Raw genomic sequence first — 72,089 nt, forward strand, 5'->3', positions numbered from 1 at the left:
TGATTGTGGCTTGGTGGTCTATCTTATTTAATTTTTAATTTAATTTAATTTTATTCTCCATATTTGTGTTCCGCACACTACCGAAATCTCTAGGCAGTTTACAGATAAAAGAACATGAGTCCTTGCTGATACACCAGCACTGTCCCACCCTGTAGGACATGATAACTACTAGGTAAAGACATTCTGAATCCCTGGTTCTTCGAATGAATGCATGCATGAATGAATGCATACTTTATTGCAGTCTTTGACCCAACAATACAGAAATGACACAGAACATAGTACAAGTATTTAAAATTTTCACATATACCACCTCCTCCAAAGACTCTAGGCAGTGAACAACAATACCAATAACAATTAATTAAAATAAATAAATAATAATAGGCAAACACCTGGCAAAACAGGTGGGTCTTAAGAAGGACCTTAAAAGCAGGGAGGGGTCTGAACAAATCAGGGTGTGGAGAGTGTTCCAAAGAAGAGGGGTGGCCACAGAGAAGGCCCTCCTACGGGCCCAGGCACCACGCACTACACCAGGGCCTGGGGCACTAAGGAGGGCTGGCTGAGAAGACCTCACAGGTCGGGATACAACTGGCCAAGAGAGGCGATCCTGGAGATATACAGGTGCTAAGCCTATAAGGGTTTTGTAGGTGAGAACCAGCACTTTGAATTGGACCCGAAAGCGATCAGGCAACCAGTGCAGCGACCATAAAAGAGGTGTAACACTATCAAATCTATGGCCACCCATGAGGAGGCGGGCTGCTGCATTCTGGACTAATTGAAGCTTCTGAATCGTTTTCAAAGGCAATCCTAGGTAGAGTGCATTACAGTAATCCAAATGAGAGGTAACAAAGGCATGAGTTACTGTTGCCAGGACCTGCCGGTCGAGAAAAGGCCAGTTGAAGCTGTTCAAATAATACAAATACATAATGTCAGATTCTTCATAGTACTATTATGTATAACCTACACCATCTCTGAGCTAACTTTACATGCAGCCACACAGAATTTGGCCACACACAGTGCTATGGGTGCAAAGCAATCAGCTAAAATAAAAGAGGTATGTTCATCATCTGTTCTATAGGGCATATTTAACAGGAGAGGGGAAATAAGAGAAATACAAATAGCTTTATAACATGAACAATATAAAAGAACATGCGTCACAGACTCAATGGCTTGCCCACAGGGACATATCCGGCTGTTAAAGGGATTTTATAAAATATCTGCCCTCCAACACTGCAGATGGAAGTGCATTAAATCACACAAGGGAAAGGGGCCTTCTCTGGGTTCTCCTAGTATGTAGGGGTGCTGTCAGAATAGGGTCACCTGGGATCTGATCATAGTCTTTCCACCTTGTCTCATCCCCTGAACTCTCCACCTCATCCCCTAACTGAGAAGGTCTTGGATCTGGGGTCATAACTTCCCAACACAGCTTAGAAGGTTGGGCCAGGGGGAAAGCTACATGACATGAGAAAACTATCTATGTATGATTCATTCCAACAACTCAGCTCTATGTACCCAGCATTGTTGAAATCAACTAGTGTTGCACTACTACTACTACAGTCATCCCTCACCAACTATGAGGGTTCCATTCCTGGATACTCTCGCGGATGGCGAATTCGCAGTAGGTGAGCCATTGGTTTCAATGGCAAACAGGGGGTTAGGGGAATTGCGGCTATAAAACGACCAAAAAGAAGATTTAAAAAAAGAAAGATTCACCCCCTAATCCCCCCAAATGACTCCCTGATCCCTGGAAATGTCCCCCTGACCCGTGGAAATGATCCCTGGCCCCCAGAAATGACCCACTGATCCCCCAAATTTATCCCCAAAACCCCAAAACATATTTTTTTAAATAGCCAAACCATGGATACTCAGGTCACGGTTGGCGAGGGCAGTCACAATTTCCCAGTCGTGGGTACTCAAATCCGCAATTGGGGAAACGGCTATAGGTGAAGGACAACTGTACTACGAATATTTATATACCGCTCTTCAACTAAAGCACAAGGCCAGTAGGAGGAGTTGCTCACACTGAAAACTTGTGTGGAACTGCAGGAAGTTGCAGTTTCACACAACTGCTAGTGGAAGACCTTCTCCACTTTAATGGGACACATTAAAGTTTGCCCATTGTGCTTTGTTTTGCAATGTGTGACGCAAACTGCCGTGAAAGCTGTTGTGAGAAGTGTCAACATCTTCTGCTAGTGCAAGAACTAGTCTGGAATAGAAGCTCCTCTCTTTGTGCAATATCATTGTGCTACGTCTGTTTGCTGGTGCAACACTCATCTGGATATAGGCCATATATAATACTGGGGTTGTTCACACAACTAAACGTAGTGGTGGGAGGAAGCTGGAGGGAAGGCAGGATCCTACTTTCCTGTTCCCAGACGACCTGAGCCTTTTCATGGCTCTGCTACTCATGCACTCATGCAAATGGTGTGAGTTATCTCCATAGCTGAGATCGGAAGTGTGGGGGAGCGGGAACCCATGCTGGGTCCTTCAGTTTCTCACAATGTACCATGTGAGCAGCAGAGAGGCAGCCCTTAGTACAGCAACAGTGCTCTTCTCCCTGGCCTTGCAAGCATCAGAACTTTATGGTAAACATGACCGCCGCCTTCAGGGAGCAGTTTCAAAGCAGCAGCAGCACAGACAACCAGAAGATAAGGTAGGACGGGCTCTGTGTTGCTCCTACTTCACTTTTAGGCTGGGTAATGGATCTGGGCTACCCAGGTTCGGAGCTGCTGGGTGGGGAGGACTCCCAATGCCCCAGATGCCCCGAAATTCTTGGGTTAACCCTCTCCTACCTAGGAATCTCTGGTTGTGAAAACAATCTTACTGTCTATTATCTATAGCTGTAAATGTTTCTTAGAACTCAGAAAATCTAGGCAATCTTTTACTGATATACGTAACTAGGCAGGAGAAATACAAAATTCTGTGAAATATTAGAGCTATATGAAAAGAAACACAGCGATGTGAATCCCAGCAACTGTTTCCCAGAACAATGTGAAATGTCAGTGTAATACTTGGAGGTGCTCTCTGAGAAGCTGCCTGCAGAGAAGTGGCTGCTGAGAGCCCCCCTGCTGCTTGCTGCCTGCTGAAGGGGAGCCTGCTGAGCAGCTGCCTGATGGAGGTTGCCTCGACAAAATCTCTGACGGAAAGTTGCTAGTAACCCAGGAACAAACTCAGGGGCACCTCACTTGGTGTGCCTAAAGTGAATCGGGCTGAGGGGGCATTACTCTTCAGTGAAGCTTGGCTGAGACTATCTCTAGAATCAATTCAGAATGTGGATATCTGCAAAGCACTTTGATATAGTGCCTCAGCATCTCACCAAGAACTGTGACAATATGCCGATGAAGAGCTAGGGTGATGCAGAGAGTTGCTCATTAAGTTCTCAGTGGTGGCTATCAACTTCTAGGTGGCAAAGCAAACTGGTGGTACCATGGGGCACCATTAAGAGGTGGCAAAATCTGACTTTTACCCCATTTTGTAGCCTAGCCAAGGGGCAGGTTTAGTCATTCTCTGTGATGTCCCTGACACACCCCTCTTACTTTTTTCTTTATAAGTGAATGGCTGCCATCCATTGAGATGGCGGGGGGGGGGGATAAAGGGCTGTGTTGGAATGTCACAATGGGGGAAAATCTGTTCAGCTTCTTTGTCAGTGGGTGACCCAGTCTCCATGGACATGGATCTCATGAGAGTGGGATGCAATGTGCCACTATGCACAGAGAACACAGAGACACACTGCATCCCCACAGATTCCTGCAATGTAAATTCTCTCCCACCACAAGCACATCATCCACAATTATGATCACTTCACTGTTTTAACAAAATGCATATTGCTCAAATATTTATGCATATTAATAGTACCCTGGGAATAAATTATCATCAAGAGTCCCAATTCTTGTTTTAAATTATCCTTCCTATAACAAGACTTTAATTACAGGGAATGGAAACAAACTGAAGACAACATCTCTCACAGTGTCTTGAAGGCATGCCCACTTTCTACACAATAAATGGCATCTGTGCATTGGTCCAAGTAAGATTGGAGTGGGCCCTGGGATGAGAAATGAAGATGGACTTCTGCACCCCTGAGCCCCCACCTCCTTCTCCTCCCCTCCATGTCTTTGCTGTGGAAGAATTGTAAGGATATGGTGAAAGACAAAACATATTTGGCACACCTTTTCTTTCGCTCCTATCTACATTCCACGCGCACTTCTACGCATACAGTTGTGTGCGTGTATTCCACTGGCTCAAATATTTTTAAAACATATACACCTACTCCATATATCCATTCAGCATCAACACTAGCACTAGCCTGCCAGTCAGGAGGAGAGGACGAAGGAGGGATGCTGTCTGACACTCTTCCCCCCTCCCCCCCGGAGAGAATTTGTCTCTCTTGAAGCAGAGTCACCTGGTCAGGAGCCAGCAGTATTCTAGTGAGCTGGGAGGTGGGGGAGAGCAAGGAGTGGGTGGGTCCTCTCTCTCAGGGGTCCAGGGCATTTGTCCCAACTTTTTCAATTATAGCAACACTCCTGGTTCCACTCAATCACCAGGAGCAGAGGATCATCTGGCATGGTATGCAGTGCCATTTTGGGAGACGCAGTCAGTGGCAGCGGGAATCAGCAACTCTCTTTTGTTCATCTCGAAGTGCTTTCTGCTCACAAACATGGATGTTTGAATCTAAAACATCAACTACAGAATCAAAGTTAGTGTTTAATGGGTGACTAAGTAAAAACTTTCCAGCTGTGAAATGCTTACCTATAGTTATACTGTATATCCCGACCACATTTTCCTTCTGTAGCAGAAGGGGTTGATCTGTCCAGGACACACAGGAAGCTGCCTTATACTGAGTCAGACCACTGGTCTATCTGGATCACTATTATCTCTACACTGATTGAAAAAGGTTTCTCCATGGTTTGGGGCAGGAGTCTTTCTCAGCCCTGTCTGGAGATGCCAAGGATTGAGCCTGACCCCCTTCTTCATGCAAAGCAGAAGCCATATCACTAAACTATGGCCCCAGTAAAGCTGGAAAATGCCTTCAGGAAGGGGCCGTCTTGCTTGAAAATCACCCCAAACCTTCCTTATTCTTCATCTGTGCCAACATGATCACCCAATCAGTGGGCACGTCACTGGTGAAGATAATATTGTTGTGGATAACAATGATGGAGAGTATCCTCAAGAGACTCATTCACTCTTTATATGCCACAATGCTTTAAAAAAAAAAATCAAGGGAAAAAAGTCAGAATTTCCTAGGTGCAGCTCTGCTGCTCTATCGGCAACTCTAATTAGCTCTGGCAAGCTGGGGCCAAGACGTATCTAGCTGTGACCCAAATGTGCAAACGCCAAAACAACCTGTACTGTACCATACTAGGTAGCCTTCATGATCTTTAGCAGATACTCTCCAATGATGCAGTGTTCTACTCCCATCAATGGGAGCTCTCCTACTGTGCAGCTTTGTTAAATTCAACTTCGCTGACCTGTACATGCATTATTTTTGTTCTTCTGCTTATACACATTTTCCTAAACAAAAGAATATCCTAAAGGAGGCAGTGTTAGCACATGCACAGTTAGTTCTGATTCCCTTCCTCCATTTCTTAATATAGTAGTGCCACTCAGTGCACCTTTAAAAAAATACTGTACCTTTATGGCTACCAAATGGTGTGGCAACCATTTCTCAAATGGCTCATTGGCTGCAAATGGCCACTAGGTGACAGATGTGCTGTTAAAAAATAATAATAAACACCCTTAATTCATAATCTGATCAAATTTGACAGAAAGCTCAGTTTCTAAGTTCTGAATTGTATGTTCACTACCAAGAGTAGAAAGAGGGTATAGGAAGATATAAAGCATTAACAAGCAAATGCTCTAAAGATAGAATGGCAAATATGAAGTTCCTCATCCTGTGTGTTAGGGTGTGCAGAACTGGTTCAAACTCAAACAGGACCGGTCCTGGTTCGGATCAAACCAGTTCAGCCCAGTTTGACTGGTTTGGCTATGCTTGTAAAGGGGAATCTGGCACTGGGTCCTAGGCAGTGGTGGTGGCTCCACGGGGGCCCCTCTAGGCCCCGCCAGGGCTCCCCACTGTAACATGGGGTGGTGGGCAGCCAGTTCTGCATTTGCATAATGATGCAAATTTGTGTGGTGATGGAAGTGACTTCCATGCATGCGTGGAGGTCATGCAAATAGCCTCCTACATGTGTGGAGGCTGGAACTGGGCCGTCCACAGGCCCATGGTGCAGGGGGGAGCACGAGTGGGGCTTAGAGGGGCAGCCACCACCAAGCAGCCACCACTGCCAGAATGCCGCTGGTAAGGTGTCCTCTTGCCCATCCCCTGCCCGCCCTTCAAACCCATTTAGAGTTAGGGATCCCCACTCTTTTATATCCTTACTAGATTCCCCTTTACAAGGGTAGACACTCAAACCGGGCCAAACTTGTTCGACTCAGTTGGACAGCACAAACCGAACTGCCAGCCGGTTCTAACGATTCAAACCTCAATTTGGTTTGAATTTGAACCGAACAGCCACAGAAATTTCCGTGCACACCCCTACTGTGTGTGCCTTGTAATGCTTATGCAGATAATGTTTGCAGGGAACAGTTAGTGGGGATTGGAAGGGTTAAGTACCTGCTCTCTTACCTGCCAGTGCTCCCTTACAGATGTTTTTTCCTGTTGTGATTATGTAATTTAGAGATACATCCTTATACAGAACATTTAGACTCTTTATAAGAATGGGAATTTATAGAAGATCCTTGCCAGCTAAAGAGGGCAGAAGTGGGCAGCAGGCCAAAGGATTTCCCACAGAAATTGGCCAATGCTGTCTTTAATTGTAAAAAATAAAATAAAAATCCAAACCCATTACTATTACTTCTTCTTTGGTGTGTCCTTTATGGGCTTAAACCCCTAAATTATCACTTTCCTCCCCTCCAGATCTGCATTACCTAGGCAAAGGCAGATCTGAGCACACACATCTGCAAAGATAACAGATAGTCCCACCCCAAATAAGTCAAGATCTAGTAACCCAAACTGGCCTTCTTTGGGACTTTTTAAATGGGTTCATTTTGATAGCTGCTGGCTTCCTTTATTATTTTTATTAACAGCTAGTGTGTTGTAGTGCTCAGAGTTTCAGACTAGGACTGGGAAGACCCGGGTTCAAATCCCCATTCAGCCATGAAACTCGCTGGGCGACTTTAGGCCTCTCATATTCTCTCGGCCTAACTTACCTCACAGGATTGGTGTGAAGATAAAAGGGGAGATGGAAGAATCATGCACATCATTCTGAGAAAGGAAAAAGATGCAATTAATAATAACTAACTATTGCTTATGTTGATATTGTTACACAAGGGACATAAGACACTGCCTTATATTGAGCCAGACCCCAGTAAGGGGCGAAGCCACCATTGGGTGAACAGGTTCAAAGAACCCATGCCCTGCCCAATCAGGGCCACGAGCATGGACCCAAACACACACACCCCATGCCTGACATCAGGGGTGTTATTTCGATCCCAAACGGGGCCACGGGGCCCTGTTTGGAGCTGAAGTTGGCCTGTGCTGTGTTGGCAACACGGCCGGAGTGACTCTCCCTGCCTTAAAGGCAGGGAGAGCAGCTCCTGGTCCCACTGCCAACGCAGCAGGGCCAATCGATCTCCCTCCCAAACGGGGCTACGCCCTGCCTTTAAGGCAGGGAGAGTCGTTCCAGTCCGCGCTGCTCAAAGCGGTGTGGGCCAATCTCCTTTCCGGCCCCGTTTGGAAGGGAGACCATGCCCCCGTGTCTGACGTCAGACACGGAGCCATAGCTAGTCCGGCTCATCTGATGTCAGACGTGGGGGGTGGGTCCAGGGGGCCACGGCAGCAGCCGCACACGGGCTGCCACCAGCCTGGTTCTGCTCCTGACCCCAGTGTATTATCTGCACTGACTGGCAGCGGCTCTCCAAGGTTCCAAGCAGGAGTCTCTCCCAGTCTCTCTAACTGGAGATGCCCGGGAGTGAACATGACACTGGCTTGCTCTTTCACTGAGCTTTAGGCCCTCTCTCCTAAGAAGAATATCTTACAGTGCTCACATGTAGTCACCCATCCAAATGCAAACCATGGCAAGCCCTGCTTAGCAAAGAGGATAATTCATGCTCGCTACCACAAGACCAGCTCCCCTCCCCTGTTTTTACAGGGTCTTTTAAACTGGTATTGTTTTGATTCCCTTGTAAGCCACTTCGGAGGTTTTTATTCCAAAAGGCACCCTGTAAATGCTTTAAGAATTTTTTTGACCTAAATCTTTTGCTCTGACCTAAATCTTCTAAACATAACACCTTACTTTGTAGTCAAAGGAGAGTAATTAAAGCCACTATCCACAAACAAATTTGCAAGAGCTCATGTGTGCCTTTTGCTAGAGATCCTCACTTTTCTATTTCATCACTTTTGCTTGTAACCCAATATGGAACCTGCTGACCACAGAACTCACCCATAAGAGCTTTGCACGGTATTACTGGATTTATGGCTGATGGAATGTTAATTTGCAGGATTTATTTAATATCAGAGTGCTCTAGCCCATCAGACAAATGTTTATGCTTGTGACTAACTCTTTAATGAGAGCCTTTCTTATCACCCATCTGCATTAGCAGATGAACAGCAGTTCTTTGGTCCACGGCCATTTCTAGGAATCATGGCAGAATGAAAAAGCCAGTGCTTTATGAAAATAGCCTGTGACTATCTCAAGAGGAATCTGTCTATCTGTGGCAAGACAAAGCACACCATCCCATTCTTCAAAAGAATTCTTTTCTATTCCTTTTACTCCTAAAGGATTTTCTGCCATTTTAATAATCCAATAATAAATTTTTACTTTGCATATTTATTTTGGCTGGAACTGAGAATCATCAGTAGATATGTTTCTATCCACAGTAAGGCTCCCATCATGTACCAAGAGGTAGTTCCTTGTTAAAACAGTATGCTTTAGAGCTGATCTAGGAGTTCAGTTTGATATGGAGATCAGCATACTAGGGAAATGTCCCTTTTTCTTGCCCCATCTTTTCCTAACAGGGATATTGTCAATTAGAATTCCCCAAATGCTCTGGGATAATTCTTTGTCCCACCATCTATTGACTTGGTTTTATCTATCTATCTATCATATTTCTATAACACCTGACATGTACACCATTAGACAGTGTACACAGGTTAAAATACAACAAATATAAAAGCAGGATAAAATGATCAAAACAATTATGATGTAAAACCAAAGAAAATTAATTAAAAGCCTGACAAAACAGGTGCATCTTAAAGGTCTTTTTAAAAGCAGCCAGAGAGGCAGAAACTGATTTTAACAGGGAGTGCATTTCCAGAGCCCTGGGGCAGCCACAGAGAAGGCCCGGTCCTGAGTAGCCATCATATGAGCTGGTGGTAGCTGTAGCCAGACCTCCCCAGATTATCTTAATAGGCGGGGGGGGGGGGGGTCATGACAAAGGAGGTGCTCTCTTAAATATCCTGGACCAAAGCTGTTAAGGGCTTTATAGGTAATAACTAGCACTTTGTATTTCACTCAGAAACATATTGGCAGCCAGTGCCATTCTTTAAAATTGGTCTCTTATATCTTTTATATATAAAATCGGTCTCTTATAGGGGACATATTTTCAGGTTATCCTAGAGATCAGTCCGGCTGCTGCATTCTGCACCCATTATAGTTTCTGGATGAGGTACAAAGGCATAGAGTGCATTACAGTAGTCAAGCCTGGAGAATACCAGCATATGCACTACTCTTTTAAGGTCATTTCCCTCCAGAAATGGGTGTAGCTGACATATCAGACAAAGCTGATAAAAAGCACCCCTGGCCGTTGCCTCAGCCTGAGAAACCAGAGAGTTTTCGATCCAGGAGCACTCCCAAGCTATGTAACTGTTCTTTCTGGGGGAGCATAACCCCATCCAGAACAAGCAGATCTAAACCATCTCTCGAGATGTGACGCCACCAGAGTCAGTACCTCTGGCTTATTTGGATTCAATTTCAGTTTGTTATCCCTCATCCCTCATGGTTTGAGGGCCAGGAACTCACTCTGTGAAGGACCTGACCAGTGTTCCCTCTAACAGGGATTCCCAGAAGTTGTTTACTACATGTCCCAGCATCCCCAGGTGCAATGGCTTTTGGTAGGGGATTATGGGAATTGTAGTCCACAACATCTGAGAATCCCTGTTAGAGGGAACACTGGACCTGACTCTCACATGATAAAGGTCTAACAAAAGATGCATCTGAGGGAGGGGTGACACAAATCTCTGTATTGATTACAATGCCTAGACCAGACTTGCACACTACAACATAAGTCCCAGGGGCTGGATCCAGCCTGCAGGGACTTTTTTGCTGGCTGGCTGGTAGGAATATTCTGCAGCAACAGCACAACCCATGAAGAACCATTGGTCTCTTCTGGCAAAGAGTCATAGCAGCTCAATGCAGTTGGCCGATTTAGACCAGATGTCCCCAGCCCCACTGACACCATCCATCTTTTCCTCACACTTCCCCTTACTCCAAGCCTCTGCCCCCCTCACTTTCATTAATATTTTTAATAATTAATTTTAATGTAATAATGGACTGAAAATTGACCTTGCTTCTGGCCCAGTGGGGCATTTGAGTTGTGCATCTCTGGTCTAGATTAATTCATAGTTTTTATGGGTTGATTTGTTACTAGTTCCCATAAGGAAATATCTGTGTGAGTAGAATAGGCAGTAATGCCATCATGTCATTTTTCATAAGAAACAATGGATGAGTAGGTTTTCATTTTGAGAGAATGTCTATAGAGTTGTTCGAGAATCACTCACTACCTGAATCTCTGTTGGGTGAGAATCTAAAAAACTGAGAATCTAAAAATCCACAAAGAACTATGAATCATGTCAAAATTGAAACATGCACAAATTTCTGGTCTTGGGGAAAAATAAGCCTAATTAAAAATAAGTTAAGTGAGGAGTAATCTAGGGGGGGAAACTAGGGGTGTGCATTTTGGAATTTTCTTGTTTCGATTTGTATCCGAATCGAAACATCCCCGTTTTGTTTTGTACCCAAATTTTCTGAATCCGAATTAGCCCTGTTTTGTTTTGTAGCCAAATTTTCCGAATCTGAATTCGAATTGATTTGGATTTTTAAAAAGGGTCCCAGGGCAAAAAGAGTGGGTGGTGGTGGTAGTGTCCAATGGGTGGAAGCTACCACCCAAATTTCAAAGGAATTAGGCAAAGGGCTGACTTTTTTTGTGATTTTTTTTTTTAAGTTTACACATCTTTAAGAATTTTCCCATATGGAATAATGGGGATTCCAGCAAATGTATCGCTTCAAATCAAGGGGAAAGGGATGACCCAGAGCAGAGTGTGGTGGGTGGTAGTGCCCAATGGGGGCAAGGAAACTTCCAGAATTATTTCAAAGGAATTGGGTAAAGGGCTGATCTTTTGTGATTTGTTGAAGTTTACGTGTCTAAGATTTCTCCCATGGGGAATAATGGAGGTTTCATCAGCCTCATAATTCCACTTGGGGGGCACTGGGGTTGCCCAGAGCGAGGGGTTGTGTAGTGCACATAGGGTGCCAACCACCACCACCCCCACAAGCCTGTGGGGTACTGGGTTTTGTTGTTTCTGAGGTGTTCATTGTAGATTCTCTGGTAGCATATGAGATTTTCAGTGAAAAACAAGAATCCACTCTCATATGCTACTAGAGAATCTACACTCAGAACACCACAGAAACAGCAGAACCCAGCACTCCATAGGTTAGCAACCCTTCCCCTGGCCAATGTGGGGTCAGTAAAGAGTGGGAAGCAAAAGAGCCAATGGGGAACAAGGAGGGAATTGTCAGCAGGTCAGCCCATGATTTAGGTCACTGATGAGAAGGCTGGAAGGGTGGGAAATTCAAAGAGATGTCAAACACAAAATGGAGACTGACTCAGAGATCACCACAAAATGGAGGTCCGAAACAACAAAACGTTTTGTAGCCGAAACAGGGATGTTTTGTATACAAAACTTTTGGATCTGGAAATTGGGTGTTTTGTTTTGTCTACAAAACACCCCAAACAGGCTATTTTGGGTACAAAATGTTTGTATCCGAAACGTTTCGCACATCCCTAGAAAAAACAAGGGAAGAAAAATGGCAAAACATTAGAGAGGGATGAGAGGAGGATGAGGAGCTCAAGGTAGTTTTATCGGGTGGCCATCAAAAGTGAATTTTGATCATATTGTACTAGAAATATGCATGTACATAATGCGGAATAACAAAGAATAAAGACAAGCCAAAATAGTATCCACAAAGCAAAAAATGATTCAAGAAGAATATCATTATTCAAAGAAATGGTGCAAAACATTCTCTAATAGCAAAGGTGCACAACTTCGACCCTCCAGCTGTTGGACTACAATCCCCATCATCATTGAATAATAGTCACTGTGGCTGCGGATGATGGGATTTGTAGTCCAGCAACAGCTGGAAGTTCAAAGTAGTACAGTATAAAGATTATTTGTGGACTATGGGATAAACTTCTGAGAACACTGCTTAGTGTGCTGCTTAAGACAGAGTTTAAAACTCGCTCTTGGAGTACAATATGTATTCCTCTTAGATGTTGACTATTAAGTCTGACGATCAGGGTGTTCACCACCACAAAGACTGAATCCATAAGGAGATACTATTAAAAAAAAGATTGATTTTGAGGCTTATTCAAATGAGGGTCTAATTGCACACATTTGATTTGAATGAGGTACTGTTTGAGCAGGTGTTGTGTGTTCCTCCCCATACGGTTCTGCTGTTGCACCTGTAACATGTCCTATGATTTCAACCTTGGGCCCTTCAGGCTCATCCCTGTGAGAAGAAACACCTAAGCAGGTGCTCTGCGTCTCATAGGTTTACCTGAGCCAAAATAAATTAACAGTTTCCCATCTTAACATAGAAATGCTAAGAATTCTTAATAGTATTCAGAATGCTATTCTGGATTCTTAAGAATTCTTGATAGTATTCTTAACAGTGTTTTTAGGTCATTCAATGCATTTAATAGAGGAGACCCCCAAAAAAACCCAACTCCACAAAAACCTTAAAAAATCCACAAAAACATGGACACAAATTAATTGTAGTGAATAACTGAGGCTGCTTTTCACAAACTAGTTAGAACAGAGTGCCTGGATTTCAATTAGGTTAAGACTGAAAATAATGGAAGTAGACCAGTTTTAGTTCAAGTGATACGTACATGGATTGGGCTGACCTCCCTGCCTATATTGGGTGACACAAATGATAGACGACAGGGTTGAAGTTAGGGTTGTGCGTTTTGTTTTGTTTTCTGTTTTGTTTTTGGCCCAAATCCGAAATATCCCCGTTTTGTTCTTTGTTCGAAACCAGCCAATCCGAAACACCCCAATTTTGTTCTTTGTTCGAAATTGCAAAATCCAAATCCGAACTGTTTTGGATTTTAAAAAATGGCCCCGGGAAAAAACTAGTGGGTGGGGGTGGTAGTGCCCAATGGGTGGAAACTACCACCCAAATTTTAGAGGAATTGGGCAAAGGGCTGGGTTTTGGTGAATTTTTGAAGTATAGGATTTTTCCCTTAGGGAAGAATTGAGGTTTTAGCAAAAGTATAGCTTCATGTTGGGGGAAAAGGGGTGGCCCAGAGCAGAGTAGGGTGGGTCGTAGTGCCCAGTGGGGGCAAGGAAGCTGCCGGAATTATTTCAAAGGAATTGGGCAGAAGGCCGATTTTTAAAGATGTAATGGAGTTTGCATGTCTGTAAAGTTCTTCCCCATAGGGAATGATGGACCTCCATAATTCCTGCCCCATAACTGCACTTGGGGGGCACCAGGGTGGCCCAGAGCTAACCCATGGGGTACTGGGTTCTGTTGTTTCTGAGATGTTTTGAGTGTAGATTCAGATTCTCTGGTAGCATATGAGAGTGGATTCATGGTTTGTCATTGAAAATCTCATATGCTACCAGAGTATCTACACTCAGAACACCTCAGAAACAACAGAACCCAGCACCCCACGGGTTAGCAACCCATGGGGGCAGTTGGCACCCTATGTGCACTACACCACCACTTACTCCCGGCCACCCCAGTGCCCCCCAAGTGAAGTTATGGTTCTGCTGAAACCTCCATTATTCCCTGGGGGGGACCTTAAAGAAGCGTAAACTTCCAACAATTCCTAAGAAATCAGCCCTTTGTCCTATTCCTTTGGAATCTGGGTTGTGGCAGGCACTCCTTGGGGCACTGCCACCCAACCCACTGTTTTGCCCCTCAGGCCCCCTTTCTGCGCTGAATTTGCCCCAAAGACATGTCAACTTCAGAAATTCTTTAAAAATCAGCCCTTTTCCCAATTCCTTTGGAATCTGGGTGGCAGCAGGCATCCATTGGGGCACTACAACCTGAACCACTCTTCTGTCCCTAAAGCCCCCTTTCTGCCCCCAATCCACCCCAAATAACATCAACATCACACATCAACAACAGCAGAGCTTTGGAAAAAATCAGGCAGATTTCCAAAGGTCATGCACATCCACATCCCCCCTGCCCGAAATGCAATTGATCTACACACAACAGTGTGAAACAACCACAATGAAATGCACACTGCCCCACTGGCCAGTGAGGATAAAATTTACCCTTAAATTTGCTTAAAAGGAATAAAGAGGCAATTGCCAGCAGATCAGCCCATGCTTTCCTGGCCAATCTGCGGGCTGGAAGGGCTGGAAATTCAAACAGATGTCAAAACTCAAAATAGAGACTGAAGGAGAAAGACTTTCTGCGATTGCAAAATGGAGTTCCAAAACAGCCAAAACAACAAAACATTTTGTATCCGAAATAGGGTCGTTTTGTTTTGGCTACAAAATTTTCTGTTTTGAGCATTGGGTGTTTTGTTTTGGCTACAAAACAGCCAAAATGGCCTGTTTTGTTCACAAAACGTTTTGTATCCAAAACAAAACACACATCCCTAGTTGAAGTAAGGGGCAGGGCATAAAGAAAGTGGAAGCTTGCCTCAAAGATGGCATTTTTGTTAGTGGTTCTGGTATCATTAGTTTCCTAAGCATCGTGGAAAAGAAGGGGAGCTTCAGGGGTGGGGATGATGCTCGCCCTATTCTCTAGTTTAAAAAACAGCATCAGCCAGGGGAAACTATCCAAGAGATACAGAGGAGACAGGATATGCTACAGCTTCTTTACCATACCATATGAAGCAGCTTCATGCTGAGTAAAATCATTAGCCCAACATTGACTATTCTGACTGGCAGCAGCTCTCAACATCATCTAGCATGTCCCAGATACAATAAAAGATAGGATCCAGGTTTCCCTATAGTCAGTCCTAACAATCTTTGTATTGTTCCAGAATCAAATTTCTAACCTGATGTCAGAATGGCTTCTCCTTCTTTTCAGGTTCTCCTAACTAATTCTCTAATGTCTAATAGTCGTAGAACTTTCTTTCTACAAGATGTTTCTTATTCTGTTATTTTCTGTGCTAGGTTACACCAGGAGATCCCAACCTTGAGTCCCCAGATGTTATTCCCACCATTGCCACTTCTCCTTGGGGATTATGGGAACTGTAGTCCAACAAAATCTAGGAACCCAAGGTCAGGAACCCTTGGGTTACACACAATTATACACTATGGCAAGCAAATTAGAAATTCATACTAAACTGTATTAACTGCTCTCCTACCATTTAATTGATCTAACGGTATAAAGTATTTCATGCCTGGAAGTTTTTTTTAACAGAAAGCAAAATATGAACTTGAATGTCTTTGTTCTGTTGGCATAATACATAGATATAATACTTTTGATTTCAAATATACCTGATTTTTCCTTGATACAGATATTAATACAGATTAATATCTTAAACTTCTATTACTGAATGTGAGCCCCATGACAGGCAGCACAGCCAAAAATCACATTTCCCTACTAGTGATTTAATACTTAATGTTTGAAATCAAATTGCTGGAAATGCTGTGTCAAAAAATGGCCAACAGTACTTCAAGAAAAATGACAGCACATGAAGTGGAGTAACAAAAAATTACAACTTATTTACAAAGGTTGAATTTTCTAAAGTATCTAAAGGGATTTGAAAATGCTATTGAATGCTTTGCCTGAAGCCCAATGAAGTCAATGGAGATACTCCTTTTAACTACAATAGGCTGTCAATCAGCCCTAAGTGCTTTTGGAAATTAAACCTCAAAGCAGACATTCTCTAACTTTGTCTATGAGCCTCCCTAAACCAAGAAAAGAGCTGCAAAAGGAATGGATTAACAACTGCTACTGCTGAACAAAATCTGGCCATTTGTCAGGTGATTTCGCAGTTGCTCATTCTCTTTCTTGCCTCCCTCCTCCTCACTGTATTTCTTGAAATAGCTTGATGAGATCAGAGAGGGTGGGGAGTAACGAAAAAGCTGGCTACAAATTACCAAGGGTTAACTTTACAGCAGTGAGCATACATACATTCAGGGAACTGGACATCTATAGAGTTTGTCCCCATGGTGAAGAATACTTTGATGGGAGCTGTTCTTCAGACTGGAAATAATCAGGGCAAGCATGGCCATAGCAAAATATCTTCACCACAAGGATGGCCACTACAGATGAAGACTCTTCATCTAGAGAACTTCCTGGATGAGGTGGAGAATGCATTACCGCAGTTAAATGTAGTTTCTTCTTTCACATACTAGAGCTGCCCCCTCCACCCAAAAAAGGCTGACCATTCTGATTTCTGGTTTCCATTTGAACACCACAATGCAGAATACAAGCATGGCAGCCCCACATATGATGGACTTCAAGAGTAAACTGGATATGGGACTGGATAGAGGTAGGGGAAAGGTCTCATAACCCTACTTTCTGGTATTGATTCAGACAATATATTGGGTAGCATCCTCCAGACTAGTTAACCATGACTAAGCACCACTGAAATAAATGATGAGTTAATTGTGACTAATTAAGGCCCATACGCTTCAATGGGAGTTAGTCTGGATGTTACCAATTAAAAATAAGTTTAGTTAAAGACAAGAGTAAAGGCACTTACAAATTGAATCATTCACTAAAAGGATTAAAATTGCAAGTTAAGAAAATTACCTTAAATTCATCACCATGTAAACAATAAAGACATTATGCAGTCTCATATATTTATTTTATTTTATTTTATTTTATTTATCAAATTTCTATACCGCTCCAAACTTTCCTCTTAGGCTTAAAGCACCTACCCCTTTGGTTGGTCTTTAAAGCCTAATCCTCCTCCTTTGCAACATGGGGCTCTCAGAAAAGGTCTGTTTGCTTAGAGTCTACACAAAGGCACAGTTCCAGATTCCCTTCTTGTGAAGAGCAAATGTTCAGACATAGAGGTGATAAAAGAAGTTATTAATAAGGCTTGGTTGGCTTTACTGACAGGACTTTGAAGAATAGGAAACTGAAGCAAAGATCAGCCATTTTTTCTTACAGACATAATAGCTGTATTTGCACGTAACACGGAACTGGAATTGAATGGGTTAGAGTTTTCCCTACCGTTATGTCTGAATGCGTGCACCTCCAGACCTATTTGCCCAGTGACTTGAGGTTGTGCTCAGCAGACTCTAATTTGAACCCTCAGTTTGTAGTGAGTTTTGCTAGTGGTGTGCACAAACCGGTCCGGAGGCCATATTAGAGGCCTCCGAACTGGTTCAGAACCTGGCCGGTCTGGCAGTCTGGCACTGGGGGGTGTGTGTGTCTAGCTTTAAGGGCGGGGTGGTAGTACTTACCCCTCCCGCCACTCTTCCCCCTCCGGTGCTGCAGTTAAAAGTGAAGTTTTGGGGGGCAGCAGTGTTCCTCCCTGACGCCCCTGCCCCCATCATTGCCTGGAAGTGGAGTAAAGTACCAGCACGCATGTGCTCATTGTGGCGCGCATGCGCCCGTTGCTGCCGTGCGCGCACGCTGCACACGTCACACACAGCGTGCGTGTGACGTGTGCAGTGTGCGCACCACAACAAGCGCATGCATGGTTAACATACTCTTGAGCAAGAAACACACACATTTTCTGACGAACAGCACCTGAACAGCTCCTTAATTAGAAGAAAGATTCATTCTAGGGAAATAGTCCTGTTTCATGTTATCTTTCACCAAATACTGAGCAGTGAATGATCTAGGGAAAGTTTTGATTTCTTCACAACAATGGCTTCTGCAAGAACAGCTAGAATAATTTATCTTTGGCAAACAGTATCCTCAGCTGAAGTAATCCTTGATTACACAGACAATGGACGTTATGTGCTTGACAGAAACTTCAGATCAGCATTCTGTAAGTATTCTAGAAAGCAAACTAGAGACCTCAGGCTTTACGTCAGCCTCTGGACAGCCAGGTCAGGAGATCAACGTTATAGATAAGTTCAGATACATACTCCTACAGAGGCAGCACTGAAGCTTAGGATGCCGCACAAAGGCAGTGGCCACGCAGTTCAGCTGCACATTTGTCTACATGATTTCACTTAATGGCATACATTAGTAGTGACAGCTGTATATGAATGAATATGATTGATAGATGCAGGATGCAGGGAGGGATACAAGATTGGGGATAGGCCCTATATGTTTTGAGCAATTGTTTGTGTGATCATGAGGTCGCAAGAATCAGCAAGAGAAAAGAGGAGGTACGTGAAAACCATATTGATGGTAATTGTGCATAGGACTGTTGCAAGAGGTTGCCTTTGTTTAAAATGAATGAATTAAAATGCTCATAATTTAGAACCGCAGCAGAGCAAGTCTAAAAAACCCTAAAAGTTACCCACCACACAAATGCAGCCCACCAGCTTCTTCGCCTTTTGGCTAAGATCAAGTGTAGATTGTAGTCCACCAGCCATATACTACTGTCAAATGCCTGACCTTCCTGTTTTCTCATTCCCAGGCATCCCTGGTTTGTTGCCATACAAGTCATTAGGCTGCTATAAATGGTTTGGTGGGTCACAGTTGTTCAGGCCTCTTCCAGTATAAGACCTCATGAGTCCTCTTGTAAGTAGCATTACAAAAATATCTCAAATCCCAAAACCTAAATACATAATCTGTGAATGATCTTATGTAGTCACAGCTGGCAGCAGAGGGTGATATACCTATCGTTAATGCCTTTTGGCAAATGTTAAAGTGTGCATTTATCAAAACACTATTGTCTCAATTGGCATTCACACAACATAGCCTAAAACCCTTCAATCTCTCACTAAACTAGAGATTTTACTAATTACCACATTCATTTGAATTTTTATTACATTCAAATAATGAAAGCCATTATTAGGGTCAATCTAAATCCACAGTGTTTACAATTTTAGGATTTTCTGCTACAATTTGGCTCTGATCTTCAGTCTGGGCTTTTACCTTACAAAGGGGAACTTTTATTTTAGCAGGAAATTCGTGGAAATACTGTTTCTCTCCACTAACTTGTTGCTTGACCATTTACAGTTTAGTCACATTTTTAAATCCTTCCATCAAATATTATGTGATGTATTAAAACAATTAGCAAGCATTTCATTCCGGGAACTATGTAACATCTATAGTGTATACCCTATATGACTACATGAAGTAAAAGATGCTACACAGATCATTTCACAAAACTCATCCAGGAAAGGAGCTTAGCGGCTGGCATCCAGACTAATGCTGTCCTGATTCATCAAAGTTTTCTGTTTCAGACAGGGGAGGAATGATTTTCAATCTTCCCTTCCCTCTGTAAATCACCTCTGCCCCACAACGTCATGTCCCTGAGGGCTCTGGGACCTTCAAGGACATAATTTTGGGAGGGACAAAGGCTGCAGAGTGAAGGAAATGTCATTTTAAAATGCCCCTCCCCCATTGTGCAGAAGAAAACATTAGCACATCAGCACAATGTTAATCAGTATGTCAGCCAACAAATATAAATTTATTTAAAATATTAGTATATTGCCTTTCAGTTTTATATCTCCCAAGGCCATTCACATAATCATAAAAACAATAACAATAAATAAGGGTACAAAAATGATACATTACAGAATTTCCTGAAATTTGCACATGGTGCTATCTCTTAGAGCCAATAGCACAATAATAACTTTAAGTGCATTTTCATGCTGCCTACTTAAACTTATTGGTAATCAACTCTGTCATTTGGTAAATGGCTTTGATATTTCACATTTCTACAACAACAAAAACCACATTACTTGACTTCAATGTCATTTGAAAGCTCTCTCTCTCAAAAAAGGGGTGGCTTTAAGTAACTAAAACTTCACTTCTTACACCTCTCTGCAAAAGTAATATGGAACTAGTAGCTAATAGCCACAACAACATAGTCACCATTCCTGGACCGTTCACCCAAAAAACACCAGAAAGATAAAGGTATAACATATATTTTTTTAACATCTTAGATATTTTCTAGATATCCAGCAGGAAGGAGCTGCCATTTTTTTCTTAATTTGAAAAAGGAGGAAAAATTACAAACACTGACAGTAATTTGTTTATTGTCCAAGAGAATATTTGCCCTACATGTTTCAAGGAAAGCTCTTGATTAGGGAGTATGTGTGGTATAATGTCAACAAAGTGGTTTTACAGTCATTCTTCCTTCCAATAACACTCTGGGAATTAGTGGCTGTCTTCAGACATAATGCTAAACCAGAGGCAACTGTGCCAGAGGTTGAAGATCTTGGCTGTCCGAATATCTGAACTTGCAGTTTCATCATCGAATGGCAAATTGGTTTTAGTCCCCAAACTTAAATTTGTACCTTAGGTTGCAATTCAGTGTCACTGTCAAAACCTCAGGTCAAAAAGCAGCATCATGTAATCCACATTCTGTGATCTTGTTTTCCGGTTTGTGCAAGCTGTACAAACTGGATTTTGAAGGTAGGAAGCTCCTCTCTATCTCCTATTTGATTGGCTGCTGTGGCTTTCCTTCAAACCCGTGCAACCAGTGCCTCCCCCTTTGCAGTCCCCCCACACAGCAGATTGGAATCATCTGGGAGTACGTGTGGGGAATGGGCAAACTGTCATCCTATGATTTGGGGACCCATGATTTATGTCCAAAGATTACCATAGTCTGGGAATTATGGGTTTCTCAGAGACTATTTGCATGTGCGTGGTGGCCATTTTTTATTTTTTTTTATTTTTAAAAAGGCCACCAATAAAAAAAATGGCCACTGCACATGCACAAATGGTTTCTGCGAAGCCCTGAGCCATGCCAGGCCTCACATAAGCCATTTGTGCATGCACGGCAGCCTCCAAAATGGCCACCATGCACATCTACGGAGGACCAAAAGGGCCAGAAATGAGGCTCTGGATGGGCTGCGGCGGTAGTGTGTGAGGCCGGTGGGGGAGGGGGAAACTTCATGGACTGGACAGGGGGTGGGTTCAATGGGGTGCCGGACTGAACTGGTCTGGTCCAGTTCAAGTCCGGTACGGATTCAAACCAAACCGGGCCATCCGGTTTTATGCACACCCCTAGTACTCTGTCATAAAGTTATCTGGGTGACTCTGTGCCAGTCACTATCTCTCCACCTAGCCTACCTCACAGATTCAAAGCAGGGGAAGAACATGTATGCCACCCTAAATTCGTTGGAGGAAAGTTGGGTTAAACATGTAACTAACTAAATTATTATTATTATTATTATTATTATTATTATTATTATTATTATTATTAACAATAAATTAATAACAAGAACAACAACTAGCTGTGCGCTGAGCATCTGCACCTCCAGCTGGCCCACCCAACTGCCGCTGTCTTTTTCTCCGCACCCCCCCCCGGTGGCTTTCTGGCCAGCCATCCAGCCTGCTTCTTCAGTCCCTGGTTGTTTTTCTGGCCAGCTGGCAGGCTTCTTCTCCTCCCCGCCTGCTTCTCCACCCACGCCTGCCAATTTCTGGCCAGCCGGCCACTGTTTTCTTCGCCAGCCGGCCGCTGCTGCCATTTTCTTCCCTCCTACCTGTACCCGTGGCTATCCGGCAGTTCTCTGAACTCTCGTGAGAGCCGCCCCGCATAGGATTAGCCACAGTATGCTTTTGAAAATTAAATATATAGATAATTTTAATAGCTGTTCCTTTCACACAGATTGAATCCAGCTCTCTTTGGTGTACAGATTTCATCAACATACCCTTGATATATACCTGATAACATAGTCAAAGCCGTGAACTGGAGATACTGTTAGCCTGAGGCTCTGCACAGCATAATGTGTGATTTAAGACTGCACAGTAGTATTTGTGACAGTCTCCAAATATACAACCGCAGCACTGAAAGAAGTAGTACACTGCCCTATCCCAGGCAGAGCAGAATGCTTTCTGATCAACTAGTAACAAGAAGTCCTTAGGAGTGACATTCTAATACAACTTTGTTAACAGAATGGCGGAATTGCTTTATATTCTCAGCTGCTTCACAGGGATGCAAATATCTACGCTACCATAGCAATAATGGGAACATGAATATAATATGTGTCCCAGTTTGAACTAAACTCACCAAAACAAACCAGAGTAGAATATAATGTGTACATGTGAAGAATTCCAATAAGATGCTGCTCCAGAAACTGACTCACATTTCTGCATTTACACGCAGAAAAGGAAATGGGGCAAATGAGGATAGAGCATGCAGAAGGTTCCAGGTTCAATCTCTGTCTCCAGGTAGGGCTAGGAAAGACTCCTACCTGAAACCCTGGAAAGCCATTGCCAGTTAGAGTAGACAATACTGAGTTGGACAAAAGAAGAATCTCTGACTTGATATAAGACAGCTCCCTATGTCCCTTTGGAAGTTGGGCAAAAGAAGAATCTTTGATTAGGACTGGCTTAGGCCCATAATGATTACATAAGCTAGATTTAAATATATGTGCGCCTCAGCTTCAATCACTGAGAGCTAATGCAGGAAATTGTTGGACCACAAAAAGCACCATGCATATGCACATTAGAGATGCTTTCAAGCCTCGTTTCATCCAAAAGCCCCACCCATGACCCTGTTAAACAGAAAAATTAGGAAGTAAGCCACAAATCAGACAACATATGTAATGTAGAGTTGATGTGGCAAAGTTACTGTGAGCTGCCACTTTTGTGCATGGTCTTGTGAATACTGCAAAACTTGCTAAGTTGATGGTTTCCCCAAGTCCTGCAAATGCATGTGAAATGTGGGTTAATCAGGTCATGATGAACTTCTAATTTGGCATGTGGCAAAGTATCCTCAAGGCTGGTTGCTATACCAAAAAACATGGCACCTCCTAGTCTTCACTACATTACAGCTTTGCCACTCAGCATTAATTGGCCTCTGAATTAGGCTATGGATTCATAGGTGGGACTTTGGCTGCTATCTCGAATAATGGCTGCCTAGGATTTCCCCTTTTTTCTGTTTGGAGGGATAAGAATCAATGCTTCATTTTTTAAAAAGAAAGAATACTGTATAAGTTATCCACATCAAAAATATTCTACGCACCAACTTGAAAGCTATAATAAACTTCAGGGCAATGTTATAGTAAAATATTGGTGAGTGCCAAGACCTGGGTAAGTATGGCAAAGGAATATCTGCCATTTTGATTAACACAAGCCCAGTTCAGGCCTTGTAGAATTGCATGTTTTTACCTGGGTACAGTGTATCCAAGTGAAGGGGGAATGGGAGTGTGCTGGCTAGCCATGCCCCTCCACACCAATACACGCCACGGCTGCATCACCTGTTGTTTCCTCATTCAGCACTTGCCTCCAGCCTTTGCAATGGGGCCATTGAAGTCCTGAAATTAGATTCACAAATGCCATAACAACATTGAGGAGAATAAGTATTAAAAACGCATTCTTACCTAAGCTTAAGTACTGTGTTACAGCATGGTGCATTCTTATCAAATAATACAGATATGTACCGCTTTTCAACAAAAGTTCCCAAAGCGGTTTACATAGATAAATAAAATAAAATAAAATAAAATGGCTCTCTGTCCCCAAAGGAATCACAATTTTAAAAAACCACCAAAACATAAGATAGACACCAGTAACAGCCACTGGAGGGATGCTGTGCTGGGGCTGGATAGGGTCAATTGCTCTCCCTCTGCTAAATAAAGAGAATCACCACTTTAAAAAGGTGACTCTTTGCTCAGTTAGCAGGGGACCAAAATAACATTGGGCCCAGATGCAGGATATGCTTGACAAAACTGGGGGTGGGGGGAGGTATGCCCCCCCCTTTATGCCTTTCATGCATTATTATGACTTATACTATTTCTCAGGCTTTTAGGCCCTTATGCTTTTGGTGTATTATCTACTATCTTTAGCATTTTTAGTCCTTTTAGTATTAATATGTACCATTTTATATGTAGTCACTTTTTATCTACTCTCACTTTTAACATGTAACCACCCTTATACTTTATGCTGGTCTATGACCGTAATAAAGTCCCCCCCCCCAATGAAAAAGGAGCAGGATGTGCTTGGGTACATCCCGAATCGACAGTAGGCAGGAGGCTGGCTCAGATTGTTGGGACCAGCTCACTCTCATTTAACTTACTTTGACCAACTCTATTTTCCAATTAGAAGAGCTGGGTAATGGTATGACTTGTACAGCCAAGGTTTGGCTGGTTATGCCAACTCAAGAGCCACTGGGTGGCACTGTGAATGGAGATTTGTCAGTTTGAGCAGGACGATAAAAGTTCAGCGTTGATTCACCAAATCACAGAGTCCAGACTCAAGTCTACGTGGTGTCACAATGCAGAGGAACTCCAGCTTCTACAGGGGCACATCAGCAAGAAAAGTTTATATTAATAAAGGTCAAACTAGATGATAAGTTAAATACAAAATCATATAGCCATGTTTTCTTTAGAAAGAGCAGCCTCACAGATGTCAAATCAGACTAGAACTATGGTGCATGGTATGGCGGGGGGCGGGCGCGGGGGCACGCTGATGGTTCCGACTCTTCCACATGAGCCATTTTTTTCTACCAAACTCCCCGCAGAACAAATACTCCAAAGGTGCCATTGCGAAGCAAATGACACCTTTGATGTCCAATCCCATCCTGCAGCTCAGAGGCTATGAGTTCAGGCAGCTACAATAAATGAGGCAAGGCAGGGTTGGTTGGGACACAGGGATCCAACAACAGCCAGAGGCAAGATGAGCTCTTACATACTTCTGAGCTCAGTTTACCCTGACTGGGCTTTGCCTCCCAACCTGGAGAGTAGCAGCCTTAAAGGTCCAGTGTCTTGCCTCTTTGGGGTCAGACTTGGAGTCAGCTATTCAGAGGCAAACAGTTGCTTGGAGGAGGATTTTCGATGAGAAAGTGGAGGAGAGAAAAAGGATCAGATCCCCTTCTACACATGCCATTGATAGGGTCCCCTTCAGCTGCCATCTTTAAGAAAAACCAGCCACGGGGAGCTGACTGATTACATGTTCAATGATTTTAGAACCTCAGTTATCCACTGATATGCATGTTCTTTGCTTACAGACACTGAAGGTCAGAATTTTGTCCACTGAAATAAAGTGATTTTGTCCAGTGATAAAATGTTTGTAACTCAAGAATGCCATATTTTACATAGATCTAAACTCTGGCGCAACCACACCGAAGGAAATTACATGGCATGGACACAAAATTGGACTCTTGGTGTATATATACTATTAAAATGTTTGTGGTCCATTATGCCAAAGAATATATTTTATACAAGAATACCCATTAAGTATGCTGACAATAACAAAAATGTATTATATTTCACATTTTAAAACATAATCCATCCCTAAGTAAGGGGGAGGGAATATTATGAGACTTTGAGGTTCCAGACCCAGAACTGCGTCTGAATAAACTGAAGTCGATCATTGGAGAGAAAAAAATAAGACCATAGAGTGGAAATTAATGTACTTTAATAGGTGAGCGGTTCTTGCTAGTTATTTTATGATAATAGCGTTGGTTGTGATGTAGCCTAATTAGCAGTTTATAAATTATATATTATATATATATAAAAAATTCCTATATATGTACAATACAAGTTTGGTTTAAAAAAAAATCCATGAGGAGCAAACCATTTGATGTGGCTCAGCAAAAAGCTTTACTATGCATTGAAAAGGCAATCAACAAATGCTTTTGAGTACATGCAGCAGGATAATTTAGATGGTTTTTAAGCATGATTATGAAAATATAATTAGGTGGTTTCATGTTTGTTGGTGAATATCTAGGGAAAAGTGAATCTATAAACAGAAAAATATGGCTAACATTACCCAAGAGTCACAAAATATGGGTATACACATACTCACTCTACTGGCTTGTTCTTCCAGTGGATCAGCAGGTAATATATGTTTAATCAGAACGCCATTTACATTTAGATTCCAGAAAGATTCTATAATCAGCAAACACTGATTATATTGCAGTGGCTTTGGAAAAAAGACCCCTGTTTAATTTGCTGGAAAATAATTTGTTATTTGAATGGGGGGGGGGCTCTTCTCAGATTTTAAGCCTTTTGTACTAAGCCCAAAAGTTATATTTTGGGTCTAATGAAACCAAATTTTTCTGGAAATAACTCAGTGCTATTTTCTTTTACTGTTTCTTTTTTGCTGTACATCATGATTGTGTAATTCACGTGCAATTCCATCCAAAACAGATAAACACAGTCTCCTGGGTGTTTCAGGGAAGTTTATCCACCATTACTGATCTTCTCACTGAGAAACCCCTGACACATTTCCAATGAACCCTTGGGCCCCAGAACCCGATTTGAAAACCATTGTACAAATGAATGTTGACAATGGTCTTCCTGACTAAATTACTCAGTAGAGGTCCCATTGAAATTAATAGGACAAGTTTAATTAATTGAAATTAATAGGACTAGGGATGTGGAAACCAATTCAAGCTCAAATCAGTTAGCACCAAATCAGGGGTGATTTGCTAATTTGACTGCAAATTGAATCACTCCTTAAATGAAGAGGCTGATTTGAAGTTGAATCAAATCAACCCCGATTCAGTGTGAATTGATTTGTGCAATTTGTGCGGCCATTTTGGTGGGCTTCCCCCCCTTGCTAATTGGTTTTCTGGCACTGGCTTCTGATTGGCTTGCAGTCTCCTTGCTTCTTGGTTGGTTTATTGTCATTGAAATCAAGTGTTGGCATGATCAGCTGTGCCCCCATTGGCTGAGGGGAGGGAGGAGGGAGAGGGGAATAGGGATGTGCATGGAACTGTTCAGTGCTCCTTTCTAGGAGTGCTGAACCGGCTCTGTGGACTGGTGTTCGAGCTGGTTCAGAGGGTGGGTGTTTCTTAAAGGGGCAGGGGAGGTGCTGCCTACCTGTCAGCCCCTGCCCTGCCACTCCCCCCACCCCAGCACTCTTGTAAAAAGTGGGCGCGTGGGACTGCAGCATCCCTCCCTGCGCCCAGGTCAGCATCACAACAGAAGTGACTGACGGTGGGGAGGGGACTGGCAGGTAGGCAGTGCCTACCCGGCCCTTAAAGAAAACTCCCTGCTCTCCAGAGAGTGCACGGAACTGGTTCCATGCACATCCTTAATGGGGAACACTTTTGGAGGGAATTTCAAAATGTATTCAAACTGACTGGCGGCAGAAAGAAAGAGCCCTTTTGCAGGAAGAGGATAATCAGGCATACAGGAGGAGGAAGGAAGGTTTGGTTTTTGTGGTTTTATTTTCCCAGCACTGAGTATATTATTGCTGCTATAACTGTTTTGCTGGATCGCAAATTGACAAAGTGGAAGCAAAAAAGGATGAAATTTCAAAATGTATTCATAGGGACTGGGAGTCTGAGAGAGCCCTTACATCAGGAAAGGCAAGGAGGTTTGATTTTGTGGGTTTTTTTCCTCAGCACTGAGGACAAAGCTGCCCTATTGCTTGCTGCTATAACTAGCCATCCCTCACCAACCGTGGGGTTCCCAATCACGGTTTTGAGTATCTTCAACTAGGAAATTGTGGCAGGTCTCACGAACCGCAAACTGAGTATCCACGGTTTGGCAAGGGTTTCCCCCCCCCTCCAATTTTGGGAGGTCATTTTGGGGGGTCAGGGTCACTTTCAGGGGCCCCCTTCACTCCTCTTACTCACTCCTGGTGATTTGGGGGGGGGGATTTCTTCCTATTTCTTACAGTATTTTTCGATCTTTTTTGCAACCATGATTCCCCTGTTTGCCATTGATTGCAATGGCTCATCTACCACAAATTCACCAATTGCAAGGTTTTTCCAGAACAGAACCCTTGCGGTTGGCAAGGGATGACTGTATCTGGTTTTGCTGGACCTCATATTGACAAAGGCAGAACTTGGGTGCCTTCCTTCCCTTCTTGAACTATGGTTTGATCTGTTTGTGAGATGGTGTTGTGGCAAGACATGGACAGTGGCAGCTCAGCTCTATCTGTCTGTGTGTAATATTTCTTGGTGATTGCTGTGATGAGCTCCTTGTCTGGCCTTGGGAGTAACTTGTGCTTCACTCACTGCTCTGGTCTGCTCTGCAGTCTGCATTCCGCATTGCAAGATGTACTCAGTCAAAATGTGGCTGAAGACATTACTGTAGTTGAGCTTATGGCTATGCTTGCTGGCTGTTAAGGGTGCTGCTGTGCTGTGGCAGCTGTTGCAAGTAAGGATGGAGTCATAATTGTGTGAGAGAGAGCAACTTGTGCCAATGATGTTATTGCAGCACAGACAATGTAGCTGGCAGTGGATTCTGGGTCAGTGATTCCTTTTTTGGCCATCTTTGGACTGTGCGTTTGGCAAAATGTGGTGTTCTGTGTTGAGAGGGACTGTGTGTGCTTCTGTTCTGCAGTGTTGTTTTTCAAGACAGGGTTGCAAAATGTGTAGAAAGTGCACTCTGCTTGTTTCAGCCATAGGGAACAATGGGAAACTTGAATCACCCCACTGTTCCCCACAGTTAGGTCCTAAGGACACCAAAGTGGGTTGGGTGATGCAGCATGATGGATGCTATATGTCACGCAACCCACAAAAGAAATGGGCAAGTGGGCAATTAATTTTTTTTTAACCTAAACCCCCATAGGATCCCATGATTTTTTTTTTTTTTGGTGGTGGTGGGGAGTTTAATAACATTAAAAATTGCCCACTTGCCTGTTTATTTTGTAGTTTGGGTGGTAGGTAGCACCCATCATTCCCTACCACCCAACCCACATTGGTATCCCTAGGACCTACCCATGGGGACCAATGGGGAGATTCGAGTCCCCCAGTGTTCCCTATGGGTGAAACACAAATTTCTCATGAATTTTCTGTTTGATTCATCAAATCTGCCAGCAATGGTTGGCCCACTCAATAAATCTATTTGAATTTTTGCAATTTGATTTGAGATCAAATCAAATCACAAAAATCAATTTGTGCACACCCTTAGTCATGACTAATTTGTCCTATTAATTTCAGTGGATCTTCTGTTTGTTTGTTTGTTTGTTTTATTTCTATACCACCTTTCCAAAAATAGCTCAGGACAGTTTACATTAAAAACAACACTAAAATCAATTCACTGTTAAAATCAAAAACTGTAAAAACATAAAACTATTAGTAAAACAGTTTTTAAAACCCTGGAAAACCAGGCCATGCCTTTACGGTTTAAAAACAGTTTTAAAAACCTGGAAGGCCAGGCCAAACAGATAGGTCTTAAGGGCTCTCTGGAAGGCCAATAATGAACTCAGATTACAGATTTCTGCCGGGAGTGCATTCTACAGCCCAGGAGCCACCACAGAGAAGGCCCACCTCTGAGTCACCACCAGATGTGTTGGAGGCAACTGAAGATGGACTTCCTCAGATGAACTTAATGTGTGGTGGGGATCGTACCGAAGAAGGTGCTCTCTAAGATAACTCGGACCTAAGCCGTTCAGGGCTTTAAAGGTAATAAACAGCACTTTGTATTTTGCCTGGAAACATATCAGCAACCAGTGCAACTGTTTCAAAACAGACATAATATGGTCTCTCTGAGTTGTCCCAGAGACCAATCTGGCTGCCGCATTTTGAACTAACTGAAGTTTCTGAACTATGTACAAAGGCAGCCCCATGTAGAGCGCATTGCAGTAGCTACCATTAGTAGTTACCACGTAGAGTGCATTGGAGGTTACCAGCTGATGCACCACTGTTTTGAGGTCATCCTCTTCAAGGAACGGCTGCAGCTGTTGAATCAGCCAAAGCTGATAGAAATTACTCCTGGCCATAGCCTCCAGCTGAGATACCAGGGTGAGGCCTGAATCCAGGAGTACTCCCAAGGTCATCATCCACCAGGCCGACCAAGGCTGTTTCAACCCCATAGCCAACTCTAAAGCCAGTTTGAAATGGGTCTACAGATAATCAGTTTCCTCCAAAACTACCTGCAGCTGGTCGGCCACCACCCTCTCAATCACCTTGCCCAACCAAGGGAGATTGGATACTGGCCTATAATTATCCATCGCTAAGGGGTCCAAAGAAGGCTTCTTAAGAAGTGGTCTAACCTTTGCTTGTTGAATAATTTAGTCAAGATGTCAGCCTGTATGTGTATGTAACATACATTTCAGAGGTTTGGAGAATAATTTTGACAAACAATTATTAGAGAGTGTCAGCCCTAAAGCTTGCCTCACTTAAAAATGTTTAAGAGTTATAAGAACCAAGTGCAAAATAATAATAATAATAATAATTTATTATTATTATTATTATTTATTATTATTATTATTATTATTATTATTATTATTATTATAGACCGATCACCTGCCTGCCAACCATGTTCAAATTATTAACTGGAATAATAGCAGATGAAGTGATGCAACACTTATTAACTAACTAACAGCTTCCAGTTGAACAGAAAGGAAATTGCCCAAACACCAGAGGCACAAAAGACCAGCTGCTGATTGACAAAATTATTCTAGAAAACTGTAAGAGAAGAAAAACCAATCTAAGTGTTGCATGGATTGACTACAAGAAAGCCTTTGATTCATTTCCTCACACATGGATACTAAAATGTTTAGAAACAACTGGGGTCAGCAAAAACATTCAGATATTTATTAAAAAAGCAATGAGCATGTGGAGTACACAGCTAACAATCAATGGCGAGACACTTGGACAGGTTAGCATTAGAAGAGACATTTTCCAAGGGGATTCACTATCCCCTCTGTTGTTTGTAATCGCCATGACCCCACTTTCACAAATACTAAACAAAACAGGCCTCGGATACCAAACATCTAAAACATCAAGTAAAATAAACCATCTGCTGTACGTGGACGATCTGAAGTTGTATGGAAAGTCCCAGTCAGAAATCGAATCACTGCTAAACACTGTCCATATATTCAGTAGCGGTATAGCAATGGAGTTTGGACTAGACAAATGTGCTGCATTAATAATGAACAGAGGGAAAATAAGAAAAACAGAAGGAATAGAACTGCCCAATGGAAGCAAGATCAAGAACCTGGAAGAGAAAGAACATTACAAATACTTGGGCATTCTCCAGGCTGATAACATTGCACACACTGAAGTTAAAAGAAAAATTGGAAGTGAATACATCAAGAGAGTTAGAAAAATCCTCAAGTCCAAACTCAATGGCGGGAACACCATACAAGCCATAAACACCTGGGCTATACCTGTTATCAGATACACTGCAGGAATCATAGACTGGACCCAGGCAGAGCTAGAGACGCTAGATCGTAAGACCAGGAAAATCATGACCATCAATCATGCTCTACACCCCCGCAGTGATGTAGATAGGCTCTACCTCCCTCACAGCTCAGGTGGAAGAGGAATGCTGCAAGTCCATCAAACAGTAGAGGAGGAGAAAAGAGGCCTTGAAGAATATATTAAGCACAGTGAAGAAGATGCACTTAAAATGGTCAATAACACAAAACTATTCAACACCAATGAAACAAAGCAGGCCTACAAGAAAGAACAAGTCAAGAAACGAGCAGAAACATGGAGAAATAAGCCCCTGCATGGTCAATATTTGCACAATATAAGTGGAAAGTCAGACATCACCAAGACCTGGCAATGGCTTAAGAATGGCATCTTGAAGAAAGAAACAGAGGGTTTAATACTGGCTGCACAAGAAAAGGCACTAAGAACAAATGCAATAAGAGCAAAAGTAGAAAAATCCACCACAAACAGCAAGTGCCGCCTTTGTAAAGAAGCAGATGAAACAACGGACCACCTAATCAGCTGTTGTCAAAAGATCACACAGACTGACTACAAACAAAGGCATGACAAAGTAGCAGGGATGATACACTGGAACATCTGCAAAAAATACAAGCTACCTGTAGCCAAAAATTGGTGGGACCATAAAATTGAAAAAGTGGAAGAAAATGAAGATGTAAAAATATTATGGTACTTCCGACTACAAACAGAAAAACATCTGCCACACAATACACCAGATATAACTGTAGTTGAGAAGAAAGAAAAACAAGTTAAAATAATCAACATAGCAATACCAGGGGATAGCAGAATAGAAGAAAAAGAAATAGAAAAAATCACCAAATACAAAGATCTACACATTGAAATTGAAAGGCTGTGTCAGAAAAAGACCAAAATAATCCCAGTGGTAATTGGCACCCTGGGTGCAGTTCCAAAGACCTTGAAGAGCACCTCAACACCATAGGGGCCACAGAAATCACCATCAGCCAATTACAAAAGGCAACTTTACTGGAAACAGCCTATATTCTGCGACGATATCTATAACCATTGACAATAAAATTCTGGCATCCCAGGTCCTTGGGAAGGACTTGATGTCTGGATAAAACAAACCAGTCAATAACACCTGTCTGACTGTGTAAACAAGAAATTAATAATAATAATAATAATATGATGTTGTTGTTGTTGTTGTTGATTACTTGATTCTTATAATGTTTAAACTAACATCAACTACAGAAGGCCATACTACTCAGGACAGCACGAATACTACGACACTATATTTTTCTTTAGTTACCCTAGACCCTTGGAAATGGCCCGATAATTAAAGTACCAAATCCAATCACTAACATCTGGTAGACTGTGTGTATATTGCGTTACAACTACAACAACAACAATAAATAAATAAATCCATAAAATCAAAGACCATGGATAAAAATCCAAGATAGGTGGATTTTTATGTTAACTATTAGTTTTCTTTATCTCCTATCTCCTCCATGTTAGAACCAAGCCTCTTGATTTAAGTGTAACTGTGCTATTGTTGTGTTGAACATACTGTCATTGCTGGTGACAAGGGCTATGGAATGTTGACAATCATTAGCATTTTTATGGAGCTTTTTGATTGTTCGATGTGCTTCATATGCATTATTTATTCATTTTATCATATTTATATGATATATATCATAATTACATAAATTTAACACACAACAAATGTAAAAACAGAATAAAAACAAAACAGTTTTGCAGAGTAAGAACAATTAAACAGTTTAAAATTAATTTTAACTAAAAGTCTGAGAAAACAGGTGCATCTTGGGAGTCTTTTTAAAAGCAGCCAAAGTTGGAGAAGCTCTTATTTTGACAAGGAGAACATTTCAAAGCCTGGGACTGCCACAGAGAAGATCTGGTCCTAAGTCATCACCAAATCAACAAGTGGGAACTGTGACCAGATATCCCCAGAGATCTTAATAGGTGGCAGGGTTCGTGACAAAGGAGGCACTCTCTTAAATACATGCATGCAATTGCATTAAGAAAGGATGCACTTGTGTAATCCTTGCAACAGCCCTGTAAGTTAATATTATTATTTTCATACTGCAACTGAAGCTTGCCCAAGGCCACTTAAAAAGTTAATGGCAAAGGTGAGATTTAAACTGGGGTGGTTGCAATTCAGAGCTCAGACACTTAGCCACCACACTATACCAGTTCATTAATGAATCACTGAAAGTAAGACCGATCTATGTTCTAATGTGACGGAAATGGTTTGAACATGAACATTCACTTGCGGCTTTCTGGGACATTTGTTTTCAGTACAGAGACAGGGCTGTGTGATAGGTGTGCAGACCGCGGTCCGTGGGCTGGTCTGAATTTGGACCAACCTGCAGTTCCACAAACCAGTCCAGTGGTTCAAAGACCGGTGAGGGCGGCATCAGGGGGTGGGTGGTGAGCAGCACCTTTAAAAGGAAATAAACACATCCTTACCGGTGTTACCGCCACTCCAGGCAACTTCCTGCTGTGGTGGCGCTCCCCGCAGTAGCCCATGCACAGTGGCAGCATGGCCACTGTGCATGGCCACTGACCTCCAAGCATGCGCAGAGGCCAAGTTAGTGCCAGCCCTGCACCTCCACTGTGCGTGGGCTGCTGGGGGGGGGGAGTGCCACAGCAGCAGGAAGCCCCCTGGAGCAGCGGCCATGCTGGTAAGTGCATGCTTATTGCCTTTTAAAGGTGCTGCTCGCTTATCTCCTCCACCAGTGCTGCCTTCACCAGCCCTTCAACTGCCGGACCGGTTCGCGGTTGGGCCGAACCGATTTGTGGAACCCTGAGTCGGTCCGAATTGAGACCAACCCACAGACTGCGGTCCATGCACACCCCTATGCAGATAATGTATGTTCTCTGACCCCTTTCATCACAGTTTGAAAGCCTGTCTTCATCCAAGTTTTACATTCATTGTATGCAAGAAATGTATATTGGTTTGTATGGAAATCAGTTCAGCTTTCTATGTGCAGTGCTTTAAATAAAACAAAAAGTCATATTGATAGAAGACGCACAATATTTCTATTACCTAATGATAATAATCTCATTCAGGCTGATATCATTACTATACAATAGTAGTGTGCGTGCGTGTGTGTGTGTGTGTGTGTGTGTGTGTGTGTGTGTGTAGGCTCACCGTTTAGAGCCCTCCATATTCCTATATATGATCTAATTTATGAAAGACCTGTAGTGTGAATTCTTGTACTTGATGATCTGAGGGCCAAATATATGTAATGTTACATTTGTATTCTGGTTCCTGAGACTGTTGCTGCTGACTTGGCTAGTTTGTAGCTACTTTAATATTCTGATTGGCAAAATACCTGTGTAGTCAAGTTGCATTCTCTGTAAGCATCAGAACATCACATTATGGGCTGGGATCCAGAGATCTTACACTTTTGATAGCTGTCTGCTGCATATGGGAGAGCTTTATTCCTCGCGCAAGCAGCTTGCAAAAGAACCTGGAGTGAGAAACATAAAGCTTTATCCAGAGATTTTGCTGTGCCTGCGTAAGCTCTTTCTGATTAAATTTGACAGCTATTTATTGTAGTACCTCACATATGGCTCATTTTGTGCTCATGACTGTGCATATGCACATGGATCAAAATGATCTTTTATTTCTTATCCATTCTTATTCTTTGGATTCTGGTCATGGCAGTAATTGCTACCTGTTTTTTCGCTCTTACTTTCTTTAGTGGCTGAGTGGCCAACTCAGATTCTGAATTTTCACAACTCAATATCTCCTACTGAATTGGTGGAATTTAGAAAAGGTTTTGAGAGGGGTACCAAATGCTTATCACCTTCCCAATGTCCTAACCACACTGAGCATGGAAGCATGGCCTTTACAGTGTGAAGGACAAGAGAGCAGAGAACAGAAGGGGTTAAGTGTCTGCATTCCAAACTTCTATAAAGAACAAAAATATGTATTATTTGTTTATTTACAAAACACATACTCCTTTACAGCTTTCATTCACACAGAGGTGTGTATGGGAATTTTTTTAAAAAAATCATAAAATAATTAAAATACATTTAATTACATGTTTTAGTACTTTCCCATTGCAGAACTTTCAGCATTTGCCCTTCAGAGCAGAACCTTGTTATAATGTAAGATTAATTTCCCTTTAACCATAGCATTCTTTAAAACAATAAAGTAAAGCAATGGCTTCATCTGCTGGTAGAGAGAAATAATCACATACCATTCTATATTTATTTATCTATCTATCAATTTATTTAACAGGTTTATAGTATTTTTTTTTAGTGATTGTGGATTGTTTTATTGTTTTATATTGTGATGTATTGGAGTATCTTGATGGAAGTTACTCCAAGACAGCTTACAAATGCAAAATATATCACAATATAAAACAATAAAACAATCCAAAATCACTAAAAATTTCTAAAATAACATACAGGAGCTTTCCCAGGCAGCAGGCTTTACTGCGAAGCTTTACAAATTTACTTTAAAATTTGCCACAAACAAACAAACAAACAAACAAAAACCAGCACAAAAAGTGGATTTTTAAAAAACCCTAGACTAGACTCTAACACGCAATGAAAACCCCGAATCATGTGTAAAGTGCTCCCCAATATCTCGCATGGAGTTTGGCATTAATCTGGCCAATGTGCAAATGCATACCCTCCATTCTGGTGGAGAAGCGAGCTAAAAGTTCCATCTGGGAATGCTCCTGGCAATGTTATACCATGATTTGTACCATGTCCACTTTGAATGAAACCCCCAGGTGCTTGCAGAATTGCATTAACCAACACTTCACACAGTCTTTTCTTAGAATATCTGACCATCCACCTTCAACCACACATAAATGGAGTACTGTGTTGACTAACATCAGCATACTGATGTTTGCCCACAAGGGTGAAGGACCTTCTGCCTGCATCAGTGTTGGTTGCAGCAAAAACTTTAAGATGCTACAATTTATCTCTCTTTCTTTTAATATGTAACCAGTCACAAAATGAGCAGTTCCAAGAAAAATTGTGCAGCTCAAAACAAATATTTGTGCAATTCAAAAATTCAACTCCTGAAAATGTTAGCCAATGTGAAAAGTGACTGATAAGAATGTGAAAAGAAAAAATGAGTAGTCAAAGCTCCTCTAGAACCTCAGATCATGATAACACATACTCATTTCTCCTCCCTCAGTCAAAGATACGCCCACCAGTTCTCCTGCCATTCTGCACAGCGCTCACCAACAAAACATGTACACATGGATATTACAATAAAACCACCCTTTCTTTCCTTTAGTTATTTCGATTCCATTCTGGCCTAGAAAATTATAATCTTCTTACCTGTAACCTTTTCAGATGAAACTTAGCGGGGCTATTCTCACGACCAGGAGAAATCGGGCTAAAGGAGCCTAGCCTAATTTCTCCTGGCCGTCTGCTGCCATGGGAGCTACACGGCTCCCGGTAGCAAACTATACAAACTACCCCTCCCCTGAAATGAGGTTAGCAGAGCAAGCATTCTGCTAATCCCGTTAAGTTGATCATGTGCCGCCACAGTGCAGCTCCGCGCCGTGGTGACACACAAGGAGACCCCTTCCGGGAGGCTAAAACAAGCCTCCTGGTCTCAGGGGGCATCCTGGGATTTCCAGGGGCCAAGTGGCCCCCGATCCCTGCAACCTTCACCAGCTCCGTGATGGAGTCGGTAGTCATGTGGGCAGCCGATCCAGCTGCCCAGGGCTTGAAGGCGGCTTGTGTGTGAGGAGAGCGGACTAAGTTTGCTCTCCCCTCACAAACCCTCCTGGCGCTTCACACAAGTCATGTGAAGCACCTCAATGTTTGTCAAGATGTTTTTTGAACCAGATAATTATCTGGCTGCTTTCTGTTCCTCAGACATAAGGATTAGTAGACGGATTTATATCTGCATGAAAGGGGTTAATTATATATCTGAGTTGTAGTAACAATTCATCAAAAAAGGAATAACAAAGACTTTTATGTGCCAGATAGTTTTCTATTAGGAGAGACTGGAATACTGACATATTTTTCTTAGGATTTTCTGCTTGCTCATGAGAAATTCTTAAAATGAAAGAGGTGTGCATTCAGATACATGCCAGGATGTCTTAGACGCTTCAGCTGGCTCTTGTGCAGCTTGTAAATATGGTTGTGGTAACATTTTGAATTAAGGCTAAAAGCTCCTTGGAATTATATTTAATATCAAGCCCTAATCTATTCTGTTTTGGTGTAGTATGCTTTGTCTATGTTTTATCTGCTGCATTAGAAATTATATGAGTTAATTAGAATCTTAATAGAAGTGTTGTCTCTCAAGTTCTGTTTGGTTTTTTAAAAAAATGTCAGAACAATACACTATGTGTACTTGGACCTAGGTAGTGGTGTGTTCTCTAATATTGGAACTTTGTGCATCCTGCAGTTCCTGAATATAGTTTAAAACTAATCTAAATAATGAAGGTGTCCTATTTGGGTGCAATCTAACACACACACACAGAGAAAATGCACAGGTGTGCTGTAGTGGCACATGCTATGTGTGTGAATTACAATCCCATACTACTGTGCAGTTTCAGATTTCCCTAAGAAACACCCCTGTTTCAAAATAGACAGAGTGGTGGGCAGAATTCCATATCATAGCAATTAAGTGCTGGATTTTGATCCATTAGAACAAACAAGAGAGAGGAAGGCCCTAAAAACATAGTGAGCCCTTTCTCACGATCGCATGAGCAAGCTTGTTGGTGGGCAGTGGGGAAGGCTGCAGAAGCTCACCTCCCTGCAATCCCAACCCTCCTGCTGCAGGGTCTGGGTGTGGAAATCGCATGTCCAGACATACTGCTGTTGCCCCAGGCAGCATGGAGTTGCGGGGATCAAGATGCATCATCCTGGCCCCCGGAAATCCCACAATGCATCATGCAAGTGTACGGCATATTGGGAGGATACCCCCAGCAATGGGCACCCATCCATGTTTCAGCGATGGCTGAAAGTAGCTGACACATGGTCAAATAAATGCTGACACATGGTCACATAAATGGAGTTAAGGGAGCGCTTGTTCCCTTAACCTCATTTAAGAGCCCAACACCTTAATTCGGTTTGCCACCAAGGCAAACCACAGGCAGCCAAGCCCGGGCTTAGCTACCCTAGCCCAGTCTTGGCTGCTCATGAGAACAGCCTCGTTGCTTTTTATCTCTGCTATGAGATAATGAGAACAAACACAGAAGAGAGGAGCACTGTAGGAACATAGGAAGCTGCCACATACTGAATCAGACCATTGGTCTATCTAGCTCAGTATTGTCTTCACAGACTGGGCAATTGTCACTGCAAACACTATACTTATGGACAGCGGAAAGGAAGGCAAAGATTCAGAGTGTGTTGACATGGGGAAGGGATGGGCATGATTCTATTGGCCTTGTAAAACTGCAAGAGCACTCTAGGCGACCATGTATCTGATGAAGTGGGCTCTGGCTCAGGAAAGCTTATGCCACAATATAGCTGTTCATCTTTAAGGTGTGGCAAGACTCTTGTTTAAACTACCCGCTGCCCCCAGCCCTGTTTCCTCACAAGTGCAGTTCAATACAAAACATGACTCTATTGCCATTGAATACAATGGATATAGCTAAGGGTCCACTGCCAGCACATCCAGGCATCACAGCCCTACCCCAATACTAAATAGAACAGCACTGCTCATTTCGGAAGCAATTTGGATGCCAGCAAGTCAGCCCAGTTTGCCATGTAATCTGAAGAGGCCCAACAATGGATGTGTATTAGCAGCATACAATTAAAGTATTTCATCAATGGTGCAATGAGTAATTCACTTTCCAATTTAAGAAGAAATATAGACTTACAGTATGTGCAAACAATTTTAGCATTCTTGTTTTTATGCCATCTTACTTACAAGGAACACCCAGCTGTTATAATTTGTCTCATCCTTCACTCTCTTGTAGAACCAGCCTTTGTTCCTTTTTTCAGTGCCAGGGACTTGCTGAGTTCCACCTGATGTGATTTGTCCAGGCATTAATAATGCATCTTCAAGATGCAAGATGCATGAGTTCCTTTTGAAACAAATCTGCTGGCAGAGGACTGCATTGTATTGTGCCCTTTTTTTTCCTTTTTTTCTTTTTTTTTTGCTTTTTTGCTTTTTTGCAGGGGAGAAAGGAAGAGGACCAAAGAGAAAAAGGAAAGGTCATAAGGCTTGGGAGTGATGGGTATCCATTATTATAGGAAGGTCACTGCATCCTCATCTGAGGTCAGCCTCAGAATAAAGAATATTACAGCAGCCATTCCTCAAAAAGAACTGTTCTTACCAACCAGCCAACGAATCCCTGTGGTTTGCACTGAACAGACCACAGAAAATGAAAGTCGTTGTGGATAATCTGGGAAAGTAGCCTCCTCCATTATCTTTGCTGGAGAACAGGTGAACAGGGCACTGCATTTATCTATTCAGCCAGTGCTAACACCAGAGACAGATAGCATAAAAGCAAATGAATTCTGCTTGAATTTTGAATATTGGCGAAGCGCTCCAACACACAATACTTTGGTATCAAGCAATGTCATTCATTAACAATGCATGTAGTAGAGCATGAGGAGAGGAGGAGACAGGGGTTCAGAAAAGAAAACAATTTGGAGAAACAAGGGGCTGTGGACTTCCAGGGAGAGTGAAGAGCTCTGTCAGAATTAGTCAATAGCTCCCACCATACATTCCTTGCTGTGGGCCTTCCTACCCCTTTCAGCCCCAGAGCTTAAAAAAAAAAAGCTGATTTAATCAATAACTTCCACTTTCAGGGTAGCTCTGCTTTACTGCTGCTCCATGTCTCTGTTACCATAGCAACTACTCTTAGAGAGCAGTGTGATACCCAGTTTATACATATCAGCCATGTCACCTGACCGACTACCTGCATCTCCTTTAATCATTGCTGGAGGGAACAGCCGAGTAGTGGCTACTACCTCCTACTTACTGTTATAGTCCCCCCAAGTTGAATTTAATTTGTTAATATTAGGATTCTACTTCGTATTATATATAGAATAATGATTCAGTTCCATGATCCATGAGGGCCTAGAAAGTAGCAAGGCCATAAAGAGAGGTGGTGCATTTACCAGCAGCTGGCCTAGATTACAGTAGCGGGGCTTTTGGGCAGCTCAAAATTATTTGGGCTTTGTACCCCTGCTAACTTGGTAAAGAGGCACCTTTTAACATGGTGATTCTCTTTATTTAGCAGGGGGAGAGTAACTGGCCCTATCCACCCCCAGCACAGTACCTCCAGTGACTGTTGCTGGTGTCTGTCTTATGTTTCTTTTGAGATTGTGAGCCCTTTGGGGACAGGGATCCATTTTATTTATGTATTATTTTTCTGTGTAAACTGCCCTGAGCCATTTTTGAAAGGGCGGTATAGAAATTGAATGAATGAATGAAAGAATGAATAAAGGCATGTTCTATTTATTTACAGATAAGAAAGAATTACAAAATTCAAATCCAGCTCTAGATTAAAAAAAACCTTCTGAAACATCATAGCTACACAAATCGTAAGAATTGGAGCTATTGTTTACAGAATGTCCCCCAAAATGTCAATGAAGAATAAAGACTTGATTTTATATTTGTTATCCCATCTTCTAGTTTTAAAATGTATAGGACTAGAAGCTAACAAGTCAGTTCTAAAAAATTTGTTTGGAAGTGAGCCTACGATTCTCTGATAAATGCAATTCTAACTTAATTATATTAACATGTGAAATTACAGCCACTAGTCATCATTGATCATTATGGTCAATTACCCATCAGCAACCAAGGTGGCAGGCAAAAAGATTATTGTGGATTGGCTAGCACTCATCACTCATGTTGACTGAAAGATTGAACTCATCTTGGGTCCCATTGATCTGAAGAGAATTCATGTGCCTTGCACAAGCACCATTAAAAAGAATTAAGATTTTGTAGCAGCAAGGTATGATAAATTCTGTTCTAAAACATGGAAGCCACAGATGTGGAAAATAAGCCTTTCTTACTTTCTTCACCATATGAAAAGAAAAACAGAGAAAGCTTTTGTGTTATATTTATTTATTTTTATTTATTGACATATTTTTATATCGCCCAAAACTTATGTCTCTGGGCGGTTTACAACAAAATAAAAACAGAAAATAAAAGATTAGTTAAAACAAAAACAAAAAGTTTAAAACTCTACAACAATTTAGAAATTTTTAAAGAATATTTTAAAACAGCATTAAAACCATTAATATTAATTTAAAGCCTGGGTGAACAGATGCATCTTTAAAGACTTTTTAAAAACTGTCAGAGATGGGGAGGCTCTTATTTCACTAGGGAGTGCATTCCAAAGCCTCAGGGCAGCAGCAGAGAAGGCCCGTCTCTGAATGGCCACCAGACGAGCCAGTGGCAAATGCAGATGGACCTCTCCAGATGATCTCAGTGGGCAGTGGTGTAGAAGACAAAGAAGAAATTCTCTTAAATACCCAGGGCCCAAGCTGTTTAAGGCTTTTTATAGGTTATAATCAACACCTTGTATTTTGCCCGGAAACATATCGGCAGCCAGTGTAGCTCCTTCAATACAAGAGTAATATGGTCTCTCCGAGATGACCCAGAGACCAACCTGGCTGCCGCATTCTGGACCAACTGTAGTTTCTGGACTACATACAAGGGCAGCCCCACATAGAGTGCATTGCAGTAATCCCGTCCGGAGCTTACCAGCAGATGTACCACTGTTCTGAGGTCGTTCACCTCAAGAAACGGATGCAGCTGGCGTATCAGCCAAAGCTGATAGAAGGCACTTCTGACCACCACCTCAACCTGGGACACCAGGGAGAGGCTTGGATCCAGAAGCACCCCTAGACTGCGTACCTGTTCCTTCTGGGGAAGTGTGACCCCATCCAGAATAGGCAGATCAAAATCGTCTCTCGAGTTCCAACCCCACACAATGAGTACCTCCATCTTATCTGGATTCAGTCTCAGTTTGTTATCCAGCCCATCACCAACTCCAGGCAGGCATTTAGGGAGGTTGTGCAGGAGGGCAGGAGCAGAGAAGGCCCGTCCCCAAGTAGCCACCAAACGAGCCGGTGGCAACTGCAGACGGACCTCTCCTGATGATCTCAATGGGTGGTAGGGTTCATAACAAAAAAGACGTTGTCTTAAATACCCAGGGCCCAAACTATTTAGGGCTTTATAGGTTATAAACAGCACCTTGTATTTTTCCTGGAAACTTATCGGTAGCCAGTGTAGATCTTTCAATACAAGAGTAATATGGTCTCTCTGAGATGACCCAGAGACCAACCTGGCTGCCACATTCTGAACCAGCTGTAGTTTCTGGACTACACACAAGGGCAGCCCCACATAGAGTGCGTTACAGTAATCCAGTCTGGAGGTTACCAGCAGATGTACCACTGTTCTGAGGTCGTTTATCTCAAGAAACGGATGCAGCTAACGTATCAGCCGAAGCTGATAGAAGGCACTTCTGACCACCGCCTCAACCTGGGAGACCAGGGAGAGCCTCGGATCCAGAAGCACCCCCGGACTGCATACGTGTTCCTTCTGGGGAAGTGTGACCCCATCCAGAACAGGCAGATCAATCTCATCTCCAGAGTTTCAATCCCGCACAATGAGTACCTCCGTCTTATCTGAATTCAGTCTCAGTTTGTATCCCTCATCCAGCCCATTACCTCCTCCAGACAGGCATTTAGGGAGGTTATGCCCCCTCCTGATGATGTTGACATGGAGAAGTAGATTTGGGTGTCATCAGCATACTGATAGCACCCTGCACCAAATCCCCTGATGATCTCCCCCAGCAGTTTCATGTAGATGTTAAGCAATATTGGAGACAATATGGAGCCCTGAGGCACACCATACAAAAGTTCAGATTTTGAAGAACAGCAGTTTCCAAGGGACACCATCTGGAACCTGCCTGAGAGGTAGGAGCGGAACCACTGCAAAGCAGTGCCTCCAACTCTCAACCCCCTCAGACGCTCCAGAAGGATACTATGGTTGATAGTCGCTGAGAGGTCCAGAAGGACCAACAGAGTCACACTTCCTCTGTCAGTTCCCAATTGGAGACCATCCATCAGGCCAACCAAGGCAGTCTCCACCCCATAGCCAGCCCAAAAGCCAGTTTGAAATGGGTCAAGATAATCAGTTTCCTCCAAGACTGTCTGGAGCTGGGAGGCCACATATATGCCACATTTTCCTCTTAATTTTATTTATCATTGAAAGTTTGTTCTCAGAACAGTTGTCAATACTACTACCACAACTACTATGAATATTTATATACCACTCTTCAACCGCTGCCAGTCTGTGTAGACAATACTGAGCTAGAGGAACCTATGGTCTGTTTCAGTATATGGCAGCTTCCCATGTTCCTGTGGTCCCCTGTGTCCCCAAAGGGCTCACAATCTAAAAAGAAATATAAGGCAGCTACCAGCAACAGCCATTGGAGGCATGCTGTGCTGAGGTTGGATAGGACCAGTTGCTCTCCCCCTGCTAAATATTAGAGATGTGTACGAACCAGTCCGGAGGCCATGATAGAACCTTTTCGAATGTGGCCTGGTCTGGCGATCCAGCAGTCTGGCGGGGGTGGTTCTTTAAGGGCGGGGGGTTTGCACTTACCCCTCCCCCCGCTTTCCCCCCGCCGATGCTCTGGTTTTTTGGAAAGGATTTTGTGATGGCAGCATTCTGACCTGCCCCCGTTGTTTGCCGGAAATACTGGAAGTAGCAATCGCGTGTGCACTTGCCGCCGTGCAGGCGTGCCCGCCGCACAGGCCCCGCTCGGGAGCTAAACCACCACGCCCCGCATCTGACATCAGATGTGTGTGTGGGGGTGGTCAGGGCCATGAGCCGTGGCCCCTGAGGGATGGTGGCCCGGATTCTTTGAACCCGGTCTCCCAGTGGTGGCTACGCCTCTGCTTGTGTCTTTTTTGCTTTTTTGACTGTGAGCCTTTTTGGCTCACAGAATCATTATTTTATTTCTTTTGCTCTGTAATCTGCTTTGAGAACTTTTACAGTTAAAAACACTATATAAATGTTAATAACAGTAATAAGTAATAGTAGTAATATACAGCAACACTTCCTCGAGTATACCCTTCCTTACAGGGGTGGATTAACCTTTTCACCACCCATAGGCAAAATAACAACAACCAACAACATTTATATACTGCTTTTCAACAAAGATTTCCAAAGCAGTTTACATAGAGAAATAATAAATAAAATGGATCCCTGTCCCCAAAGGTCTTACAAGAAACATAAGGCTTTTGTTCCCCCCACAGATACTGTGGAGCTACCTCCTGAATCTACCTCCCCACTTGCATGGGGGGGGGCAAAGAGGGGAGAGTCAGTCCCCCCCTTTTTTAACCTCTAAGCCCATTATGCCGGTGGCAGTGAGCTCCTCCCTCCTCCCAGGTGACTGCATGGCCACCGGGCTCTGCTACCTGCAGCCCGTTTCTGGCTTTCCTTCCACATGGAAGGAAAGCTGGATATGGGCTAAAGACAGATAGCAGAGCCTGGTGGCCATGCAGTCACCTGGGAGGAGGGGTAGAAGAAGGAGCTTGCCGCCGCCGCCCACAAAGGGGATTTCACAGGTTAAAAAAGGGGCACTGGGATTCTCACCTCCTCTCTGCCCCTCCCAGCAGCTAGCTGCCGCCGCACCTCATCCCACCACCAACAGCGGCAATCTTTAGGGGACAAAACCTCCCCTCGCCTAGTTGCCCCCCTTCCCGCAGCTACTGCCGCTGCAGCCTTTCTAAAAATTAAAGTAAAGGGGGGGATTTTCCTCTTGTATCCCCTCCCTGCAGCTACTGCTGCCGCTGCTCCTCAGATTTTGTCGCCGTAGACAGATGCCTCCTCTGCCGCTGTGTTAATCCGCGTTAATTGCTTCCTGGTCCTTCCTATGCATTCTATTTTAGGGGATAATTATATCTCACTGATTTTAGCAATTCCTTAGATGCCCACTTGGTTGGTTCTTGTTTAGAACCAAGCACGCAGCCTGGACCCATCTTAGCTTGGATGGGTCCCGACTGAGATCAAGGGCAGTGAAATAAGAGTATTAACTTGAGGGGGTGGGTGGGAATAACCTAGAAATTACTTCAGGGAAACAAGCAAGTAAGACTTCACTGCTCTGGAATATATCGTATTGATAGAAAGCTGAGTAAGAGACAGTATGCCTAATAAAATCTCAGGCAATAAAAAAAGTTATTGCTATTGTAAAGCATTTACTTTATGCCTAACAGGCTTAGCATATAAAGATAAAGTTTTCTTGCTGGGGGAAAGCAATAGGGGCAGCTTCTCTGATTAAATATATCTCAAAGTCAATCTCACCCACTTGCTCTGCTGTTGCCTGAGGCGTTGGTGTGTTTTCCCCCTGCCAAGGCCAGCTGTTTCCTCGCTGGCTAGGCTGCTCCTCAGTGCCTTAGGGCTGCTTCTGAGATGACAGGGGAACGAGCTCCTCTGAGATTAATGGGGTGGGGAGGGGCAGCTGGGCCTCTCCAGGCTGGGTTAGTGCAGTTTATCTGCCCACCGGGCCTGGCCAGCAATTCAGAACTACTCTTCTCTTTCGGCTTTCTTTCCTTTCCCTTCATTTCCACACTCAGAATGACCTTCATCACCTTGCCTGAATGTATATTGGTTTCTACTGGGACTTATTGAAGTAAGTTGTAATAAGGTGTTCTGCTCAGCATCAGGTTCTCTCATTTTTATCATTACTTTGCCTCACAACCATTCCTTTGTGCAGGACTGTGAGTTTTCAAGGTTGTGCTGAAAGCCACAGAAGGTCAGGAGCTGGTGTTGAGGCAGAGGTACTCTGTAGAGATGACCCCCATCCTCCAATGGTCCATAGGTTCTAAGGGAAGATATTCCTATCAGTAATGTAAAGGTGAAAACTGAACATCCCAGTTAAAACCACAAGCATGACTTAATGAAAGTACTCTTGGAGCCACTATCCACTTCTTGTTAAACAAACCAACGGGGGCGAGGTGGGAGAACTTGAATGACCTGTTAAGATGCCTGCTCAACAAAGAAGGGCACATGTGGGATGTTAGGAACAGCACAAACACATGTAATGAACATGAGTGGGTTTTAATGTTATAAAATGAGACATGAGTGGGTTTCTTATTCTGTCATGTTAACAGAAAAAGACCTCATTAACAATGGAGTGTTGTCGGGAAGCTTGAAATTGTGACTCGTACTTTCTGTTACAGCTCTTGGGATGAAAAGGTGATGAGATGAGTGATAACCGGCTACACAGCAGAACTTATTTATTTAACATATTTCTATACTGCCCAAAACTTATGTCTCTGGGTGGTTTGCAGTAAAACAGCACAAATTAAAACAGAATCAAAATGTTGAAATATTAAAATAATTTAAATTTTAAAACCACATTAAAACCTGACAATCTAATTAAAGGTCTGGGTGAACAAATCTGTCTAAATTCAGTGGCGGTGGGTGCAGGTGTCACAGGGGACGGGGTGGGGGTGGGAGGCACCTTTAAGTGTAAATTAGCAGGTGCTTAACTCCTGAACTGCCACACCTGAAAGTTCTCCCCAGCAGTGGCACACCGCCCAGCACCCAATCAGCTCCAAGATCAGCTCCACCACTCAGCTGGAGTGGAGTCTTAATTGCCTTCTTAAAAATTATCAAAGATGGGGAGGCTGATCAGAGAGCGCATTCCAAAGCCCTGGGGCACCATCGGAGAAGATCAGTCCCTGAATAGCCACCAGGTGAGCTGGTGGCAACTGCAGATGGACCTCCCCAGATGATCTCAGTAGGTGGCAAGGCTCATAATGAAGAAGATATTCTCTTAAACACCCTGGACCTACGCTGTTTAGGGCTTTATAAGTTATAACCAGCACTTGGTATTTTGCTTGGAAACATATTGGTAGCCAGTGCAGTTCTTTTAGCATAGGTGTATGTGGTCTCTTCGAGCTGACCCAGAGACCAACCTGGCTGCTGCATTTTGCACCAATTGCGGTTTCCAGGTCTGTACAGACTATGAACAGAGGCAGCCCCACATAGAGCACATTATAGTACTCATCAGGTTTGGAGGTTAACAGCATATTCACTACTGCTTTGAGGTCATTTATTTCAAGAAATGGGCGCAACTGGTGTATCAGCTGAAGCTGACAGAAAGCACCTCTGGCCATTGCCTCAACCTAAGACACCAGAGAGAGGCTTAGATCCTTTCTCTAGAGAAGCACTCCTAGACTGTATATCCATTCCTTCTGGGAGAGTGTAACCCCATCCAGGACAGGCAGTTCAAAGCTGTCTCCTGAGTTGAAACCCCACACAATAAGTACCTCTGTCTTATTTGGATTCTGTCTGTTTGTTATCCTTCATCCAGCCCATCACTGCCTCCAGCCAGGCACTTAGGGAGGTTGTGCCTTTTCTTGATGATGCTGACATGGAGAAAAAGGTTTGGTCGGTGTCATCAGCATACTGATAGCACTGCACTAAATTTCTTGATGATCCCTCCCAGCAGTCATTAGATGTTAAAAAGCATTGAAGACAGTATGGAGCCTTGTGGAAAGAAATCAAGAAGGATTCAATTTTCCATATTAAACTATATGGTAGACTGAACAAGTCAATGAGATAATGTGTAGGGGGAAAGACCAATGCCATTTTTGTCTGCATTGATGCAAACATCTTTTCCAGAACCTAACAGCTCAATTCTATACACGTTACTTTTAAGTAAGCACCATTTCATTCAATAGGGCTTACTTTCAAGTAAAGGTTGTGTCCTAAGCTGCAATCTTATGTATATTATTTGGGAGTAAGTGCCATTGAACTCAATACTTTGATATGATATAAAAATGCATAGGATGTAAGTAGTAGCATTATTCTGTTGAGCACTGGTTGTGAAATCAGATGCCGTACCCCTGCTAACTGAGCAAAGAGACATCTTTTAAAGTGGTGATTCTCTTATATTTAGTAGGAGGAGCGGTCCAGCACCAGCAGGGGTCTCCCTTTAAGGGTGGGGCAGTTGCACTTACCCCTCCTGCCACTTCCCCCCACCCGCCGGCGCTCCGTTGTTGTTGTTTAAATGATTTTGGGGCAGGCATTCATTGTGAGGCTAAGAGCAGCTCTTCCTTGCCTTTAAGGCAAGGGAGAGCCACTTCTGGCCATGTTGCAAACGCAGCGCTGGCTCCGATCTAGCTCCCGAACGGGGCTGCGTGGCCCCATTCGGGAGTTGCATGACCAGCGCTGCATTCGCAGCATGGCCAGGAGTGGCTCTTCCTTGCCTTAAAGGCAAGGTAGAGCTGCTCCTAGCCACGCAGTGAACCGAGCGCTGGCCTGGATCTAACTCCTGAACTGGGCTGCAGGCCCCATTCAGGAGCCAGACCACACACCCCACGTCTGACGTCAGATGCAGGGGCATGGCTAACCCCCATGTCTGACGTCAGACGTAGGGGGCGGGGTGAGCGGGGCTGCTGCCACGGCCGGACATGGGCCACCCTTGGTCTGGCTCCGCTAGTGGACACAAGAGAGACACCAGCAACAGGCACTGGAAAGATGCTGGGCTGCATAGGGACAATTGCTCTCCCACTCCTAACTATAAGGACTACCACTTAAAAGGTGCCTCTTTGCCCCATTAGAAAGGTGCATATGTCAAAGAATGTATAAAATCAGCTGAACTAGAAAACCTAAGGAATAAATTCCTTCACAGAATTAATGTGTTTGAAATATCAGGCCTGAAAAATAATGTAGTACATGAAACATACTACTACCTTCCTGACCAAAACTTTGAAGGGAGAGATGGAATTCAGGGAGGCAGCCAAAGCAGAAAGTATTTTAATAAGAGAGGACTTTAACTTCCTTTGCATTGACTAAGTAAATGTAAGTTCAGGTCACGGTAAAGAGACAAAATTTCTAGATACAGTAAATGACTGTGCCCTGGAACAGTTAGCCATGAAACCAACCGGAGGGGAACTGGCCTTGGACCTAATCCTGAATGGAGCCAAGGATCTTGTGTAAGATGTATGTAAGTATTGTTGAACAGTTACCACCGCGTCGCTATCAAGTTCATGCTGTGCTATCGAATTCAACAAGCAGGGCTATCAAATTCAACACAGATGTAAGTGGAAAGTCATCCAGAAAATCCCCAGAAGCTAAGAATAGGAGTAAAAATAGACAGTTATCAGAATGGACAGAAGCAAGCAGTGTATTGGGACAGGTGCTATTTAATTTATTCATAAGTTATCTGGAGTCAGGGGTGAGCAGCAGGGGGCCAAGTTTGAAGATGACACCAAGGATAGTGAAAACCCAAGCTAACTGAGAAGAGCACCAAAATGATCTCTCCCAAGTAGATGAATGAGCAACAAAATGGCAAATGAATATAGGAACACAGGAAGCTGCCATATACTGAGTCAGACCATTGGTCTATCTAGCTCAGTATCGTCTTCACAGACTGGCAGCAGCTTTTCCAAGGCTGCAGGCAGGAATCTCTCTCAGCCCTATCTTGGAGGAGCCAGAGAGGGAACTTGAAACCTTCTGCTCTTCCCAGCATGGCTTCGTCCCCTGAGCGGAATATCTTGCAGTGATCACACTTCTAGTCTCCCTTTCATATGCAACCAGGGCAGACCCTGCTTAGCTCAGGGGACAAGTGATGCTTGCTACCACAAGACCAGCTCTCCTCTCCTCATGAAGTTCTGTTTAAGTAAGTGTAAAGTGATGCACACTGGTTTTGTGGTGGTGGTGAGGTTGGTGGAAATCCTAAGTCTGCATATGCACTGATGTGGTCTGTATTGGCCGTGACTAACCAGGAAAGCGATCTGGAGGAAGAGAGCTAAATGAAAATATCAACTCATTGCACAGCGGCAGTGAAAAAGAAAGATTTGATACTAGGGGTTATTAGGAAAGGGATTGAAAGTAAAACTGCCATTACTTTTAGTGCCTTTTTATAAATGTGTGGTGTGGCTGCCTTTGAAATATTGGGTACAGATCTGGTGATCCCTTCTCAAGCAGATATAGAGAAGAGCTGGTCTTGTGGTAGCAAGCATGACTTGTCCCATTAGCTAAGCAGGGTTTGCCCTGGTTGCATTTGAATGGGAGACTAAACGTGAGCACTGGAAGATATTCCCCTTGGGGGATAGAGCCGCTCTGCAAAGAGCAGAAGGTTCCAAGTTCCCTCCCTGGCATCTCCAAGATAGGGCTGAGAGAGATTCCTGCCTGCAACCTTGGAGAAGCTGCTGCCAGTCTGTGTAGACAATACTGAGCTTGATGGACCTATGGTCTGACTCTGGCTTCCTATGCTCCTATATTGTAGAATGGGAAAGGTACAGAAAAGGGCAATCAAAATTATCAAGGGGTCAGGACCACTTTTCCTATTAGGAAAAGCTACAGTGTTAGGGACTTTTTAGATCATGGCCCTCCCAGAAACATCAAGCTGTCTGCTGTTGGAAACAGGATAGGTGGCCTGATCCAGAGTGATTCTTCTTATGCTGGTATTCATACTGTTCCATTATTGAATTTAAATGAAGTAGCAAAGATTGCCCAAAGATTGCCCTGATGGTATTTTAGGTGGCTGTGTCCTGCCTTCAAGACTGGGTATGCACTGGTGATTTGCAAATAGTGAGAAATGCATTGTATAATCCATTGCATACATCAGAAACGATGATACTAGAGTGAAAGAGTATGGGATAGGAGAAAAATTATCTATTTGATTAGTTGTTTTGACACATGATTAAAACAAGATTCTGATGTATTTCAAACTTCACTTAGGCCGCAGTACAAAATTCTCTTTTCTTTCTTTCTGGTGATGTACACCTCTCTTTCTCCTGCACTAGTACAGGAAGCGGAACTCTGGCAAATTCCAGCATCTCTGGGAGTTGAATCCCATGCAGCCTGCAAGCTGTTGTTAATGAAACTGCCCCGGGGTGATTGGTGAACACCCCTAAATTTGTGTTCAGGCTTGTGTGGGGCATTTTAGCTTAAAGTCCTAATTGGATAAATTCCCACGTGGACAAGAGAAAGAGGCTTTAGAGAAAGAGGAAGCTGAATTGAAGAAAAGAGAATAGGGATAGAGTTGGGCCCCGCGAGGGGGAGACATTCATATCACCTGATCTGGAAGAAGAGACCTCAGGGTTCCTGGAACAACTGAAGGACCTCGTTCCTCAGGGACAGCTCAGTCAGAGGCAGGTTGGAGGGGCTAGCTGATAGAGATGAATCCGCAAGGGTACTTCCTCCATGGAATCATCTTCCTATGTTGGCAGATCAGGCTAGGCAAGAAAGCCAATCTGGAGGGTGATACGAAGAACCGAACACAGCCTGCCGTGGTGATCTGTGGTCAGTGAATCACTCAAGCAACTGGTGGTGACTCCGAGGTAGATGGTACGCAGAGAGCGCACTGCATCATGGGACTAGGGCTTGTTATACCCCAAAACATGCCTTGAGGGAACATTCCAATTGACCTTTTTTGTTGAATTGGTTTGTTGGGTGGAACTGGCAAGGATTCCATTGTTGCTGGTTGCTCTTCCTGAATGTAATGATGTGGGAATTGCTGAGGCATGCCAAGGCTGTTTGTCATAATAGAGTGTATGGACATGAGAAGAGGAAATCTGCATGGATGGAGAGTCCAATAATCCAATGACTACTTTTAATGGGAGAATCTCGAGGTCCTTATCAATGACTCAACCTCTTTTGTGAAGGGGGAGGAAGCACCTCCGTGAGCCTTATCTGCATTCTTCCTGCTGAGTTAATTGGCGCATTAGCTTGCTGCTATCCTTTGCAAAAGGAGGGATGGTAAGGCAGTTCACTCTGAGTGCAGAGTGACCTTGGCTGGAAGTTAACCTACTTGACTTAACTTCTGGGGTCTATCTGCATCTGCTTCCCTTTCCCATTTGCTGGTTAGTAGCCAAATCCAGGGGTGACTGGCCCACTGTCAACTAAGTGACCTGTCCCCATGTGCCACAAATGGAGAGCTCATGATGCTGTGAGGCTCCTGAGCATGCCAAGAGTGAGATCTCCAAGCCTGGAGACTCAAACACAAACAAGGGGGCTCCTGGGAGCCGGCAGAAAAGCATTGTTAAAGCATTGCTAGTAACACTGTGCAGCTGCCCTTGTGCTACCTCTTCCCTGCCTGAACAAAATATCCAGCCAGAAACAGAGCAGTACTGGGCTGGCAGTAACTGCGTGGTTTGCGGCCTATGGTCTGTGGTTCTCATTTCCAGCTATGTCTAGAGTTTGTTGGGGCTCAGCTGCCTATGCAGACAGGGAGAAGGCAAAGAGTCATATCCGCACAATGCAGAACATTTGCAGATTGTATCCCGAATTTAAACAAAAGGATTACTGCATTTTTCGGAAGGAGAATGCTTTTCTTCTAACACGTGCAGAAAACAAGTAATTCCGGCCAAGACAAGATTGTCCTTTTTAGTGCATTACACTCTAAACAAAAATATACACCTGTCATTCTATGTATCAGTCTATTGGCGTTTCTAGATGCTACCAATAAAGATGTGAATTCAAGGTCGCTTCACGTTTTCAGCTTTAGACTTCTTTTTTTCACCATGGAAAACACACCCAAAGAGCGCAGGTGGCAGGGGAGCTTTTACCAACATGTAAAGGGGTACTGCGGATAGCCTGCTTTGCACATGTGCTTGTCTGTCACAGGGAGCACCACACAAAGAGCAACAGTGCATGGGAAAAGTCTATTTAATTCTGTAGACAAAAATGATAATTAATTCCTAATTTTGTTAATTGCCTGTTCAGAGGCTGGATATGACACCACAAGAAAAGAAAAAAATAATGTGTCAGGCCTCGCCTTGAGTGACTAAATGTGATTAGCTTTAAGTGTAGCCTCAAATTCAATTTACTGAAATCTATATAAATTATTGCTACTTGTCAAATGCCAAAATAATAATTAATGACCAACAAATATATGTTTTAAACTTGCACTTGGGTTGGCCAATTCTAGACCATTCCCTTAATCCTCCAGCGTTCTTATCCAAATTCAGGTCTGGGATGAGAAACATGAAAACAGAAAATACCACAGTCTAGTAATATTACTTCCATCATATATGCACCAAAATGTTGAGAAAACAAAAGCTAAATAACAAATTTCTGTTTTATTATGTCTACATTTATGTTTATTATGTTTACTATACATAATATTTTGTTTTAATGCTTTTTTATGTCTTTTGTATGGCCTATAGCTGTAATAAAATTGATTGATTGATTGATTGATTTTGAATCTATTACGATAGTATACCATCCTTAAAGAAGGACATTGTAGAACTGGGAAAGGTGCAAAAGAGGGCAACCAAGATGATCAGGGACCTAGAGCACCTTCCTTATGAGGCAAGGCTACAATACCTGGGGCTTTTTGGTTTAGAAAAAAGACGACTGTGGGGAGACATGATAGAGGTCTATAAAATCATGTGTGGTGTGGAGAAAGTGGATAGAGAGAAATTTCTCTCTCACACACATAATACTAGGACCAGGGGTCATCCCATGAAAATGATTGCTAGGAAATTTAGGACCAACAAACAGAAGTACTTTTTCACACAATGGATAATCAACTTCTGGAATTCTTTGCCACAAGATGTGGTGACAGCCAACAAGCTGAATGGCTTTAAGAGGGGTTTGGATAACTTCATGGAGAAGAGGTCTATCAAGGCTACTAGTCCAAGAGCCAGGTCTCACTGTCAGTGATACCCGGTTTGTGAAGCTAAGTGAGGAGAGTGGGCTAAGCCCGCTCTCCCCGCAGATGATCAAGGCGGAAGCCCTGGGTGGCCAGATCGGCTGCCCACATTATTTCTGGCTCCATGATGGAGCCAGCGGGGGCTGGGGAGTTTGGGGGCTGCGTGGCTCCCGGAAGCTCCAGCATGCCCTGCGCGAGTGTGCAGGGCATACTGGAGAGACCCCCCCAGAGCCAGGAGGTGGCTTTTTGCCTCCCCTTTGGGGGTCTACTCGTGAGTAGCCACGGCGCAGAGCCGCACTGTGGCTACTCACGATTGGGAAGCCTGGGTTAGCAGAGCACTAAAAAGGTGCTAAAAAAAGCGGGTTACCTGCTTTGACTCAACCGGGCTCGGCTGCAAGCCCGGTGAGTCTCACGATCGGTGAAAAGTGGGCTAATCACCCTTAGCCCACTTCCCACTGATCATCAGAATAGCTCCTAAGAGTTATAGGCCACCTCCAGCCACAGAGGCAGGATACCTCTGAGTACCAGTTGCAGGGGAGTAACAGCAGGAAAGGGGGGATGCCTTCAACTCCTGCCTGTAGGCTCCCTGTGGCATCTGATGGACCACTGTGTGAAACCGGTTGCTGGACTAGATGGGCCTTGGGCGTGATCCAGCAGGGCTGTTCTTATGTTCTTATTTCCTTGTCACATCCAGGAGTAGGCTGTTACTCACATTATAGGGTGTGTGTGTGTGGAAACTGGGAAAGGTTCAAACCAGGACACTGTTAAGATAGCAAAACCTTTCTTGTCCCCCAGACATTGGCATCACCACTACCTAGAACAAAGAAAAGAATGACCTCTCAGCTGCACCCCTCAGATAGCAACCTGCTTACTTAGTCTCTGCTTCTTCTGCTGCTTCTCCTCCTGCTGCTCCTAGTTTCTTGCACAAGTAGCAATAGTTTCAGCAGACAGTAAACCAGGCACAAGCTGACATCTTCCCATCCTCAAAGACCTTTGTTACCGCTGCTGAAAAGGTCAGCTCAAGGACTAGAACAAAGACATTGAGGTGATTCTCACGACCACCAAAAAGCGGGCTAAGGGAGCCTAGCCCATTTTTTGCCGGTTGTGTGTTGCAACAGGAGCCGCACAGCTCCCGGCAGCAAACCCTGCTAATTCCCCCTCCCCTGAGCCCAGGTCAGTGGAGCTAGCACTCTGCTAACCCAGGTTTTTTGGTCGTGTGTTGCCACGGCGCAGCTCCACGCCGTGACAACACATGAGAAGACCCCCGGCCGGGAGGCTGCAAGCAGTCTCCCGGGCTCAGGGGTCTCTCCAGGATGCCCCATGCACTCATGAAGGGCATCCTGGAACTTCTGGAGGCCCATGGCCCCCAATCCCCACAGCCCCGGCCGGTTCCGTGATGGAGCCGGTAGTCATGTGGGCGGCTGATCCAGCCGCCCAGGGCTGCTCCAGTGATTGTCTGCGGGGAGAGTGGGCTAAGCTTGCTCACCCCGCAAACCCCCTAGAGGCGAGTTTCACTGATCAGGAGTGGCCATTCATTCAACCCCTGGGATGCTTATCAGAGGAATCCTGGGCACACTGGTGTCTGTCTAGAAAATCAGTGGGGAAATGTTTCTCACTGGTCATTTGTAGCAGATGAACATTGTAAAAGGAGAAAACTAGCCAACTCTTCCCCATTTTATAGATGTTTCCCCACCAGGCCTCCTGGAGAAGATTCTTGCCACAGGCAACCAGGTGAATGGCTACTTACAAGTGTCAAATAAAAAGCCATGCTGTGCTTTGCTCTGGTTTCTTTGGATCACTTTGTCAGAGAACTCTAATTACCCTCAGGGTATCTGAGACAAGCCATTTGTGTGTAACACAAAGATTTGGGGGCGGGGGGGGGGAACGACACAACTCTGGGAAAGCCTATAACAACATTCCTTGATTCACTGAGAACATCCTGATTTTAATTTATTTGATTTGGAGAGCTATACCTTTGATTGCCTTGTCTCTTCTTATGTGTGATCTCCGAGCTATGAAATTTAGAGCTCAAAATTATGTGCTATTTGGAAGCATGACAAAAACTTGCATATAGCAGATTAGTGCTTAAATGGAATTCCCGTGTTTTATATATATATATGCTTTTTGTAAATCTGGTCTCCTAGATATTTTTTTTCCACAGGTACCTTGCTCATAAATTCACAAAATGTTCTGACGCTTGGTATAGTTTTACATCTTGAGAATTTATTATTCATGAAATAGGCCTTTTGAAGTGCGATTTTGCAGTATTGATGTTTCATCTTTAAACAGTGAGCCTGAACAGTGGCTCAAAGGTCCACTGACAATCACTCAGGAATATGTCAAACGCTTGTGTCTAGGCAAGGTCTCCCCTTTGCAGGGAAGCTTTTGTAAATATTAGTTACTAGAATCTGAACACTAATAGAGCTAGTTAATAATTATCACCATGTGCCAAAACTGCACAGTTTGCTCCCTGATTACAATATTAAATTGCTATTGAGCTGTGGTATTTGCTTCAGGCAATACTACGGAGAAGCCTCCAAAGACTCCACTTGGCCTCTGTGCACAGAAGTGGGAGATGTACGATTGCACACAATGCACAGGCAATGAGGGGTTTGCCAGAAAACAAACACAACTCAGACAATAGAAAGAAAGTTTTTATTAGAGTTGAAGTGTCCTTTCACTTGGGAACTGTCATCTTTCAAAAAGAAAAGAAAATCCGTGTGTGTGTGTGCACATGCGCGCACACACACACACACACACTCACACTTGCTAGCAGTTTAGATAGAAGACCATTACCAGGGGCACAGTGACTCAAACGGCAGACTGAGAATTCAGCACAGCATGCCTTGAGTGTTTGGTTTTATTTGCTTTTGAAGACGGCAATAGAGGGAGTAAACCTGCTAAGGAAAGTTCAGAGAATCCACACTAAATCATTCCCAGGGAATTTACCCCTGCACCACTTCTGTTCCTTTTAAGCAGCTTTGTCAAGAGCAGGGAGCTATGATGCACACATATCTGCTAATAAAAGGAAAGCCTCATCTTTGCCAACATCATTTCATTATCTTTTTACTGCCTAACACACAACCCAGTTACAATGAAATCGTTGGGATTCAGCCAGTTAATTTCCACCGACTTCAAGGGAATCTTGGAGAAAACCCTCTCTTGGTGACAACTAAGTGACCGACCAATAAGGCACAGGCTTTCTTGTCCCTCTCTTTGTTCTGCCCAGAGCTGTGGACCACACTGATGCATTCTCCTCTTGATCTCCCTGCATCTCAAAATCGTGGAACCATGCAGGGACGGCTCTTCTATGAGGCAGGATGAGATGGTTACCTCAGGTGTGGGTGTGAGGAGGGTGCAGCGGATGGCAAGCATTACCCCACCACCACAACGAGCACAACTACCTGCAAATGGGGAAAGCCTCATATTTTCCTTCACTCCAGTCAACAAAATATCTTGGACCAGCCCTGGGGCCATGCCACTACAGGTGCCTCTCTAGTAAATGCCACCAAATACCCTCTCTCCTAAGGCTGCAATCGTACTCCATTAAAGTCAATGGGAATTTTGCCATTGATTTAATGGGGCAAGATTGTTTGCATTGATTAATAGGGGCCATAAGTTACTCATCCTTGTCCAGGTTAAGGGTCCGTATTGTGTTTTTCCTACTGATACTGCTCCATGTTGTATCCCAGAAATATTTTACTCCTTGTCAAGAGTCACTTTTAAAGAACAGCCTCCAAAATAAGAGGGTTGACTATTAAGCAGCAAAGGTCCCTTCTCTCCTTTTCCGTTTTTCTTTCTGCCACAGCTAATGGAAAGAAAAAGATCAAGGCCCACTGTAGAAAACAAGAAGTAAAGAACTGACTGGTGTTATATATGTTACCTTGTCAGCTGCTATTAATTATTTATACTGTGCTATTGGAACAGCAGCAGACAGGTCAGATTCCCGATTATGTTGTATGTGGCAATTTTGCTGATGTATAACATCTCCTTGGCCAAGCAGTCAGTCCTTCTCCCGCCCGCCCCCCATTTGCAGCTTGTGTACCTCCTCTTGTGAAACAGAAAAAAACCACCGTTTTAGCAGAGGGAAATGTAACGCAGATCTATATTTTCTGTTATGGCAATATTTCATTCTTTGAATTTATAGGGTTCCCCACTCATACACAACTTTGCTACATTTCAGGTCCTGAGCACAGACCACAGAATTCATACATTTGTACCATCATCTCAACAAGTCATTTCACATGCATTATGTTTTCGCCTCAAGTTGGCTTTCGGTGGTTGCTTCACAATGGGAAGCCACATGAAATCCACTGGATATGTTAGGGTAGCAGCACACACTAGATCTCTTTCAAAAATTCAACTATTTATTGCTTGCAACTCACTGGACAAGCAAGCACAACTATCCCTCATTTCTAGTTCATCAGGGTCTAGGACTGTTCAAGTCCCTCTTGAGATCATACAGACCCCACCACTTACACAAGCAGCTTCTGCTGTAAAACTGAAGCTGTTTCTCCAGTTCTCTCACATGGCCATTCATCCTGAAGCTTTCTGTGCTTGGCTTTTAAAGAGGCAGTACACAACAAAATCTTAGGTGGTTAGTGGAGTTAGCACATTGTCAACTGCCAACACACCATGCTTTAGGAAAGTTTATTTTCTAATTTCTTTATATCACAGACAGCTGTGCACAATTAAAGGAGATTTTAAAGTGTTTCCTTTATATAGGCTGCTCTGTTAGCATCCTGTGCTAATAAATGCTTACAAGTATCCAAATATGGGCCTTGCTGGAGGAAGAATACTTGGTGCAAGGAAACACCAGTCTTGTGCAGTGGTGCATTGTGTTGCACTAGGAGCTTTCCCAGGTGGCAACTTTATTTTGCTTCATCCCCAGGAGGGTGGGTGTGCATTCATATATCATCCAGATTTACCTTGAAGTCCGTGTGATATATTGGAGAGCACTCCTGTAGCAGATTTAACCCAGCCTTTGTCTCAAAGCAAGCCCACGTAAGGGGAAGAAAAATGCTGAATCATTCTCTCCCTTGCTTTCATCCACAAAGGCTGTTCCTTTAAAACCTTCCTGTTTCCCCAGTAGTTTAGTTGCTGCCACCATGCCCACTTTTTAATCAGAGTTTAATCCCACACACCCACCCCAGTGCGGGCGAAATTCCACAGAACTCTCCTTCTCTTTATGAATGGAAAAGTACCCAAAAAAAACAAACAAACAAAAAACAAAAAAACCAAAAAACCCTTCCACCTGCAAGCCTACACGTGATGAGAAAACCTGATAGAGCTGCTGAACAATCAAATTGAGGTGTGTGTTGCATCAGAGCAAGCCCTTTCTCAGCCCCCCTTTCCTGAGTTAAAATTCCACCCAAGAGGCTGGCTAAAATTGCAAAGAACAAAAAGAAAAATAAACTTTATTCAAAATACTACAGACTGCTTCCAGCTGAGGCTCTCTCAGCTTTTAGTTACAGGTAGAAGGAACACTCAGTAGCTGCAAGAATACTTCAAAAAGCACCCTCGGATGATATTGGGGTGGCACACTTTAAAATTCGTGGTTATCCAGTTGCAAAGTACATAGATAAAGAAAAATACAAACAGCACCTTTTAGAGTTTACAGAGACTTGCGCATCACCCTAGCTCGATAGATGGGCATAGGCTATTGTTTCTTAGTGTAGTTACATTACAGATAAAACACAATAGAATAGTTGCAAGGATATGCAAGGCACACAAAAGAAATATAAAAGTCGGATGCAAACTAACAAACTGTTCCCTAGACAAAATCCCCTTTTCCTTGAAAACACACGCCTCGATGAGATTCATGTATCCTGCAATCCTGTCTCTGAAGGAGCTGCAGTTCTTTTCATAGCTATCTCCATGGCTACTCCACCTCCTGTTGCAAGCCCAGCCTGGCTCCCACTGAACAAAGAGGAGTTCTCTTCCTGCCGCATGGCCCTCAAGGTCTCACTCACCGTGTGCTGAGTGGCTGATCCCTAGAGGTCACCACCTGTCAGTCAGGACAGGGTTCACTTCCAGTTCACTCTTTAGGGGAAAGGAGGGTCTGTTCAGTGACTGATCACTACAACTCCATACACGATTCGGGTTTTTCCCTGCATATTAGAGCTTAGCCAATTTCTGTCCGGGGTTAAAAAAAAAGTTCATTTTTTGCTTTGGGGCGGGGGGTTGGCTAAGATTTGCTCTGGAATACCCCCTCCCATGTTTAAGCCCACATTTAAGCCTCCTGACCTGGAATGATCCCGGTTAAGCTTGTTGGCCTGATCAAAGATCATGTTTGATTTACATTCTTTTAAAGAAGTTTCTCACTCTGGCCAAGAACATTGTTTGACCAAGTCCTTGATGACACTTTCTGCAGGAGATCAAAACAGCTATATTAATATCCATCTGTGTTCCAGAGTTCACCAGGACACCATTATCAGCAGAGGCCTGTAGTCATAATGGCTGTGATTGTCCTAAATAGTTTTCTCAGTGAATGCCTGAGAAGACGGCAGCAGACTTGCAAGCTGTGAGCAGCTAAATCTTTTCTCAGTGACAAAATATCCCATCAGTCTATATTAGTCTGGCGTGTGTCTCTCTTCCAAGAAAGTCCTCCATCGCCGCACTCATCACAATGTGAAAACCTTGCCATCAGGGGCAAAGAGTCACAAATTTATTTTCATGCTGGCCTCACATGTTAACTCGTCACCATACTAAGTTCTTTGCTAAGAGGCTGAGGCTTCTGCTTGCAAAGGGTGAAAATTGGCTCTACTGGGAAAGCCTCAGAGCCATTTCAGCCAATAAACTGTGCTGTGGCTGTATAAGGAGAGGAAGGGTTGAAGCACTCTGTGCACAATTTTGTATTCTGTTTCTGTCAAGCACCATGCCAGCAAAAGTAAGTCAAGTTTGTACATGAGACTCATTACACTTCTGTTTAACATAGTGATTGCCTTTTGTGTTTACCATGACTTCATGTCACAAATTAAATTAACAGGGCTAAAATCGAAAGCTAAGCTACCACATGGTGAAATGATACCAAAGGGGATTATTCAGAAGTACAGAAACCAGTTTCAGTTAGTAGCTCTGTCAACCAAAAATATTCAGGTACAAACATTTACACAATACTTCAAAATACAGAAAAGGGGTTTATGGTATATTATGGTATTTGTTCTGGTCCAGGAAGTGGACCCAGTTAGTGTCACTCAAAAAACCTCAATTCCCCCTGATTTATAAAGATGTTTTACCCCACCCATGCATGAAAGATAACTCACTTCCCAGAGGTTTGTAGGGCTTTTGCAGTTCCAATGGAGATCAAAATCCAGGAGATGAATTCTTGAAGATGATGAATTGTGGAAAGATGATTGCTAGGTCAGAAGACATGTGGGCTTTTTGCTAACAATAAAAGCTTAACTCTTTGAGACTATTCACACATGTGGAGGAAGCCGGGCAAAGGGAGCCCAGCCCGGTTTCCCCTGCGCATGTGAACTGCTTAATTGCCCCCCCTTAACAGCAAGCCTCCTGACCTCGGGGGTCTCCCCAGAGTGCCCCGTGCACTCATGCAGGGCATCCTGGGACTTCTGGGGGTCCAGGTGGCCCCCCGATCCTTGCTGCCCCTACCGGCTCCGTGACGGAGCCGGTAGTCATGTGGGTGGCCGATCTGGCCACCCAGAGCTAGCCTGATGATTGTCTGTGTGGAGAGTGGGCTTGACCCACTCTCCCCACAGAACCCTATTAGGCTCTACACACTGAGTTTGGTCTGCTATTGAACCCAACCCAACCCAGTCCAGGCGGACCAATTTGGTATCGAAAAGGCGGCGGGGGGCAGCAATGAGAGAAGTAGTTTAATGTTCTTACCAACCTAGTGGTGGCTGCTGAAACTGCCTTGGGGCCCCCCAGCGCAGCCGAAGCATGCAGCAACCCTCTTCAGCAAGCCTCCTGCATGGCAGCAGTGCAGTTCTGGCCTCCACAAATGCGGAGGCCATACAAATGGCCTCAGTGGATTGCTATGCACTTGGGCTGTGCTTTGTGTGTGTGTGAGTGAGTGCCGGGCAGGTAAGAACATTAAACTACCTTGCTCATTGCCACCCTCTGGCCGATTCTCCCTCCTCACCGGATTCCCCTTTACAAGTATAGCCCCTTGAGCCACCAAACTGGTTTGGTCAAACAAACTGGTTCGGGGACAGGCGGTCCGATTCAAATTTGGTCCGAATTTGAATTGAACCACAATTTTCAGTTAGTGCACACCCCTACAGTGCATACACAAGAGTTCAATCTCAACAAACACTATATAAGTTAGATTACTTGCTGGCACGGTTTTCTCTATATACATATTGGCCATATAACTTGTGTGTTTGGAAAAGGCACAACCCAGTACTACCCAAGAGCATTTGCATTAGTTGTCATTGTGTCCCATCAGTAGTAAATGGCATTGTCATTATACTTCTGCACAGGGGCATAGCTAGAGGAGAGAGGGCCAGTGCTCACCCCTCTCCCTGGCTGCCCCTCGGAGTGAGAGCGATAATGAAAATAATGGAAAGGGGTGGAGCTGGGGTGCCCTCAGGAGCTGGGGCCCCCAAGTTCTTTGAACCCATCCACTCAATTATACCTATACCCCTGCTTCTGCAGGTCTTGCTTTGGAAATGTAAATAACAAATAAATAGGGAAGTGGTCTTTGCAGTGTAAACACATTGAGAGTGACAGAGCGTTACATGACTTTTGGTAAAGGATCACCTTGACAGAAGACCAATTTTCCCAGTCCCTTGGATTTCAGTGAACGCTCCATGTATAATTGACTTCCTTAGGGGGAAATCCTGAACTTACCCTTTCATCAATCTAGCTGCAGCTCCAATTGAAATTTTGTCTTTGTTATTTGCAAATCATCATTTCAGGCTGGCATGAAAACTCAGACTGAGCTTTAAAAAACTAGCCCAATTCTCTGCTCTGAATGCATCAACACCCAGAATCCAATAGCTATAAAGGATGCAGGAATTATTATTATCCATATGCTTTCCTGCTCTTTAGAAATCCCCCCCCCCCTTTTGCTTTCAGTCTGTCTCAGAAACTGAGTACTTTTGAACAGTGGTCCACCTAAGAAATTTTGGAGCCTGGACCAAAAGTCCTTTGGAGCCCCCCCCCCACCAAGTTAAGCATAATCCCCCCCCCCCACACACACACACAGAGACACCATGACTCACACAGCATTTTTAACATGTGGGTTCTTGAGGGCACAAACAACAACTGAACTCACAGGAATGTGAGAATATAAAATGAGTATATTTATGCAAATATGCATTAGCAGAAACATTTCAACACACAACTTAACATATTCCCATCCCACATGTTTCTTTCCCCACTCCCCTCTCTGTCTCTAAAACATCTGGAACAGGTCACAATCATACTCAGCCACCTGGCACAGGCAGTGTGGTGACCATACCATCCAGAACATACTAAAGAAGATTTTGGAGGCCCCAGGGGATGTGGAGACCCTGGATTTTGGCCCCGAAGTCCAGGGATAAGAACGCCACTGCTTTTGAACTGAGTACTTCTGAAACTCCTTAGAGTTCCAGAATATTTAATTTAAATCAGCACACAAATATTTTATTTTCCTTAAATACAAATGCATCTTAAATAAAATTGCTTCTTATCATGATTCTCCCATCATCACTCCACACATTGAAGAATCCCTCAAATCATAGTACATTTATATTGCTGCCATTGGTTAACTGCTGAAATTCCAGATGTCTGTGCTGTACCATTGTCAATTACGCAATCCCCTGGAATAGCTCCATCTTAAATCTGAGCTAGCATTGTTAAAATCCAGTAGTGCTTCCAGCTACCCCAGGGAAGCCAGTGTTATAGGGTCAGTGCAGGTAATTCTGGAGTTTGTTATAATTCTGGTCTTTTAGAAATGGCTGCCTAGAGTTTCCTCATCAGACATAATGCCTTCTGAATTTAGGAAGCAGGTCTGGGGAGCCAGATCCGGTAGCGAGGGTAGTAACAGAGAAATCTATGCAAGGAGCACAGCAGTTACCATGGAAAGTATATTAATAAAATCAGAAATATTTCCTCTGAAGGAAAAGGAAAGGAACTCAAAGGATTCGTGTGGCCATTTGGAGAAGAAAGCAACACCACACCATAGCGTGGGAGGGGCATGAGAGGAAGGAAAAGCCGACCTAGAGCAGGGAGGGAGGTCAACCCTGGGGTCAATTCCCGACCATGCCCATGCCCCACCCAGGGGGCAGGGCTAAGTCTTTCTGCCCTTAAGACAGGCCCAGTGGCAACCTCCATTGGGTTACCCTACAAAGGTTACCCTTTCTGAGTGGAAGGAGGGGTTACCCTTAAAAGGGAGCTAACCTGGCAATGGACCGAGGAAGGGCAGTTGCTGGCTCTCCATTTCCTGGGAAGGCAGATGTAGATCAGTCATAAGAGATACAGGCTGGGTACAGAGAACATGAATAGGCCTGAGGGCTGTGACTACAACCGCCAAAACGAAAAACAAGGTTGCAATGAATTGTGGTGTATTCTGACTCCTTCATGCAGGTACAGAACCTGTACAAGGTGAAACTGTTTCCCTGAGCCTATTCAATGATTGGGGCCATTTGTATGGCAACTACTCACACTCTTTGGGCAGCAGTGCCTTTGTGCCAGTAGATGAAGAGAGAGAAATGTTCTGCTTAATGAAAAATAACTGAATACACAGCTTGCAGTTGTGTTCGTCACCCTCAGTAGTTGTGGGCAATCTGTTAATTCAATTCAATTAACTTTGTCTTGTCATTCTCAGAAGGTTGTTTCCCATGTCACTTTTTCTGGTAAATATTCTTACAATGTTAGCTGGGAAATGGCTTTGCCAAGGTTGTCCATATCAATTGGCAAAGTGAGATGGGCATGTCAGTTTTATATTTACTTGTGGGAGTGCCATTTGGAATTTGCTCTTAGATGACAACCTATTTTAGGCATAGGGTTGCTATCTTTTTTGCTGGCTGGGCTGCAATGAATGCATGCAACAGGTGCAGCTTTCCCATCGCTGGGTAAGTTCAGACATCATGGCAGCAACTAAGTAGGAGAAAATCACCTGCTTCCACCAAATATATGCTCCTGTGACTGCTGCTGCTTCTGTGATTGGATGGAGAAAATGTTGGGTGGAGAATGTTGGTAACCCACCTCAGCCCGACTTTGTCATGCCAGTTTCCAACATCTGGTTCTGAATATCAGGCAGAGATACATTACTGACATTCTCCACCTGAGATTTCCAGGTTCAGGCATCATGGAAGCAGTGGCAATTGTGCAAGTGCACACTCAGTGGGAACTGGCAATTTCCTCCTACCTGCTTGTCACCATGATATCTGAACCCAGCTAATCAATATTCACATCGTACTTCTAGGTGATAGTGATGGGAAAGCTGCATTTATGCCACTCATGCAGTTTTGAAAGCACAGGTGCCCTCCCAGGGAAAAAAGTAGCAAACTTAATTGGACCAGCCCAGTACTTTGTACCTCATGAACTGTCAGACACATGTCTGTTTAATTCCCAGACACACATTTAGCACAATGCCTGGCAAACTCATTTAATTTAAGTGACAGCAGAGTAGCCTTTTAATTTTTTAAAATTGTTATTATTTAAAACTTTGGTCAGAAGAAACAAGATTAGAAACCACATTTCAGAATGTCTGGAATATATTCATTGAGTGGCGATATGCTTAGTATTATATTCTAGGTACTTTGCTAAGGTAATGCTATCCGCTCAGGCAATGATAATCCAGGCCCCCTTTTACATGAACTCATTCGACATATTGCCAGAAATGGCTTGTCTCTAACCTGAGGCCAATAGATGCTGGGAAGTAATTAGTGGTAGTGCTGCAATAATCCCTGAGTAAATGTAAGAGTAACGCATATTTGTGTTGAAGGTGAAACACTTGTGGTAACAAATGCCCCATTTCTCTGCATAAAAATGTATTCACATGTATCATAAATCAATCAGGGACTCATTATTAGAGTTGTCTTCAGCTCCCTGAGCCTTGATCTTTCATGCATGATTTCAGCGCATTATGTATGTTTCTGTAGATAATTAAGAGAACACAACACAATCATTCTAATGCCCCAAGCTCAACAGAGAATAAGAACTGAGAGGCTACCTCCATCATCTTTGTGTACCTTTTATCTTTGTCTAGATCTGGAGCTCTGGTGAGCACAGCTTGGAGGATGTAAAAAAAAATAAAATAAAATGTTTGCTATATATGTAAGCAGGCCACCTAATGGCGCAGTGGGGAAGTAACTTGCCTAGGGAGCAAGAGGTTGCTGGTTCGAATCCCCGCTGGTATGTATCCCAGACTATTGGAAACAACTATATCGATATAGCTATATAGGAAGATGCTTTATTCTACCAAAAGAAAACCACATGGCTCTGTGGTCACCAGGAGTCGACACCGACTCAATGGCACAACCTTTACTTTTACCTTTATATATGCAAGCAGAAGACAGATATCTGAACTATCCATTTTGTTAGGCATGGTTTGGCCCTCTGTGTGCACCTGCGTATGTTGTAAACACCGTCAAAAGCAGCTGTCGGGGTAGCAGTCAAGAATTGGGACCAGCATGGAGGGAAGGGGTGTTTAACACTTTACCCTCACATTGTAGTCTGAGTAAAAATGTCCTCAAATGTCCCCAGGCTAATGGCATGTTTGTAGGGGCCATTGTTGTCAGGACTGTAGAGTGAGTGGAGAGGGTTAAACTTCCCCTCCCTGAGCATTGCCCTTTGATTCTGATTCCACCCCGTAGCTTCTATTTAATATTTTTTTTAAATACATGCCCAGGGCCAGACCACCACCCCACCGAAAAACCCCTACAAAACATGAAGATCATATGCGTGAGAATGTTTGGCCATGTGAGGTGATACCTGTAGTAGAAAGGATAAAGCTCTTGTCCAGCTACATGATGTCCTTTGCTTATGAATTAGGACCAAACTAACCATGCATGGGAAGGTATTTCTAAAAGGTGTGCCTCCAACCAGAAGCCCCTCTGTTTTCACCCAAAGACCAGTGATCCAAATGACAGGGAAGAATAAACATCTGTGCAGAAAAGCACTGCATGTGCAGGTACCAAGGTGTGACCAGTCAGTGTGGGAGTGTGGCTAGCCAGCACATTTCTGGTTTCTCCCTCACACATTGGCTGTACAGTATAAGGGAGGTGGGTGATGTGTAAAAGGGCAGCAGAATAGGAAGCATTCCATGAAATTTGGAGGCGGTGGGCATCCAAACGTAGTCCTGAAGAATCTGCAGTCTCCACATCAAGGTGAGAATTCCATTATCAGATTTAAGTATTGATTTTGAGTTTGCTATTTCATTTTCAGAACAGAAATTAGAGATTGAAATTAACTAGAAGAACACTCTGCTAGGCTGCCACTGTAGCACATTTTGTCCTCTGTCTTTATTTAAATGATTCAAGCAATAGGGTGCTCGGCCATACTTCCTGGGAATCTATTCCCTATTCTAATAGATCTCACTGTTAGGAAAATTTTCCTGATGTTCAGTCCAAATTTTCCTTTGCTCAATTTCATCCCATTATCCTTCAACATGCCTAGTAGAGAGACTGGGGAAAAACATAAAGTGAATAGGCAAATCTGACTCACGTTGTGTGCTCAGAAGCAATTTACAGCAGCAGGCAAAGCATGGGAGTCAATTTAGAGCATTCTGTACGTGAGAGAGGAACTTGAGGCATGTCCTTTTAGACCATATTTCTCTGATGAAAAACTGAAAAGTATAAAGGAGGAGTGAAAAATCCATAACTTTTAATTACTTTGCTGACTGATAGTCTTTTAAAAAACAAACACACAACTCAACAGCTGAACACAAAAATCCTCTCCCTTTCCCTGTATATGATACTATACATAATACTCAGATAAATTGCCTGTTTTCATACATCAACATCATACCAATGCTTGCATATGAAACAGAGGCCGAATTCGCACGTAAAGTGAAACTGGAGGTGGATGAACCCACAGTTTCAATTTTAAACCATAAATCACATCACAGATGTTCATCCAACTGTGGTTCGGCAGCCTCTCTGGTTTCAGGGCAGGGTGGCTCCTCCTGCTCTTGGCTGCTGAGGCCGTATCCCAGCAAGCTCCGTAATCACACTGTGGGCAAAGTGTCAGCACATCACCAGAGCAGCCGCAATTGGTTCACAATCTTGAAGAGAGCATTATAGTGCCTTTTCAGAATGGTCTGCCCACCCTCAGTATGGAAAGGGCATTTAAATCCCTTTAAATGCCATGCCATGCCAGCGCTTCTTCTGACAGCAATTGCATCACCTGCTTTCCAAGAGCCCTGGAACAAAACTGTCCTGGACAAGCATGATTTCTGGTGGGGTGGGTCTCGGGGTGGACACTATTTCCCTGTTACGCAGGAAAGGGCAGGGATGATGACTTCCTAGGTGGGGATATGTATATGAAGGAGAGCCAAGCATTCTGTGGGGTTTCTCCCGCCATGACCTAGGATGCTCTTGCAAAGGTTCACCCTGGCATAGCAGTCCATGCAGACCAAACCACACTCCTGCTCCATTGGCAGCCTGCTGCCGGTGGACTAGCACTCTCATGAGAGGGCCAGTCTACTGGGGAGGGCCATTGGGATGAGCACCCTAGGTCTTCTGTTGGACTGCTCACTCATGAGTTGAGCAAATGCAACAAAAGGTGCCCCGCTTGCATGGGGCCCCCACGCTCTCTGGTTAAAGCTAGAACTGCAACCCCCTCCTCCCATGGGAAGCCTCGCACAGACCCAAAGGAGATTGTGACACTCCATGTGTCAGAGCCTAGCCACATGTGTGGACGGGGGAACACAGCGTGTGGGGACAGATCTTTACTCCCTTTTGAAATTCCTGCATGTGGGCCATCATTACGCCAAATGCAGATCTACCACCACGGGGAGTCATGGTAGAGGGGAGCCCCAATTTCCAGTGACCCCAGGAAAATGGGATCGCCCTTTTGGGGCACAAGCAAGGCTGCACCTGTCTACATGGGCGGATGGGCTGGCAGGGGACATGCTTTGACAGCTACCTGGCAGCAGTCGCCAAGACAGGGTGACTAGGAGAGCAGTTGCCGAGGCACCCTTCCCTGCGGCTTTCCGGCACAGAGCAACCTGGTTCAATATCCAGCCCCCAAGGCCTGATACTCTCAAGAGAGAGCTGTACATGGGAGAAGGGGCTTTGTTGTCACACATTGTTGGAGATTTTGCCCGATACCCCAGTCCCCACAGATGGTTATTCTCATCAGTTGTGAGGGGGTGTCCCCATGGCCTTACACTCTCATGAGTGAGTGGACCGCTCGGGATCAGCACCCATCACCATCAGATATGAGGATTCTCCCTTCTCTGTGTTGGCAATGCTGTTCCTCCTGCCCAGCCTTCTCACGGGTAAGCCTTGGGAGCACAAACCTCCAAACCTGAGCCCGCCTTCCTCAACCTTTTTTGGGGGGTGGGGAATAGAAATTGACTGTCCAAGAATCCCTGGTTGGGGCTGCCTTTTAAATCTAACCCTGAGAAACAACCCTCCCAAATGTTCCCATCCTGGCACTATAATGGGGTGCCCTGCTTCTGTTGCCACCTCGAGTGTTTGTACTTGTGAACATACATCATTGTTGCTTTATTCTCAGGGAGCAAAGCACTTGCTGCCTATCCTGTCACCCAGTCCCCTTTCCTCCCTGCTTGACAGGAGTTGGGATCAAGGGAGAGAGCGGGGACAAGGAATGCCACTGTGCTACTTTGCTGCTTGACAGGCTGACAAGTTTGGGATGGGACATGGTTGTTGTTGGGCAACTGCATAGCTGCATCAGATACAGGAGGGGTGGGGCTGGTGCTCAGAGTGGAAGCCAGCAAGAAGCGCCGTAGGCATGGAGTGGGTGCAATCCTGGGTGGGTTTCTGCTGCTGTCTCTATGACTGCAGTTTCAAAAAACACATGGAACCGTGGTTATTACTTTTCCTTTCCTTTACTTAACACATTTGTATACCACCCCAAAAGTAAGTCTCTGGGTGGTTGACAACAAAACAATAAAAACAAATAAAAGGTTAAAACATTTCAACAATTTAAAACTTAAAACAATGTTAAAACTATTTAAATTCATCAAACTTTTAAAACAGTATCTAACTAAAAGCCTGGGTGGACAAATGTATCTTGACTGCCTTTTTTTAAAAGTTGTAAGAGATGGGGAGGCTCTTATTTAGCAGGGAGCACGTTCCAAAGCCTTGGGGCAGCAATGGAGAATTCCCCATCCTTGTCCCCGAGGAGTCACCAGATGAGCCATTGGCTACTGCAGACAGTGGCAACAGCAGATTTGGAGTTATGGTGCCATCCGCATTAATATGTAATGTTTTGGAGGCCAAGCCTCTGGTTTTGGTGGTGAACCTACTGCAAACTGAAGATTCAAATAGGAGTTTGGCAAGGCAAACAAGAGGTCACTTTTGCCATGAAGCCACAATTGTACAAATTCAGACATAACAGAGTTCCAACTCTGCCCCATTTAACTCTGGGTTCGTGTTACATCCGAATTTGGCCAGATGGTATTTCAAGTATTTTAAAGATTTAAAGAAAAACGGCATGCTTGTCTGATTGCCAGGATGAGAAACATAGTAAAAATACATAATTATGTGTTCAGCATTGCTTTCTTAAAGAAGGGAAATATGAAATAGCATTTAGTGGACTGCACTTTAGTGGATGCCAAACTATATGGTATTTTAAATATGTGCTTTAAAAAAAAAATTTCAGCCTGATTGTGCCTCCCTACACAGCTGCTATTTGCCAAGGGGTGGGGGGGGGGAATTCCACTGGTGCCAATGTAAGCTTTGTTTCCTTGGCAACTAGAGCCATGGACAGGGAGGCCTGATCCAGATCAAGACCATGGCAGGAAGGCAGGATTAAAGGCTCCTTCCCTGCATAGTCCTGAACCATGGGGGCTAATCTGACTGCCATTTATCATTTAAAACACAAGCATACATTTGTAAAGCATGTTGCTCAAAGTAATCCTGCACTCCCTGCTGAGATACGATCCTCCCCATCTCTGGCAATTTTCAAAAAACACCTGAAAACCCTCCTTTTCACCCAAGCTTTCTCAGCTTCCTAAATTGTGGGGGTTTTAATTTCTGGTTTATTTTAAAATTCAAAACCCGATTTTGGGGTTTTTAATCACTGTAATTGTTTAATTGTTGTTTTAAAATGTTTTTAAATTGTTAATTGTTATATTGTTTTTTAATTTGTTTTAGCTCTTTACTGTTTTAGTGGTGTGTTTTAATTGTAAACCACCCTGAGCCATTTTGGAAGGGCGGTACACAAATCAAATAAATAAATAATAAATAAATAAATAAATAATGTCCTGTATGAAACCAATTCAGTGAGAAATACCTCAACAGCCTGCAGCTTTGTGCGATTTTCCTTTCCCTGTTTAAAAAGTACCTAGTGTGTGTATGTAATAGGGGTGTGCACGGAACCGCCAACTGCGGTCCGGCACTGGGGTGAAGGGGTACCTTTAAGAGCGGCAGGAGGGTTTACTTACCCCTCCCGCCGCTTTTCTGCTTGCCGCCGTAATCCTAAGAGTAATTGGGGCGGCAGGACACCTCCCTGCCGCCCCTTCCCCGACGTTGCTGGAAAAAACTCCCAGCAGTCCTTTGCGCATGTGCACACATCTCTGTGATGTGCGCACGCGCGCAAATGACTGCTGGGAGTTTTTTCCAGCAACGTCGGGGAAGGGGCGGCAGAGAGGTGTTCTACCGCCCCAATTACTCTTAGGATTACGGCGGCAAGTGGGAAAGCGGCGGGAGGGGTAAGTAAACCCTCCCGCCGTTCTTAAAGGTACCCCCCCCCAAACCGGACCTCTCAGGTCCAGACCAGTCCGGAGGCTTTTTAAATGGCCTCCGGACCGGTCCGGGCCCATCCCTAGTATGTAATGCAATACATAAGAGGGCCCTGCATGTTTTTGAGATCTACATCATGTGAGGAGCCTCTGTGAGAAGCTTGGGGTCTATACAGGAAAGGCTAGAATGGGGGCAAAGTACAGGGCTGGACCTGTAAACAAGGACTCAGTGTGAGAGAGCCAGTGTGGTATACTGCAATGATAATGTATGCACAGTAGCAATCTACTGTATATTATGTGACAGAGTT

Source organism: Hemicordylus capensis, chromosome 4 (genome assembly GCF_027244095.1).
Source record: "Hemicordylus capensis ecotype Gifberg chromosome 4, rHemCap1.1.pri, whole genome shotgun sequence".
Classification (NCBI taxonomy): Eukaryota; Metazoa; Chordata; class Lepidosauria; order Squamata; family Cordylidae; genus Hemicordylus; species Hemicordylus capensis.